At 43.0% G+C, this 60948-nt stretch overlaps 1 protein-coding gene across 1 annotated transcript; it reads right to left on the bottom strand.

Moving 5' to 3' along the window:
• Nucleotides 1-2622: 2622 nt before the first annotated feature.
• CDCP1 (CUB domain containing protein 1) lies at nucleotides 2623-29294 on the bottom strand. The gene is made up of 9 exons (XM_051612376.1): nucleotides 29161-29294; nucleotides 16634-16837; nucleotides 14125-14481; nucleotides 12443-12811; nucleotides 7728-7955; nucleotides 6604-6984; nucleotides 5779-6144; nucleotides 4414-4495; nucleotides 2623-3232 (listed from the first exon to the last, which is right to left on the bottom strand). Exons 1-9 carry the CDS (start codon nucleotides 29237-29239, stop codon nucleotides 2785-2787), a joined length of 2514 nt encoding a protein of 837 aa, XP_051468336.1. The 5' UTR covers nucleotides 29240-29294; the 3' UTR covers nucleotides 2623-2784.
• Between the last annotated feature and the right edge of the window lie 31654 nt (nucleotides 29295-60948).

Genomic DNA, 60948 nt, shown 5'->3' with positions numbered 1-60948 from the left:
ATGTACTTTTATGCTATTATCCCTGAATAGAAATTAATTTGCAATTCAACTGTATGTGTCAGTTGAATGTGAATAAATAACAAACATCATGACCCTACCGAGAAGCTGCTGAACAATTTATTTTTATATTGAAAGCTTCAAATATTTTACAGCCCTTCTCCCCAGTGATCTAAACACATGCTTTTAAAACCAACAATTAATAGCATATCACTGGCTATGTGAGAAAAGGAACATGCACAGTCAGCAGTAGGTTATCCCAACAAAATGGGTCCTCTAGAAACCCATTTCTATCATCTAGGGCGAAGCCATAGCTACCAACAGTCAGACATTAAAACACTCAAGACTGAGTTCATACACACACAAAAAAACCCCATACACTAGTTACTCCATCTGGTAGTGTTGTTACATTTTATTTAAAAAAAAATCACAACTTTCTCTTAATGAAAAATGAAGTGGAATGAAGTACCTGAACTCTTACTGCAAGCGTACCAAAGTCAGCACAGTGAAAGTCAACCTTAGACTGGAAACAACTGTAAACTAAGGTTTATATTGTCATATCAAAATCTGAGTTAAAATAGAACAATTTTTTTAAAAAAAACAGTCAACAAGCATCATATTCTTCCTTCAAATAGCAAGAGGTTGTGAATGAAAGCCCAACCTCCATTATGTTTTCTTCAGTTGGTTACAAAGAATATGAACTAAAAAAATTTCCTCTAAGCAGAAACTGAGCTAGAGGGATAAGACAGCCTTTAATTTCTCTTCCAGACTTCTCATTCCTTTTTAATAAAGAAGTGAGAAACATTGACCAGGCAGATGCACAACTGGACTACTATGATAAAAATGCATTGTGGCAATTCAGTTACCTGAGAAAAATAGACATTATTGCAAAAATCTTTTTAAGTTCTCAATTACATTAAAATGACCTGGTACACTTCGGAATATGTGATCCCAGTGACTAGCCAGACACCTAGGAATACACATTTCTATAATAAAAGTGACAAATGTAAGCAGGAAAATACCCAAAACAATTAAAAGGCACTTTTAGCAGGCACGTGTTTTGCTATATGCTACAGAAAACTGAGTCAGATATGACATTATACTGAATCTTACAGTGGTTCAAGCAATATAATGATATACACTCTTAAATACACACACTTGTCCATATAAAAAGTCTATTTGCAATGCCAGCATAGTTAACACAGGAAGAAAAACACATTCTTTTTTGATGTAAACAGGAAGGTTTCTAGTAAAGACATTTTGCTTTTACACGTTATTGTATGCTTTACATTATTGCGTGCAACACTGTCTAGAAGTTTTATGGCACCTCAGTGTATCCTTAGGCAGGAAACAGTCATGATAAAACATCTGGAGAAAAAATTCTCAAGTTGTCTGGTCTAGTACTGCATGCAAAACTGCAAACATCCACAGTAACTGCACACCTGAACAAGTCAGATGTTTGTATAAAAAGGCAACTTTATTCATATAGCTATAGTGGGCTGCATGAAGATCTGACCCTTGAGTTTTAAAAGCCACAGAAACTGAGGGACACACTAACCACAGCACCTAAACATGAGACTTATTGTATCACCAGATTTCAAGAGGTGGCTTTCAACAGCAGCTGGGTGACTGAAGTGGAAGTCCTGCTAGAACTCAAGAGCTGTCCCCACCATCATTTCAACATGGTTGTCAAATTCAGGCTGATTAAAAAAACCATCACTACCTAATCTAGGCTCTCCTTATGGATTCACTCCCATTCTTTGCATTTCAGAGAAACCACCAGCTGGAAACATTCAGTTTACTTTACCCCTTTTTAAAATCCTTATTAAATAAACAAGCACATCTAGCTGGTAAAGTGAAAAGCATTAGTAAACAGCTGGATGACCATACAATTATTTCACCATTGAACCCTTACTCTTACTTGAACCAAAAAGCACAATATATCAGTAAAATGTGAATGCTATGGGCATCTGAACAGAAGTACAAACTGTTTTAGACTTCTGAAACTGCTTTTGTAAAAAAGCAAAGAAAATGCAGTCTTTGGTGGAGGCTCACACAGTGCTATCCAAGTATAACAACATCAGCTGGAAAGCATAGAAAGCCCGTAACTTTACTTCTGCACTAGAAGAGCCCAAGCTCAAGCATTCACAGCGATTAACATACACAGTGCTCTTCCAGGTGGCATACATTGTTCTCTCACTACACTTACACAGCCACCAGCATGCTAAATATGATGAATTTTCAAGCAGCAAGTGGTGGAAAATACAGTGTCCCCATCTCCGCTCATCCATTAGCAGATTGCTCAGACTTCTGTGCAACCAGGAACTGCCTTGAGATGGTGATGTAGCCTATGCTTTCCAGGAGCCACTAACCAACAGTGAGGAAGAAGAGACTTGAAAGAGGAAGACATACAGGACAAAACACTCTCCCCACTCTTTAAGCTGGCAGTTAGGAATTGATTTCCCTGATACCTTTATAATAAAAAGCAGGAGTGTACCTTCACCACCTGTATCACAAGCAGAGGTGCATGCAGCTCTGGAGTGACTCAATCAACTTGAGTTTGCTAGATGTTCACTCTAAAACTGAAAGCCATGAACAGCTGAAGTTTGTTTTTTTTTAAAAAAAAAAAAAAAAAAAATCAAAAAACAAACACCAAAACCACACATACAAAACAAAACAACATCACAATACATTCAAATAACACTCCTCTTTAGTTTTTTTCCCCTAGACCTCTGTCCTTACAGGTCACCCATATTTCCACAGGAAACTGCTATACCTGGTGTAAAATTACTCCACTAAACCATCCTGTTCCTTATTTTCCAGCAAGGTCATGCTCGCATCTCCATTATTCTTTTCAGCTGGATCTCCACTGTCCTCCAATTTCCCTGATTTCTGATGAGCGAATGTGTATGTGTCATGGTCTGTGTCTGTCAGAGGAAGAGGTTCCTCAGTGTTAGAAGAGCGTTTCATGTCCTTTCTGAAGGAGAGTGGAGGTGGAGAAGGTGGCAAGCTACCCATGGGTCCATCAAAAGGCCGGTACACATCAACTTCTGGAGCGACTGAGCCGTTGGATTCCTTCAGCAAGTGCCCATAGACCATAGCATCATCAATAACTGCATAGACATGAGACTCATTGTTTTTCCTCTCTTTTCTGAACAAGCCTTGTTTCCTAGGCATCTCCGTATTCACATTAGCATTGTACACTCCCACCATGGGATTCTGGCTTTTCTTCTTCCTGTCACAGAGTTGAAGTTGTTAACAGGCTAGAAACAGGTGGTGTGTTTGAACTCAATAATGGCAGCTTCTCTTTACCCATCCTAGACTCCCAGGGTCTGGCAGCCTTACCTGCACTGAAGGCTTTACTTGCAAACTAAGAAAAACAACTCTTGTGCCTAGACATGGGTTTTTTGACAAAGCAGAAAATAACATTGCACTGTTTGGTTACCTACTGCTGTTCTGCTGACCCTGAAGTTTGCAAGATTAACTGCCTCCCAAGTACAGGGGCCTCAGCAGTGCAGTGTACTGAATTTCCAAACACCCACAGGCACTAGAAGGACATAAAATCCATTAGATCCTCACAAAACAAGGCTGAGCATTGCTGAAGGCCAGTAAGATAGTGGGACCTCTATGAAAGTCAAATGAACTTTTCTTGATTGCACTTTCTGGAGTGACCATCCCCAGGATAGGAAGACCAAAGGCTGAACTGAAGATTTTTAAGCCTGTATTTATAAAGTTTCTCCCATGTGGCAAAAAGTTGTGCTTATAACTGCACTAGTCATCATACGGCACAAATTAATTCCAGCTCTACAGCTTCAGGACCCAATCACCCTGCCAGAACTGAGGGCATGTGTTTCAGAGGCCCCATGGCTTCAGGCTCTGCTTGCAGGTGTAATGCTACGCACGTTTGCTTTGCACAACGTAGTTTTCTCCCCAGGGGCTTACCTTCTAGCAAAATGCTTGATATGCAAACTCCAAGAGAAGTTGCTGGAGGTTGTTTAGATGAAAAAAATAGTTCCTAATATATCTGAGTTGACAGCTTGTTTGAACAAAGCCATGTCTGGAGTCAGATGTGCAGCAGCCACATTCACTGGGACTGCGCTTTGCCGAAATCGCTGACCAAGTCCAACATGTATCTTACAAAGCAGCCAGAAGCCTGTGCTAAGGCCAAGGTAGGCAATCCACTGCAGGCTGAAGTAATGAGACACTGGGAAGGCTGCTCTATGCCTGAAGTCAAACAATTCAGAATAAAGCAGCATTCTTGGAAGCGCACTACTTCTGCCACCAGCACATTGCCTACCTCATGTTGCAGACCCTTGTTCAAGAGATCTATAACAACATGTGAAACAGAGGGTCCAGCAACTCCCCTGGAATGCCTTCTTGAACTGCTAAGTTACACACAAAGAATTAAGAACTTACTTCTTCTTAACACAGCACACAGTCAGTCCAATAGCCACCAGAACTCCAGCACCAGCCACCACAGCAAGAATCACTCCAAGGTCTGCAAACAGACAAGGTTCAAGGACACTGAGTGTGAAAGAAAAACAATCCAGCTTTCTCCTAGAAGCCAGCTGGGTTTGAACCTACTCAAGAGTCACTAAGCATACCAGCTGCCTGCAGAGCAGGGATTTCCAAGCCATGCTCACTGTGGGGCAACACAAGCCATTTCCAAGAGGCTGGAGGCCAAGCAATGACAAATTCCTGCTGCTAGCAGTGGAACACAGCCAAGAAACCTAACCAACCCACCCTACCTCCAGGAGCTCAATACAGCTCATGAGCTGCTAAACTTACCCACAACATCTCATGTGCCTCTGGCTGAATAGGCAGGGAAGAGAAGAAAGTGAAGAGAGAGAGAGAGAGAGAGGGATTCAACAAAGCAAACAGTGACATTTCACCAACTTCCCCTCAATACAATCTTCTCTGAAATACATGTGTTCTGTTGACCTAGGGTTTTCCAAGAGTCATAAAAACTGATCAGGAAAGTCCATGTGTGAGCTAAGAAAAATGCTGCGTGTTTTAAAAGAAGTGTACATTAAAAAAATAAATGAAAAAAAAAAAAACAAGAAAATTTTCTAGACATTATTTTGATCCTGTTTCAGCTTTCGCCTGTGTAGCCAAGACTTCTACAGACAGCAGACTCCAAAAGATGAAGTACAAATGTGAAGCAAATTTACACAAGCACAGCCTATCTTAAAAATGTCCCTTTTAAAAAAAAAAAAAGTAATAATTTGTATTTTATGGACATGAAAGATAAGAACACAGACTTTGCTGGCAGCAGTCAGGGCATTCTCCACTAACTGGTCAGACCTGCCCCAAGGGTAACTTCTTGCCCATGTGAACACTGAGACTAACCGAGCTGCTAGCATAAAGTAAAGACTACTTGGATGAATACATCTGCATAATCGAATCCCAAGTTGTTCAATAGGTCTGTGACCTTGGGAGGGAAAAAAAAGTCACTTGATCTTCTCATACCTTCTGGCTGTGATTTCCAATTTTAAAGATTAAGCAACAAAATTAAATAAATCCACTCTTACTCCCTCTGAGCCCTGCAATCCCTTGTCTTCTATAGAACCCACAATCCAACCACACTGAAGACCCTCCCTCCTCCGCAGTTTCTATAAGTACCCAGCTGTAACTCTCAGAGGTTTTTGGGGGACAAGTATTTCCAAAGGCAGAGAGCTGATAAAACCCACACCCAAGGTGAACCAGCATCCACTACTGCTCCCCCAAGGGAAAGCAAGGAAGCAAGCAGAAAGCAAACCACCACAGCCTTACAGGACTCACCTATCTGCTTGTCAGCAAAAGTCACCCAGAACTGTAAGCTCAGCTGCATCCTATCCACAGGTTTACAGTTGGAGATGTTTACCCAGAAGTTGTGATACATATTTCTGGGCTCAGGCAGCAGCTCATCCTCTCGGCGCACAGTTTCCTCTGCCCCCAGTGTCTCCTCCTTGATATTAACATAGGCACGGCCCGTCTCGCAGGAGATGCCCATGCGGTCCTTGGAGAACCCCAGGCGGGCAACTTGCTTGCTGGGCACGTTGACATACCAGGATATGGAGACATAAGGAGGCAGACCAGACAGCCAGTTTGGAGTCTCCAAGTAAACTTTAGATTTTGGATTTGGACTCACAGTGAAAATGCACTCATCTGTAGGAAAGGAATAAAAGGAATGAAAACTTACATTTTGATACTTTCTTTCTTCTTCTTCTTTTTTTTTTTTTAACTTTCTCTTTCAACGCATAAAAATACCTGGTCTTTCCTCTCTGTAACAAAAAAGCATCACTTATACCTATGACCAGCAACCACAGTCACCTACATCTCAGTACAACTCGCGTATCATCCCTTCCACATCAGTAATGATCTCAATTAGCAGAGATATATCTGCAGAATTTCCCACAAACAATTACCTGCCACACAGAGCAGAGTTTTTTCCTTCTTCCAGGAATAAAACACCTCATTGATTCAGATATAGATTGATCCTAGCAAGGGCTCTAGGACTAGACTGTAAAGAATTGAACTCTTCTTTCTGTTTATTCCTATGTGCTCTAGCAGGCATACTGAGAGATCCAACACTGTGCAACGAAGTAGTACAAACCACTACCTTACCTTTAATATGTGGCACAAAAGACATTTTCAGATCCTGACGGTTAGAATCATTGAGGAATCCTTTACCAAATGTTTTTAAGGATATGGTGACATTATTCCTCATCTGAATCTTTTCGATGAACCCACCAGGACAGAATATGCCGACATCCAACTGTGTCTCTGGGATGGCACTAACAATGCTGTAACTGTAGCTTGTGTTGCACCTCTGCTCTGGGAGGTGTTGCTGAAGTTTCAAGGATGGAGACATAATTTCTATGTTGATCAGATCTGAAGCCAAGAGCTTCCAACTGAACTTATGTAGTTGAATTGGCAACTGGGTAACAGCCTTGGGCACCACAAGGGAATAGATCTTCTTTTGACACCGCTGAAGATTGATACAACCTGCAATGACAAAAACAAGTCCCAGGGGCTGCATTTCTCTTGCAGAGGAAATATCTAGGGAAAGCAAGTTTTCCTCTGTACCAGAGTGCACACGCACACAGAGTACTGCCAGTTTTGTGTTACAGAACCATATAAGCATCTACCTGAAAAAATATCCTCTCTTAGTAACCTTTACCCAAACATGAATAATTTGTACTTAAAGAGCTTTCCTTAGAAGGGTGCAGGACACCAAAGAAACCAACAGACACAAACATACTCAAAATCTCTCACTAAAGATACTACTTTTCCTCTTGTCACTTGCTGACTGGGACACTGTTGCAGACTAGCCAAGGTCCAGATACGTACTTTAAGACTATCTCTACTGGTAGTAGAAATTCGGGAATTTGGGAAAATCCTACACCAAGCAGACATGCAAGCAGCTCAAGATGAATTCCTGGTGGCCATCTTGGTCCCACATTCTCATGGGAAGATTTATGGCTGTCCTGCTCTGTTTCCATATTTTGCTGTTTTCAGTGAGAAGATTCTCGGGTGCCTTCTGTCCTGTCCCTTCCAGGAACAGCTACACAGTTTCTACTTTTAAAGGCAGAATGATACAGCGAACAATGAGGTTGTCTCCAGATTCCTTGTACCCCTCCCCCAGCTGGCTGAAGCCTGGTTTCCATCCTCACTCTGACTTAAACCCCAAGCGAGAGAGGAAGTCTGGCTGATCCTTAGAAAGCAACATTAAACCACTTTCGTCATACTTATGACTTTTTCAGCTGTGATCCTCAGACGGGACAAGTCCTTGCATACAAAGGAGATCTTGTAGGTGGTACCAGACACCAAAGTCAAGACACGGTCACAGGTGCGCGGATCCTTACAGATCAGGCATATTGGTTCAGACAAAAGTGGGACAGTGTTGGGCCACCCTTCAAAGTGTATCGTGACAGTCATATTCCATTCCTTGCTCAGGTCGACCAAATGGGTGACATCTGCAACAAAAAACATCTCAGAGCAATTAGTGGCAGGAAGAGCGGTGTGAAGCAGAACTTCCTCCATCTCTTCTCACCCTGTGAGATGAGGCACTGGTGCTATTTCTCCATTAGCTAAGAAAACACTAATTTACTTCATTCCATAAGTGTAACATGAAGTTGGGCAGTATCATATCACTCTTCTAATGTAAAGGTTTGAGGCTTTCCACACACAAACCCCACTTCCCAGCTATAACAAGGTAGCACTTACACTAGCATCTTTTGAACAGGTTAGGCCATGATGTAAGGAGCTCAATCAAGTATGTTAGATTTGTTTCCCCTAAGAGGTTTCTCTTAAAGTTACTTTTAAAGTCAGCTCTACTGATAACGGTCTGGTTGACTGGAAAAAAGTTCTTCATTCTCAGATTTCTTACTAATTGCTAGATTCCCATCTCAGCTCACTTTTTATTGGCTTAAGTTTTCTGGAGCCATGCTGAAGAAAATTGTCAAAAAAAAGTAACTAAGCACATCTGGTTGTCTGAAGTCAGTTAAAGATTAAGCTAATTTAAATGCAAGTACCAATACGGCTCAAAAGAGAAAAAACTGCCAAGTACTACACTTCAGCAGAAGTGCTGGCAGTCTTTATGAAGGTTGCTGGAGCCTTCAAAGATGCTTCTCAGAAGTATTCTCTGTTTGGCAGATAAAATCATATAGAGATGCCGCAAATTATCCAAGTCTGTCACCACACCAGCAGGAAGGCTGAGGATCACAGCTGGCTAGGCTGCTCGGTTTCCCTCAGTATTTCAGTATGACTGAAATACCATGCTGCCCTTACATTTAATTGCCCAAAAGCAAAGTTATTCCAGAAATCTTTTCTGACTAGCTGTAAAAAGCAAACCTGAGAGCTGGCAGAGTTAATCCTGAACAGTAAAGAGCACCCTTCCCTTCCTCAACACTAGCCACCACTTCTCTTGCAGTACAACACTCTCCCTGTATCCCATCACACACCAGCTGTAAGGCCCTCCAAGCTTGCTGGACCCTGGACCTGAGGTGCCCTGGTACATACAGCAAACATGGTCCCTGGCACCCTCTCTCAAACAGTGAGATTCAGCTCAAAGATCTGCTTAACGAGGCATGTAACAGGGGCCAAAACTGCTTAACATTTTCACCAGTGGGACAGACGATGGGACAGTACACTCCCAGCAAGTTTGCAAGAGCAGGGCTGGAAAGCAGCTCTGTAGAAAGACCTGGGGGTCCTGATGGACACCAAGTGAAGTATGAGCCAGCAATGGTGGCCAACAGATGCCTAGGCTATGCTAGAAAGCATTAAAAGCAGGTTGAGTGAGATCAGTTTGCCATTCTGCCAAAGCACTGGTGAGACATCTCCAAGTGCTGGCTCAAGTTCTGTGCTTCCCAGTAAAAGAGAGAGATGGATCTACTGAAGATAGGCCAAAAAGCCACAAAGATACTGAAGGGATTGGAGGTACTTAGGGACATGGCTTAGTGGTGGACTCAGCAATCAATGTTAGGCTTATGGTTGGACTAAATGATCTTGAAGGACTTCTCCAACCAAAACAATGCTATGATTCTATGATGTCGCTTATGAGAAGAGACAGAGAGCTGGGACTGCTTAGCTGAAGCAGTGGGTTCAGGGAGATGTGTGTGTGTGTGTGTGTGTTTGTGTGTGTGTAAACAATATGGTGCCAGACTCTTCTCAATGGTGTCCAGTGATAGGACAAGAGATACAAACTGAAATACAGGAAATTCTGCTTAAATATATTTTTAAAAATTGAAATAATGCAAGGGAGGTCAAACATTGGAAAAGGTAACCCAGACAAGTTGTGAAGTCTTTGGAGATATTCAAAACAGAACTGGACACAGTCCTACAGGACCTGTTCTATCTGACCCTGTGTGAGTAGGAGGTTGGACTAGATGATCTCCAGAAGGTTTTGCCAACTTCAGACACACTGCAAATCTGTGGTATCTGAGATTAATTGCTACAGCAAGTCAGAACAACAAGGGTAAGTATGGATGGCAAACACCTTCCCTCACCTAAGCTAATGACAGCTGCAAATACTCAGAACATCTGGAGGGGGGAAAGGAAAGATGAAAAAACCCAACAAGATTAACGGCCGCAGTCTAATTCACAAAGATTAACTATCATGGGGAAAGATAGACATTGAATCCACACAGCATCCTTAGGCTGTTAACAAGGCACATGTCTCTGATGTCAAAGAAATGGCAGATTTAATAAACAAATATACACACTATTATTACTCTTTATTTTCTGTTTTCAGCTATGGATCTCAAAGACATGAGCTTTCTCCTGTATGGGAAATCAGACACATAAAAAGGCAAGAGGTCAGGCAGAAATCTCCAAGTCACTGCCACAACCAAGCACAGAACCTGGGATATCTACTGCAGTCTTATTTATTCTTCAGAGTTTTGGGGCTTTTTTTGTTTGTTTGGGTTTTTTTTGTTTGTTTGTTGCTAAACACAGAGGGTTAGATCAATAAATTGTTTTGATTGGAAAGACCTATCTTTTCCTCTTAACTAATGAAAAACATTGCAGACAGCTGTGGAATACTCAAATGTTTGTGAAGCTTTGAGAATATCCAGATACCACTGCATTTTTAATAAGAGTCATACAACGGTTTGGATTGGAAGGGACCTTAAAGATCATTTAGTTCCAAGCCCCCTGACACAAGCAGGGACACTGCCCACTATATCAGGTTGCTCAGAGCCCCATCCAACCTGGCCTTGAACATTTCCAGATTCATGTTTAACTTGCACACCACAGATAGCATTTTTTATTTGCTTTCTGGGGTTTTTTTTAAATTCAAGTTTCAGTACTGTCCTTAGGGCTGAATTTTAATCTTTGATAGAACTTGCATAACTAGAAAATTCCTCATGAAATCCTGTAAAATCCCTAGAGAAACCACTGTTGTCTCTTAAGTCCCAGTGCTTTATTACTTGCATTTCATTCTATTAAATGACAACCTCTTTTTTTATTTTTTAGGTGATTAGCACCTTGTCTACTGGCCATAAATTCTAAATTAAAATTCCTCTCTGCTTTCCAAAGTAGAAGAGAGATAAAGCTGATTAGCTGAATACAATGTTTTCACTCTGTCTGGCTTCCAAGGTGCAACACACAATAAATGTGAGCAAACATGATTTGCTTGACAATAGAGGATTTGCTGCTCAGGAATGGAGCAAGACTAGACAAAGACCTGAGAATTACAGGGGTGAGATGTTACAGAACCTTTCTGGATATGTGACTTAAAGGTACAGGCCATTCAAACTTCATTCCCTCTGACCTTACTTACAAAGCCTGTAAGCAGCTCCTGCTGCAGTAGAGTCCAAAGTATGGACTTCCCTCCACCTGCTCCTCTGAAGCAAAGGCACCTTGAACTATCAACCTCCACTATGAGCTGAGATTAAAGCTAAGAAGCCAGAGGACAAAGCACTTATTTCACAGTTCGTTACCTAGCCAGGCCTTTTTTTCTTTTTTTTCTTTTTTTTTTTTTGTTTGTTTGTTTTGTTGTTTTGTGGGGGTTTTTTTGTGTGTTTTTTTTTGATAGATGGTTAAGCCTGTCTGAATTTGGGGGAAGAAAACAGAAAAAAAAATAATTTTCTTAGTGTAGTAACAAGCAAGAAACCTAAAGAACATCCAAATGTGCAGGGGATATTGTAATTGGACATACTCCATGTCTAGTGTGACTTATTCACACTAGATGATGTTCAGGTTGCCCTAGCAAGCCAAAAAAACCTCAGAGGAAGGAAGAAAGTAAAGAAATAAATGCATATTGGTGCCATTAGTAGTATGAAGATCATTTTACACCTCCAATTTCACCAGTTAATGCTATGGATCCTGACCAGCCATGATAACAGGTTTCACCTACCTACATCTGACTGCTTACGCATACAGGACAAACCTAGGCTTACATTTTAAAAATTATCTTTAAAGCATTGAATCTTACAGCTGAAAAGAAAACTGTCTGAACAATCTTGAACTTGACTTTTTTACTGGAGAACAGGCAGTGGACACGTGAGCCCAGCCAATTCCAATCAAGCATTTATGGTCCTTGCCCAATAGTGGGATGGGGCTGCAGAGGGAACAGAGCTGGAAGGAAAAGCCAGCTGGTGCTCAGCTTTGTATAATGTGCCAGAACTGATACCACAGGTGTTAAATTTATTTTTCAATTACACAATGCAGGTGCTGGAAAAGGAAAGGAATTCTCCACTCACAAGCTACAGAGTAAAATCTACGATGGAGCTCTATATTCTGCTGCAAATTACAAATTGCAGCATCACTGTCTGCCTTGCTGTAACAACTGCTGGTGGCACCCAGGGAGGCAAAACAGGCCGCAGTGTTGCTTGGCAACCCACCCCCTCAAACTCTAGGAGTGTCCAAAGTTCAAGAAAAATGACAAAACACATCATTGATCTTCCTCGTGGTGCTCAACCCAAGGAAGCAAAAGCAAGGGAAGGGAGGGGCAGGTACTTACTCTCATCAATCTGCGGATGCTGAACGACCACTTGGAAGAGCAAGCGGAGGATGCCCGGGTTCTGAGCGTCCTGATCACAGCCCTGCAGGGACAGGTTGAAACTGCCAGCAATATTGGCAGGCTGGCTGTCACTCAGCTTGAACACCTCTGGGTTGCTGAGGGAGCCGGGGAGGTAGTACTCCACCCTCTCCTCTTTCCTTTCGCAGTTGGAGAGGCTGTAGTTGTGGAAAAAGACACTTGCTCTCATGTTGGAAGGAATCACAAACTGCCATGTCATGAGCTCATCTTCTGGAAAGCCCAGTGGGTAGTTTGGGGACATCAGGGTGACTGAAGACTCCCCCTTCAAAATGGATTCAATAATGCATAACCCTAAAACACAGGGGCAGGGGGGGAAACATACAAAAGAAGCTGCAATTAAAGAAGACACGCTGGCACATGTAGCACCCCATCAGCAAAGCATTCTTATTTTGACAGTGAGATCATCCACTTCAGCTACAGGTTAGGTTATTACAAAACCTCCAGAGTAAAACATATACTCAAGTTGATGCTTTTGTCTTCATATTATAGAAAAGGTAAGGGTTACATTCATGTTGTACTTAGTGGGTTCACCATTGAAGAATGTGGACAGCCTTTACTTTTTGGAAATGAAATATGCTAGTTCCTACTTCTGCTCCTGGATTTACAAGAGCAAACACGCAACCTGACAACTGCTTCTGCTTCACTGGGTTTCAGTGCGAGCTTTAATACCAGCACCGAGCTCTCCATCCAAAAACCTCTCAGATCTAACAAAGGCACTCCAGCAAAGAGCCTCAAGTATGCATGATAAAACATGAATGTGAACCATGGAGACTATGTAAGACATTTCATGCTTGGATGACTCCTAGAGCATCAAATTGGGTAGACAGAGATTACAGCCCTACTCTAGGACTCCAGCAACCATGTGCAGCTGCAAGGAGTGCCAGGAGTTACAAAAACTCGTGTTCTAGCAGCCTGAACCTGGACCAGGTCCCTTCTGTAACTGATGGCAGAGTTCAAGCAGAGAGCAAGAACATCTCTCAAAGAGGACTTGTCACGGGATTGCAAATTAACCCACTGATTGCTATATAGCATTCCAGGTATTAAAACGATTATTACACTATTGTTTATGTTACTGTGCAGGTTGAAACAAATAGCTGTATTTATGCAGCTTTGTGTGCCTTCCAGGAACTGCTTCTCCTTTTCCCATCTTGCTCTCCTGAAGAGAAGCAGTGGTTTGAGACTCCTGCAAGTTAAGGTAACTTTAGTTAAAAATAAACCAACCAAACTACACACTGCAACCAGCAAACAACTCTCTTGGCTCATTCTAGTCTCACCTCACTGAATACACAAAAGCAACAGAGCGAGCATGTTTAAGTTTTAGGAAGTTTAAACATATTGAAAACTAGTATGGTGCCCCAAAAGCAGCAACACAACAGTTTTCACAATTGTTAATCAATCAACTAGGATACTTTGACCCCAGAAGAGCTACCAAACTAAAAAAAAAAAAAAAAAAAAGACAACAAACAGCTTTTAGAAAACATTAAGACAACAGAAACTAGGGATAACACACTGAAACTCAAATCACCCGAGAAGAAAGGTTTAAGGAACTGTCCCACAATCTGCACAAGGTGATGACAAGTGAGGAAACACTACTCCATACTTACGTTTTATGGAAGCCCTGTTAGCTATGTTGAAGCCCGAGGTGTTGAGAGGCGAGTCCCAAGGGAGGTGCAGAGACATGATGACTCCTCCCAGCAGCTTGACACCAGACACTGAGCCATTCCTGCAGAAGGTTCCAATGCTGACTGTGGCCTTGTCGATACAGCTGTTGATGTCGTAGCTAATGAAATCTGGGCACATCTCTCCTGGTTCAATCTGCCTTAGCCACGGGGTAGAAAATTTCAGTTCAAGTCCAGCCTTTGTACTCGCCTTCACATCCCAGATGAAAGTCCTGTTAAGGCGAGGTAGCCCTGGCGGGTAAAGATGAACATCTCCAAAGGGACAGGGGCCTGACACACAGTCTAAACGCAGAGAGAGAACAGCCATGATACACTCTGGAAAGCACTCAAGTAAACAAGGAATTTGATACTTTACTCTTCATTGCTGTTTTCACAGTTCTTAGGTTGCACTTAACTTCCCTTCTACAGGCATTAAAGGACACTCCTATAACACGGTCACATGCAGGAGTCCCAGGCCATAGAGTAGACAGGATAAACCTGCTTTAGCCAGGCTGACTAATACAGGGAATTAAATGTCTCTACTATTCCTGCCTTGTTTGCTGAAGAATTTAGAAGGTGCTTAGTGAATAGGGTAGAGGGCTGAATGGGCAAAAGGGAGAAACACAATGTCAGGAGAGCTGGAAATCACGGATCTAGAGAACCGATTCTATCCCACCTCTCTCAGAGAGTTCCTGGCAAATCATTCATAGAATCATAGAATCATAGAATCCTAGGGGTTGGAAGGGACCTCGAAAGATCATCTAGTCCAACCCCCCTGCCAGAGCAGGGTCACCTAGAGTACATCACACAGGAAGGCGTCCAGGCGGGTTTTGAATGTCTCCAGCGAAGGAGACTCCACAACCTCTCTGGGCAGCCTGTTCCAGTGCTCTGTCACTCTTACAGTAAAAAAATTTTTCCTGATATTCATCTTAAACCTCCTATGCTCCAACTTGTATCCATTACTCCTTGTCCTATCACTGGTCTTCACTGAAAAAAGCTTAACTCCATCGTCTTGACACTCACCCTTTACATATTTGTAAACATTGATGAGGTCCCCCCTCAGTCTCCTTTTCTCCAAACTAAAGAGACCCAGCTCCCTCAGCCTTTCCTCATAAGGGAGATGTTCCACTCCCTTAATCATCCTTGTGGCTCTGCGCTGGACTCTTTCAAGCACTTCCCTGTCCTTCTTGAACTGAGGGGCCCAGAACTGGACACAATATTCCAGATGTGGCCTCACCAATGCAGAATAGAGGGGGAGGAGAACCTCTCTTGACCTACTAACCACACCCTTTCTAATACACCCCAGGATGCCATTGGCCTTCTTAGCCACAAGGGCACATTGCTGGCTCATGGTCATCCTCCTGTCTACCAGGACCCCCAGGTCCCTTTCACCCACACTGCTCTCCAGCAGGTCAGCCCCCAACCTGTACTGGTGCATGGCGTTTTTCTTCCCCAAATGCAAAACTCTACACTTGCTCTTGTTAAACTTCATCAGGTTTTTCCCCGCCCAAGTCTCCAGCCTGTCTAAGTCATTCATCTTTAAATTTTCCACTGCTTGCTATGAACTGTATCTTCGTTTCCTCGGTGCCCTGAAAAACAAGCTGGGCCCCATATTTCACAGAAGTGGAGAGCAAGAACAGCCGCCACTGCAGGATTCTGGGAAGAACTTAGAAAACTTTTCTCTGGAAAATCCAAATGATTGGTATTTCAAGCAGAACACTAAATATAAGCATACTTTAATCTATGTAAAGGCTCCAACTTAGAAGAAGAAATATCACAACTGCATCTTACAAATATATCATTAACATAACATTACTCTTTGCATGAATCATGAAAGAAACTCCAAAATGTGCAAAGAACTGTCCTTGAACACCACCCCAGTGAAGTTTGGGATCTTGTTGAGAAGTAGCAGGTTTGTGCTATTCAGGAGTATGTTAACGACATACACCAGATATAACATTTAAAGAAAACAAAGCTTTAGTTGCAACATTTACAAATTTTCAGTTTCTTTAGTTCTATAATGTTCACCAAACACAAAGAAATACATGCATGTCTTCAATGTTTCTGTTGCTCTGTTGTACAGAGACCATTGAGGTGTTCAACAAATAATGTGGGTAATATATCATTATCAGCACTCAGACTGTTTTCACAGGAAAGATGATTTGATGATGGGTTTATAAACTGTGGGAAAAGGGAAGGCAGCAAGGAATTGATGCAACAAACTACCATTTAACTGTTTCCAACACAGCAATGTTGATATTAATTCTGCCAACCATAACACAGGCTTCTTTAATTTGCACAGTTTCAGTAATCTAAGGTTATTTATCAGGGTTCAAAGTTGTCTTCTTGCACAAGATGACAGGGGATACCTTAATACAGTAACAGGAAAAAATGGCACACGTATTTACTGGAGGAAAGTTATCACTGGGGGAAAAATTAAAAAACTGTATCTTACCAATATTTTTCTGAACTTCCATGATGAAATACTTCTCTGGAGTACTACAAGTGAAGGTAAAAGTCACATTATCCCCAGGCTTTATCTTGAGTTCAGTCCTGGTGGAGTACTTAGAATGAATGAAACAGCTTGGTGAAAAACCATGTTTCTGTTTAATCGTAACTATAACGCTGTCCACTGTACGAAGAGAGACCGTAAAGGAAGCTAAGGGGAAAAAAAAGAAAGATGTTCTGTACTAGCATGTATGAATATCACCACCCTCTCCACACATCCCCATAGATGCTACATTGTCAGAAGAAATAGTTGCATCCAAGTTCTCAAAAGTCTCTGGTGTTGGGGCTGCAGAAAGTGCCTCAGCTCAAGACAATACAGAAATACACTTGCTGCATGTGCCCAGAGAGATGTATATTTGGAATTTGTGTAGGGCCAGTTCTGCTCCAGTTATCAGCGTTATTTATTTCACACTTAAAAAGTGGTTCAGCTATTCCTTTCAAATTTCTGTTGTCCCAATTTTGGGTTCCAGTCTGTTATGCCCATCATAGGGCCCATTTCCTTTCTGAATGCACCCACGAAGTTGTGACGCAATCAGTGAAGATTATTTGGCAGCGAAACAACAAAGCAAGCCTTAATTGCACCTGATGGTAACAAGAGAATTTCTGGGTATGCCTCAAAAATTACTGCAGACAGGACAAGGTACTCCAGAAACTCCAAAAGCACAAACCAACAGAAATTTAAGAGTTTCAGCTATTCCGAATTATTAACACAGCCTTAGCTACTGCACAGTTTGGTTTACAGTATGAGAAAGCTTTCCAGTCCTCAAGACAAGAGACAAACAAGCAAGAAATATCTTCCTACACATGACAGGGTTGGCTGATAGACACATGTGGTCATGACCCTCTCCTACCCTCCCCAACTTTTAAAACTCATTCCTTGAAGGTACGGGCATCCATGCAATGCCCCTCAGCAGCACAGAAGGCATGTGTGGCCTGAAATGGACTGTGTGTGCTTGGATACCTCCTCTCCATCCCTGTCACATCCATCATAGACTTAACAGCTTTTGGGGAATTTATAAAAGCCTCAATCTTCACATATTTCAAGCCATCTTCAAGCACTACCAAATGAAGGAGCAGTTCTCACAGAAACTGGTTGTTGAATAATCTTCTCATATTGAATGGGTAGCAGTTTATCAACAAATGGACCAAACTTGAGTGTCTTCTAGAAACATACATGAATACAAGTCACCAAGGAGCACCAGCTAGACATTCAAGATAACTAGAAAAGTCATTAGCATCAGTTTGATGCTTAGCAAAGACTGAATCCAGTCCTGGCTGAAGTGAGAAAGTTTGCTTTGAAGGCAACCATATCCCAGTCTCAGGTGAAAATCTGAGGACATGTCAGTTGTTAAGTTTTCTGCCATGTTTTCACTACTCTCCCTTCCTATGTCAGTGTACGGAAGATAAAATCACAGTATCTCCAACACTTGCGTCTTCTGTGTTTATGGGGAAATAAATAAATAAATATTAAAAAACCGCAAGAGATCTAGAAATAAGACTATCCCAAATCCTGCTCAGAAAGGTCTGTTCCTTGAGTGGCATATCATCCATGGCTGCATGACAAATCTCTGCCCACAGGCCAGGCTGGGAATCCTCTTGCTCATTAACCTCAGTAGAGACTTACCTAATGAACCTGGCAGCCTGACACCCTGGGAGAGCCCTTGCAGCCATTCCCATTGCCAGGGTGCCAAGAAAGCTGCGAGAGAACAACTGGCTCAGAAATGCACATCTGCAGGGCACCCTGGGCTCTGCCCAGCTGCTCACCATCCCTTGAGCACCTCAACATCCAGCCTGGCCCATGCCAGCTGCTGTCACCGTGACAGTGATAAGGAGGTTGGCCCAAGAACAGAGGCTCACCTGGTGAACACTGCGGGGCTGAGCACACCTTGGGAACCCTCGATGGGCAGAGCCCTTCCCATGGCAGATGAGCACACCAGGGACCCTCAACCAACCTACCAACCAACTCAAAACTTCAGCTGTTGCAGCTACAGAGAGAAGAGTACAGTATTAGTGACTCAAGTTCCCACAAAAATCACCTGTCCTATTTTTAAATCTCCCTTTTAAAATCTCCTGATTTTTTTAATAGCAATCTCATGATTTTGCAGGGCCTCAGTTTTTGCAGCGTTTTGTGAAAGCCCTGGAGATTGAGTAGTCAGTGTGGGTTTCCACCCTTCCCTGCCACTGGGAACATTGCAGCAACAGGTTTACCAACACCAGGCATCACAAGTCTCATTGCCAGGGGGAGTAGGGCAGAGAAGACTACTCAAAGAGACACCCCATGATGCTTTTATTTGAGTTTTGTTGGTCTTGAGATTTTTTCCAGACTTGCCAGCTTTGCTAAATCAATCTTGGGGTCAAAAGACTTAGCAAGTCCTTGAAACTGCCTCGTGTATTTGCTGCCAGGATCCAAGGCTTTAAATTAAAACCTCAGACACCACAAGGCTTGCCAAATTTCTGCTCATACTTCTAATGATAAGCTTAACAATCCTCTATATCATTAGTAAGAGCCTGGTCACTTAGTAACTTTTCCTACAGCTTTTCAGTGACAGGACAGGGCCCTGCCCCAGGCACTGAATTCCCTGGCCTCTTCCAATGGCTGGCACTACTTGACATCTGCATTTCTGCCTTAGAAATGCTTTCATAGAAGTTCTCAATCCGGGTTTTCCCAAGGAAGAAAAAATAAATAAATAAAATAAAATAAAATAAAAAAAAAAAGAAGACAACCACTCAGGCTAGGACCTGCCTTGTGCAATGACTTGCAAGCACACGGGACAATCGCTGGGGCAATGTCCATGGGGTGGGGAGAAAAAAAGAGCAAAGCAAATCCAGGAACCAGAGGTGCTCCTCCTCATGCTTCAGGACAAAGCAGTTTTCAGGTGAGAAAGTGCAATAACTACTTCCAGTCTAGCCCAGAGTTTTGTTTTCCATACACCATATGCTTTTTGGGTTTTTTAGGGTGCTTTACTTATCATGTTTCATGCAAATATCCTTTGACTGTGATGCCATTTTCCTGATGTTTATGTCATCCAGATATGAAGCATTAATAGATTAATATCAGTAGTGAATAACTACCAGAAAAATGAGACTTCCCTTGCATACAGTAATTGTCACACTCATCTACAGCTCCTAAGTATACACTGAAAAGTCTGTTCCACACTTTATTGTCAAACAGTTATCGCTGGCCCTTCTCCCATCCCTGGGACAGCACAGTCATATGGCCAACCTGGCAGGATGGAGAAACACATCAGGGTCACCAACAGACAGCACTTCTGCACTAAATGCTCACGCACAGCTCTAAGAACATTTTTAATCATGAGGATTAATCTTAAGCATAACCTTAAGCACAGGACTGGCTTTAAAACAAAATAAATGCATGCCCTGAGCTGAAACCAAGGTACAGAATTTTTTTTACATTTTGAACACCATCATGAAATAATCACAGCTTTCCTACAAGGGTCAAAATCACATTCCCCAGCCCTTGGAAGACCTCACTTCTGCTATCTGAGGTTTTTTTGCCCCCTACCCCTTTTCCAGGCTTCATGACTACATAGTCACTCATTTGATCTCCCTGAAAGAAGATAAAATCCTTGTCAGCTCAGTATCACTTTCGGCATGAATGTGGCCCATTCCTCAGCTTCCCAAAACACAACCTGCCCAAAATTGCCAAAGTGGCACAACGATCAGCATCCCAGCAGGCAGCAAGGATGCAGACCGCACAGCTGATTAGGCTCAGCCAAGCTCTCTGCTAGAAGCCCACAGAAGGACAGATACCAAGATGCATTATAGCACAACCAAACATTTGCTAAGATGAAACTGCACAGGTAATTTTGGCCAAAGAATAAGAGCACAGTGCCACCATGTCAACAGGAAATATGTGCTAGGCAACTGTCAACTTTCTATCAAATCAACTATCAAATCTCATTGTCCCAGGAAAAAAGGAAAAGATGAAACTCACAGAAGGTATAAGCAGTGATCCTAAGTCACCAAAAATAAATGACCAAACGGCTAAAACCCCCAAAATACAGCCACATACATGCAGCACAATAGACAGATTACTTAAAACCACCTTTATTGCAGAGCATTTATAAACACGAGTGAGTCTCTTCATGACTCATGCTGATCTGTCATTGTCTATGATTCCCACTGCATGCCTTTTTATTAGGGTTATCAGTAACCATACATGTTTCTTGTAAAGAAAGCATTTCCACACCGCATTAATGTTGCACAGGGATGACACACAGGATATCCAAACCAACAAGAGGAAGCATTGCTGAAGATGGACCTACTCTCTGTCTACACAACAATGAAACTGTTGGTCTAAATGATACCAGAGATGAATCCTCTGGTTCTGAGCTGGCTCACAGGCTGATGTAGACATCCAATCTCACCCTATTTTTTTTTTCCTCTAAGCAATAACACTTTTGCAGTCTCCCAGCTATTTAACTGCCTTAATCTCCATCTGCATCTTCCCTGCTGCAACTAGATTTCCCTGCTGCTCATCCTCATTTAAGACTGCACCTTCACAACACTTGTCTCATCACAGCATTCCTTTATCTCTCAGTAACGCACCTCCTGGTGCAAACACACCTTGACTACCTTTCTCTTAACAGTATGATTTTCCCCAAACTTTTAATCGATTCTATTGCTCAGAGCTCTCCAACCTGAGTTATAAACAAACTGCACAAGTTAGATTACTCCTTGGAGCTTAGCTTAAATTTATCTGCTGTGGTTGCACCTAACACTAATGCCCTACTATTTTTCAGTATGTCTATATAAATGTCAAAAGGACAAGACAGGGGTGCAACGTAGAAGACATCTGGTGGAAAGCAGGACTGGTAGCACTCAGAGAGAATGCACACATATGGTCAAGGAAAGGACTTGGCAGGACAGCAATTTTTATGGCTATGTACAGTGCCTTGCTATGCAAAGCAGAGCAAGAACAGAGTCCAACTAGTTTTGGCTAGAGGGATTTTATTGCAGTAATTTATCCATAAGGATCTATGGATTGCTTTGCAACTTCACTGGATGGATTAAAACAACCAAAAACCCCCCGACAGACCGAAAAAACAAAGCCCACAAGGGTCACCAACATTAAAACCCCAACAAACCCAGATGTAAATTTATCCCAAAAATAACATACAAAAAGTTTTTATTTGCTCATTCTGGTTAAGTCATGGGCTTTGTTCACCTCAGCCATTTTTAACAAAAACCAGTTGGATGGGGGTGACTCAGACACCATTCAGGAGCTGGAGGGAGCTGGAGGAGACAGGTTGCTGCAGAAGACAAGCAGCGGCAACACTCGCTCCGGATATGAAGTACCTGGATCCAAACCTCTGTTCTGCCCAAGGGGCATCTGAACCCACACAATCAACACACCTCTCTCGAGAACAGGCTCTTCCACCACAGCGCCTCCTACCACTGCCTCGGGACAGGGATAGCATGTGGCAGTGCTTCTCTCTATGGCTCGGGAGGTTCTGAGGAGCTCACCACCTCTTCTGAGCACTTGGAGAGCTGCTGGTCCACAGACACACGAACAGCCTGCTGAGGTTGTTCCACTACACATAACCTACCACAAAGGTCATGAAAAGACTGCAGGCAGCAAGAAGTACAACTCAAAAACACAGCAACCCCACCACAAGCAGAACAATTTGTGTTTCAAGCCATATGAACTCCTATTGCTGATGTAAGGTACAGCCCTGGTGCAGGACATGGCAGAACAGTAGGACATGTTCAGAGCAATCCATCCAAAACACCCTTTGCCTAGCAAGGGACCTCAAGTCTGTCTCCCACATGGTGGGGACTGCACCCGCATCCCAAGCAAATGCCCCGATGGCTCAGCTGAAAGAGATGAAACCAAGACTACATTTGATCATCCATTTCTCCATCACCTCCAACACAAATTACTGCACAGTTGACTCAAATTTGGCAACAACAGGTCAAAGAATATTTCAAAGAGTCTGCTTTGCTGACTCTAACATTTTGTACCTTCCTTATTGAATTTTGCTTTTTCAATTTTAGTCCAACTCTCCAATTTAACTAAAGCACCCAGCTGCCCAAACATCATCCACTCCTCCAGTTCCACCTGCCATGTCCGTCCAAAATGCCTTTGTGTTCTTCAAGCCCTTAGCAAAGTTAGTCAGGGACACACACACCACATCTCGATGTGGGGCTCAGGGGTATGGCCTAGTGGTGGACTGTGCAGTGTTAGGTTAATGGTTGGACTTGATGATCTTAAAGGTTGTTTGCAACCCAAACCATTCTATGATTCTCACCTACTAAACAGTGATGTGAGCAGCAAACTGAGGTCAGAAGCACAATCACAAATTACAGCCAACCCTGCTGGACTTTATAAAGCAAACAGCTTTTCTGGTTACATTTAAAACCTAAACTAACTACTTCCTACATTGATTAATGATCTCCTTATATTCGGATCTTTATTCTAATACTACACTTGCTTGTGACACTAGGTCTGTAATTTGTTAAAGGATTGTTTTCAGGGAATCACCCAGAAAATTAAAGCTTAAAATCTCCTAAGGTTGTGAAGACTTACAGACAGATGCTGCCAATGGTTATTATGCCAGGGCAACCACCCACCATGTCTCAGAAGAGGGCACCTGGGTAAGAATACCCATTGCTCAGCCACCACAGTACAGCCCATTAATCTTCACTGATGGTTTAAACTGATAGCCAGGATGGGGATGCAAAGCAGGCTCGATGTCACACATCCTGTTCTCCTCATCAGGGAGGAGGGGTGTACACCCCCGCAGCAGTGATGTTACAAGCCATCCCAGTACAATTCACTAGTGAAGGTCTGCTAATACCCCAGGCCAGAAAGGCTGCTCAGTCAAAAGTTGTTAATTCATTAAGTTAACTTTTAGTGCCTCAAAGGAATAAAGTACCTTCAAATTAACAATAACTTTTAAAAAAACCAACTAATTATAAATTTCTTTACTTTTTAGAAAGATAATTAGCACCCTCACAAAACTCACATTTAAAAATCTCTTACAATAAGCTTTTTCACCAAAATTGGGAATAAAAGATACTTCAGGATTCGGCAAGTTTAGCCATTATTACAGCAAGAAGAACGTTGACTCCGGGCTGCCTATTTTTTTATTTTAGATAAAAAGGTAGGTAAAAAGGTTTGTTGCTTCTGTAGGAGTGAGACAGGGCTAAGTAAATGCTGACTGCTGACTCCTGTAAAGCACACACTGTGCAGCTTGACCAGAAAACGTCACACTGACATGAAGAACACCAAGACACCACGCAAGTTGCTGCAGGAGTCTCCCCTGATCAAAAGGGTGTTTGCTTGCACAGTTTATCCCTACCTTGATGCAAGCCAGTGAAAGGGCAGCATCTTGGAGCATGTCTGAGCAGCTCTTTAGTCTTGGCTCTGGTTAAGGAAGGTGGAAAAGCACGTTTCACAATCAGTGGTCGCTCCCATGCCAAATATCTTTTTCACACACTTTTTCAGCTGGCTGTTCCGGAAAGTCTTCCAGGAGGTCCCATCAATACTCTCTATACTGGGCACGTTCAGCTACAGGCAGCAAACCCTTGCCTCTGTCACCAGCTAATACAGAAACATCAGACCTTGCTATGACTTTGCAGCAGACAGCAGTTTACTAAGCGCAGCACAACCCACGTCCTTGTGTTCACGCCCTGGTGGCACAAGCAGACATTGAGCAAGAGCCATCTGTATGTTCACAACTCCATCGGATCAGAGAAGTTTTCAAGTTGAGGGATGGTGACCTGACTCTCTCAGCTGAATCCTGCTAAACGACACCCATAAGTCATCAGGTGCTGTAAGGGAACTGGTTAATGGTTTGGCTCCAGCAAATTAACCTGTGCTGCAGTGGGTGGGTTGTCCACTCCAGAGCTGAGGTTTGACAGGGATACCTAAACAACCTCAAGTGAGACAGCAAATGCCCCAGAAACTGCTGGAAGTGCTCCATTAAAGTATCATCTTTAGTCTTTCCCCCAGTCAAAGTTTTAGAAATTATAAAACTATTAAAGATGTATAACTGTAAAAAAACGCATCACAACCCAACAGAAACTTAAAAGTGGGAGGACATGGGGCTACAAAAAGAGAAACCAGTTAGATCAAAATTAGTGCCCAAGACCCATTTGTCCCCCCTCTCCCAGTTGCTTTGCTGCAGCTGAGCCTTTCTAGAAGTTCTTGCACGGAGACCACAGCCAGAAAGCATCCAAAAGGAGAGCTCAAAGGAGCACCTAGAAGACAGCGGGAGGAGCCTGCCACAAATGTAGCAAGAAATTTGCTGGTCACTTCAGTTGAACAGCCAGCTCATGACAGCGGTGAGCAACACCCAGCTTCCCACCACACAACCCCAGTGATAACCCAGCACTGGGCACAACACCAAGGAGTACAACTCCATGCACGTCCACTGCTGTCAGGTTGCATTTGTCTATCGCTGGTCAAGACCTGAAGAAGGTCATGTTTAGCCATCCAACTACTACAAAAAGCAAATGAAAATCCAAACAATAGAGGAAACTGGTGAGTCATCTAAGATCTACACTCATTTGCAAACACATCATATCCCTGTCACCCACAACTGTAGCAGTCAATGGAGGTAAGGCCAAAAGCATCTTGACTTTGTTCTCAGCAAAGGATGGCTCCTCTTGTTATTTCTGGTATGAAATATTCCTGGAATTAATTAAGTCCAAAGTTATTCAGCCTGTAACTAAGGATGAGGTTTTGGCAGATGTGGATTCCAAAGCCTTTTATTTGACATATATGTATGTATAAATATCAATTAAGGTGGGTGATAAAGGCTATACCAATAAGCTGAGCCCCAGCAGTATTCACTTGTGAAAATACTGCTGCTATGTTTCAAGAAGCCATAACTTAATTTTTCAGCAGCTTTCCTCCTGCTTTCTTTTCTATCCAGTATTACTTATAGATAAGATTAATTCACTTAAGTAACGAATAAGCATGAACTCAAATGAGCCAACGGATACCTGGTTTGGAAACACTCAATGAACAAGTAATTTAATATACACATTTTATTTTCCAGAGCTTAAAAACTAAGCATTCCAGACTGATAATGGCATGAGGCAAACAAACAAACAAAGGTACAACCAAACACTCATGCACATTAGTTCTGGTCTTAAAAGGAGAGGTCTTGATCGAGTGAGCAAACAGTGATTCAGAATGGAAATAATCCAGCTTCTACTGACTTTCAGAGGAACACAAACAGGACTCTTGTTTATATGCTGTCAGAACACTAGAAAGACCCTGCTAACAGCTTGGGTTTGTTGTTTTTTTATTTTATTTTATTAAAAGAAACAGCTTTATATGTTAAGACTGACACGTGACTCAAATTAGTCAGTTGCCAAGAAAAAGGTAACTGGAGGGCAGAGCAAGAAACAACACAGCATTATCTGCAAATTCACTTATAACAATGACATTTTAAAGAAAAGGCCCAGAATACATAAGCAGATTTTGTAACACAAGGATATTTAAATCTGAAATATGTGTTTATGTTTCTTAGATACGATAAAAGCCTGGTTAACTTCATTATTAGTGTTCCAGAGAAACATCTTTTTAGTTGGAAAGCACATTTTCAAAGGTCAGGTATGCAATATTCCATTCACACTCCCACATCTAAGCGCAGCTCCTACTTTATGCAGTTTTCCACCTATAAGTTAACCAATGTTGCATTTGATAACTTGTGTTAGGCATGAAGTTGCATCTGAAGAAAAACCATAAGCTCCTCTGAAGACAATGTGACCAGCCATGCTTGATCTGTGTGTTCCTACAGGATCAAAGTTTCTTAAAACAAAGTAAGGACAACACTATAATACTATAGTTGCTGGGAAAGCGTGGAGGGAGAAGGCAAGGGAAGAAAGGACTTAATCAAGGACAAGAGATAGGTTTAGGGACAGGTGCATCAAGATCTGTAGCCATCTCACCAGCGTGTCACCAGTCCCTGAGAAGAGACACGTGTGCCTGAGGGCTACCTTGTGCATGGTTCTCACACCCAGCCAAAACTGAAAGTGAGATTGCTACAACTTGCAGCCAAAACACAGTAACACCAAAGCAAAGGGAACTCCTTAAAACCTACAAACTACATAGGGCTGTGGGAAGAAATCTTAACCTGGATCTTGGGTCTATCTCGGGTCTTCAGGACAAACATACTCAGAGAAACATTCCACCTACAGTTTTGGTTATGCAATACCAAAAGCAACTCCCACTGGGATGAAGGATGCACCAGGTACACGAGATTTGCCAACAAACCTAGGAAGGTGCCTTTCCCATTTCTAGTACTGCTCACACCATCACAACCTTCAGCCTGCCCACCCATGCTACTAACACAGCCAAGACTGAGCCCCTTTTTTATGAAGGTCTAGTGGTCCACAAAGAGAAGGAAAGCACTGGGTTAGCAAGTTCAATGGGATGACAGAGGACCCAGCACACAGAAGCAGTGGTGCTGGTGCAGAAGGACAAGCAGGCAGAAGCACACAGTTGGAAAGAAAGGGGGTAGGAAGAGGGACCATCAACAGTGGCAGCCAACTGTTGGGTCTACCAGTGGTGTTTTGTGCCACTTTACTCTTGCCAACTTTGCTTTACAGAGCAACTTCAGGGTTTGCTCAAGGGCAAGGCTGCTGGCTGGTGAGAACTCTCCCGAGCTCCTCTAGATGAAGCTAAGAAAGCTCCAGACCACATAGATGTCTTGTTTGTAGGGAAGGTTTGCACAATAAGGACAGACCAGACATTCTTTGTCAGACTCACTGTCTTCCTTCCATTTCCTGCACCTTCCCATCTGCTTTGGTTTTGCCACCTTCCTGACAAGAGCTACTGTAATCACACTCCAAGCAGACCTGCTTGGCTCTCCAGGGGCACAGCCTGCACCCACAGCCACCACACAGCCCATGCCCTGTTCACTACTACTCCCAACTAAACTAACCCTGCATAAAACAGGTATAAACTTCCTTTTTTTTTTAAATGCCAACACAAATGCATAATTAATTTGGATGCTTTAAACATGAGAGAGGGGAAGAAGCTGGAGCAGACGATGGCAATAAGCAAAAGCCGAAGACTTTGGCTCAAAAAGGGCTGTACTGTGTCTCGAAAGCAAGTCCATGAAGTTTAATGTGAGGCACTGGGAAGATTTATGAGGAGAGAAAAATAAAAGGAACAAAGGATTTTGATAACACGGTTTGACCACAGGGTGAGGAATAACGTGTAAATTTATGATTAATAGGCTGCTGCATCTCCCAATGAAGGGAGATACAGCTCTTTCATACTCTAAGTATGAAAAAAGATGCAACTGAGGATTTTTTCATTTGCTACTTTCAACAATACAAGATAATCAGGAAGTCTAACACCTCTCCTTCTAGCACTGACCCATCTGTTTTAAAGTTTGTTTTCTTTGAAACCTACACACAACTAAGCACACTACAGGATTCTTCCTTTTCCTTTGAAGAGGCTTTAGAGAGGTAAACAGCTCTCACTCCCTTGTCTCAGAGGCAACACTTCAAATGCAAATATTTTATTTAAAAACTACCCAACTCGAAACTTAAGCCTCAGTGCTGTCCTTCACAGTCAACCTGAAGGCTGGATTTTTTATAATAACAATGACCACGAGTGACACTTGAGCACAGCCAGCTAGTCAAAGGCAACAGGAATGTTAAAAAGGCACCAATTTCACATTATATTCTTTAGGTTATTCCCAGTCACTGCAAATAACTCAGCAGCTATTCTGTACAGAAGGGCTCATACTTCAAGGGTCTTTAACAGGACTAATAACTACAAAACTGACAAGTTTAGATTTGGGGTTTTTTCGCAACCAAGCAGACCTGGAAACAGAGGAAAATCCCCCACGCTGTGTCTGGATTCCTAACCAGAATTCGTTTGGGGTCAGAGACAGGATTTCAGAAAACTCCTGACGGGACTGCACCAAGCGCCAGGGAGCGCCCGGAGAGGCAGAGCGCCCGGCGCGCAGGGCTCTCCCACCCAGCTGCCGCCCCGCTCCGCGCCCGCGCAGGCACCGCTCAGCCCTCGCCCTCTGCAAGGCACGCCGGGGATTAACAGCCTTACACGGAGCGCGACCCTGGTAGCTCCGGCTCCTCACACAGGACCCAGCTACCTCTGGTGTCCAGGGAAAAGGACTTCACGAAGTTACTGGCACGATCAATACTCCAGCAAGTGAGGACATCAAGATTCCCCCCCCCCCCCCTTTAGTAACTCATAGTTAGTAAATAGCTAATTTAAGGGCTTGTCCGGATAATTCCTTTCCAGCAATGTTACCCTCTAGCTATATCTGACACCGCTTACAACCAGCAGCTGCTCCCCGCTCCCAACCCACGGCCATCCCAACGCGGGAGCCCAGGGCGGCACCGCGCAGCCCGCCCAGGAGCACCCGCAAGGCCGGGCTCGGCCGCTCCGGGCGGCTCCCCGCGGCCCGCCCAGCCCCACCGGGGCAGAGCCACCGCCCGACCCCCCGGCCCCGGCCCTACCTTGCCGCTGCAGGAGCTGGGGGGCCGAGGCGGCCAGGAGGGCGGCCAGGAGCGCGGCCAGCGCCCGGCCCGCCGCCATCTCCCCGCATGGGCCCGCACGGCGCCGAGGCGGGCGCGGGTCCCCTCCGCTGCCACCGCCGCTTCCTGCTCCGCCGCACACCTGGCGGGGCGGGGCGGGGCGGGGCAGGTGAAGTCCCTCCTCTTCCTCCCGGGCGGCAGGGAGGTGCTCCGGGCGGCCCGGGGGAGAGCCGGCTGGGCGGGTCGTGGGTGGGAGGTGGTGGTACTGCTTCTGCTTCTGCTCGGGGGTGTTTTTGCTGCTGTTCCAGCCGGCGCCAAGGCTTCCCCTGCCCCTTTCCGACGTTATTGACTCCCCTGGTCCTCTTGCTGAGTGTCCCCCGTGTCCCCGATGCCGGGCGAAGCGCAGGGTGCCTGCCGAAGCCCGCCCGAGCAGGTGTCCCGTCCCGTCCCGTCCCGTCCCGTCCCGTCTAGCGATGCTTACAGAGGTGGTGGGGAGACCTCGTAACGGCCTCTCAGCACTTGAAGGGTACTTAAAGTGCTCTTCGGACGGGGACAGGCTTTTTAGCAGGGTCTGTTGCAACAGGGCGAGGGTAATGGTTTTAAACTAAGAGAGGGTAGATTCAGACTAGATACAAGGCAGGAATTTTTTACAGTGAAGATGGTGAAACACTGGAACAGGTTGCCCAGAGAGGTGGTAGGTGCCCCATCCCTGGAAATATTCAACGTCAGGTTGGATGGGACTCTGAGCAGCCTAATGTAGTTGAAGATGTCCCTGCTCACTGCAGAGGGGTTGGACTAGATGACCTTTAAAGGCCTCTTCCAACCCAAACCATTTGATGATTCATGATTCCATGATCCTCTGATTCCATTATTCTATGTCTGGAAGTGCCACATTTCACACAGGAGTAGGTTCGTCCCAGTGAACAGCAGTTTGTATCCTGCTTGTTCCATGTTTGGGGAATTTGCAATGAAAAACTGAGCAGAAACCACTGTGACGTAGTCAGGAATAGATGTTTGCCCAGTGAGTAAATACCTTACTAACATCAGACAACTCATCTTCCAGTAATTCCATGCTGTTGCTTTGGAGCATTTGTTTCCTTGACAATATCATTGCAAAAAAAACAGTACATTTATACTAGCCCACAACATTACAGAAGTAGGCACAGGAATATTAATGTTCAAAGAAGAAAAAAAGTCAAAATTATGTCAGAAGTTTAAGACCTTTTAGAGATTCAAGACCAAGCTTTAGAGGAGACTGAAGGAAGACCCTTTGCCCTTGCTGATTTTAGCTACCAACAAGGATACTCATCTCTCTGGGAGGATCTTTACACTTCTTTTATAAATAAGTCTGTTGTTCAGTGGTCTTCTGCATAATCTGGCTTGTTACTAATCGTAATGAAAAGTATGCAAGCCAAAGAAAGTGTGTATGGGGAAAAAAAAAATATTAAAAATCAGTCTTTAGAAATGGACACTTTTAATAAAAAATTAACTAACTGCTTATATGACTGCAGAGAAATGAATGAATAGGAGCTTTACAGCTGTATGGGGAGGAACAGTATTAGTTCTTAGGGGCTCAAATCAGTTCTGATGCTGCTTCATCAATATAAGGAAATAAGGAAGGACTAGGGTTCTTACTTTTCCCTGCTGGAGAAATAGGAAGGCTTTTGGCCATCTCACAGGTTTTAATTCATGTTAGTTGTGTCTTATCACATTTTACATCTTCATAAAGTTCAGTACTTCCCCACTGAAGGTAATTCTTAATTCAGCTTTGTATTACCTTACGGTTCCTTTTTTCTTTTTTCCAGAGCAAAACATGGAAAAAATGTGCTAGGCTTCCTAAAATAGATGTGAGTTTATGTTCATTATAGTTCTTAGCACTATTCTTTCATTGGTAATTCTGATGTAGGTGCACAGAACCAGAAATCACCCATGGTCTGCTTGCTCTTACGTTCTCCTCAGTCACCCCTCTGGTCACCAGCATTTCCAAACGAGTATGTCAGCATCTAATTCCCTTTGTAAGCTCTTCAACATTAGGTAGCCAGACTAATACCACCACTGTGAGACAGTAAGTTAAAGTTCCCTCTGATTTGGAGATGATGGACCGAGGGACAGGCAGTCCTTATGACTTCCTCAGTGTGACAGGAAGTGAGTGCTTCTCAGTAGGGCTGAGAAGGTTGTAGTGTTGGAGTGGCTGGTTACGAGGGTCACTTCCTAGTGAGTTTGGAAACTTACTGTTGCATAAACAGCATAGATAGCTGGATTAAGATGTTTAAAATATTTGGCGTGGGAAAGCACACAGAAATGACCACTTCAAATAAAAAGCCACTGACTGTCTGTGCACATAACTCCACAGGAAAAAGCCCACCAACACAGGGTGATGGCATTTTCCATTCCACAGCTAATACACTTCCTGGCAGTGGCAGCAATCCTGGTTGCCCTAGAATCAGGTATAGTGAAGGAGTCGACCTCCATCAACACCTTTTGTCTACAAGTGCCACCATGCAATAGCAGAGTTCTGGGGGGTTAGCAGGGTTAAAGAGCTGTTCCGCATGTCTACCCCAAAACACCCTGACCCTCAGAGTACAGTGCAAAGGGAAGTGCACCACTCTCTGTGATGATGCTCCAGCATCCAGAAGGTAAGAAAGCGTGCTGTGAAGGTGAATGCTGTTACATATGTACCCTGCTAAAACCAGACTTTCCTCCTCTGTCTGTAAAGAGTGAGGACCTGAGGTAAAGCGAGTCTAGTGGCAAGAGTTGATACACTAAGCATAAAAGTGCTTTGCTATTAATTTAATTGCTTCAACTTTGGTTTTAAAATGAAGAAAGAAGGAGAATAGGAGGAAGAGTAAGAGACCCTCCCTTTCACACATCTTTCAGCCAAAATTTCCCTTGAAATTGCTATTGACTTTCACTTCAGTGTAAAAGGTGAATACTCTTGTGATACTGTCAGTTTGTCCACGTGTCTGTTTTGCCTGATGCAGCTGATGAACAAATCGCTCAGTCAGTCTTCTTTATTGAAGACTAAGAAGTCTTGTCCCATCTTAATTTTATTTTTTTTTTTCCTGCTTAAGACATTTCTAGTTTTCCTTTCTTTTTGCTTATACTTAACATGATTCTGATTTGGTTCTAATGTGGGTCGAATGTGAAAGCATCTGTAAGCAGACCTACCATCCTGCAGGCAGTTCTCACCTCCCTCTCAGGCTGAAGGTAAGAAAGAACAGTGTGTATCATTTCACATTCCTCCTCCCTGTTCTTTGGTCCTTTCCTCAGAAAAGAACAAGAGTTAGCCGGGTCAGATTTGGGGACCAGCCCTACTGGATCTACTTAATGTGGTATGCAACTCTACAGACTGAAGGTCCTAGGGATTGAGAAATAATTGCATCTGCGATCAGACTGTGCCCACAAGCAAAAAAAGGTCCATCAAAACCAGCTAATTTGGCTTTCACCTCTCATTAGCTTAATGCAGAGTGCCCTGGTCCAGCTGGAAAAGGCATAGAAAATTGGAGGGTTTAATCCTCATTAACATTATTTGTTGTTTTTACAGCATTCTTCTTCCACAATTCTTGAAGAGCCTTGGCGGGACAATTTCACAAGGGCCATGTATCATTGCTCAGTGGTGAGCTTTGCTGACCACAGTATTGATACACTTCTGAGGAAGAGCTGGGATTAATCATTTGGAAATGTGAATTTAGCAATGGAAGCCAGGGAGGAGTTAAAAATTGAATTTAAAAAGCCCTAGAAAAACAACCCAAAACATGCATGTGCTTGTTAGCTAAAGCTATTCCTCTCTTTTGTCTATGGGAATGATATCCTTTGCCTGGAAATCCCCTGTTAATTACACAGAACAAGTTACAAGAAAACACAGAAAAGCTATAAATAGAAGCACATGAATTCTAAACCCTTCTGGTTTTGTGGAACAAATCTACTACTTCAGCTTCCTTATCCTCACAGTGTGTGTAACATTGCTAAATGAACACATCAAAAACTGAGCCAGGGTTGTTCCTACCAGTGGTGGTCACTGAAAGTTTCAGCTCCCTACTTTTTTCACCTAAAATTAAATCTCTAAAGTAATAACCATACAGGCACATGGGCACTGGCCCCCACAGTCAGCCTGGGGAAAAATCTGCTGAGAAAATATTCTGATAATTTCACACTAGGAGAGACACACCTATAATGTGCTCTTGTCCTGATGAATGTTCACTCGAGCAATTTGCAGGCTGGTCTTTTCCATGGTGCTCTGACTCCCAACAGCCAAACAGGCTCAACGAATCCTGAAACAGCAGGGTGTGTGTTTAGTGCAGATGCCCATGAGGAAGGTGGCAGAAGAGCTGATGCAGCCTCCAAGAGAATAATCAAGATGCAGCTTGTCATGCTTGAAACACAGCTGCTGTATAAGACAGCATTTGCTTCTGCTGCAAAAAACAAAGCAGCTCCCAGCCAGCAGTGTGACACTCAGCCAGCTGCCCAAAGAGCACCAGACAAGTACAAGTGCTGGTGAGAGGGCACTCACCCACTGGGTATTCTAGCTGAATTACCAAGTATCTTCTGTGTTATTAAAAAAAGTCCAGATTGAACAGCTGCTTTATGCCTAGGCACTGTGGTGATGCCTAAGGTCTGCACCTAGCACAGCCAGCTTCACCCCAGGCACCATGCCAACACTGAGAGCCAGCCGTGCTCCACAGAGCTTGCAAATACATAAGCAAAAGCTGTCAGAAGCCTGTGATGGAGAAGAGGATGTGTTAAAGGGAGCAGAACATGGGGCTGTCGGTGTCTGCACGCACCAGAAAGGGGTGAGTGCAGCTCCTCTTTATGGGGAGCTGAAGTATTGGGGTAACTGCTGTGTGCTGGCTCTCCAGTTTGGCTGCAGTTGAGAACAGCCATGATGCACAGCATCTGCTTCCCTGTGCTGGAAGCTCAGCTCAGTGTGAGAGAAAAATGGTGTAAAGTACGTTATCTCTTGGAAGAGCACAGGAAATACCACATTTTTCAACCCTAGCAAATTCCAGGCCTATTTTTTTTGCACTGTCTGAAATTTTACTGAAATTTACTAAGACCATCTGAGCAAGTTAATAGTAATGAAAAACCAAAGAACTTTCTATGTTCCTTGTCTCTGTTCAAGAGAACCGAAGTTGCTGTTACCTCTCCTTCAATCCTAGGAGGAATATCCAGCTATAGTAATACAGCACATCCATCATGGTACATAGGATACAACACCTCTCTGCTTTTTGTGGCAGCTGCCTGGAGAAGGAGTTGGATGCTCATGACTATCTCAACAAACATGTAGAGATGGGATTTTCACTGCCTGCCAGGCATACAGCCCCACATGGTCTTCTGTGTATTTGTGAAAAAGAGAGCCTTATGAGCCCATTTCCATTCCTTTGATAACTTCTTAAAGGAATTCTTCTACAAAAGCAATTCTACTGAAGTAATTCCACAGGATAAGTCTGCCCCAGCACCCCTGACCAGATCTAGTGAGTCACTTCTAGAAGGTGACTCAGGGGGAAGCAGGTGACTCAGGGGGAGCAAGGGAAAGGAGTGAAGATAAATGCCAAGATGCATGAAAGTCAGGGCCCATCTGATAAATGTACGTGTGTGCTTAGACAGTTTTGTAATCAAAGTGATCCATGTCTTACTAACTCCAGCCCTAGTCCATGCAACACTCTGGACACAGGATTAAGTCCCTCTCTGCAGGATAGAATAGAATTTCCCACAATAAAAGATACTTATTTGCATGTACTTAAATGCCATTGCTTTCAAGTTAGGCACTTGCTTAAGGCTGTTCTAGAAATAAAGTTGAAGTTTATCATGTTCTATAGCTGTGAAACACCTGCTTGCTCTATTTGGGAGTTACTCTGTTACAGTGTTTAAGAAGGATACATATGATGCCGAATAAGAAATACATCTCTGCATATCATATTATTGTGATATATATTTTCCTCCATTATAAAAGATGGAGGAAGGAGTTAGTTCCAGCTATAATAAAGATCCATGGAATATTTTCGAGTCAACAAATCAGTCTTTCATAGACTGAAATCACACAGCATCTAATTTTGATCAAAAGCTTAATTATTTCCAAGTTATTCATGGTGGTTAGATGAATTGTGGGAAGCATAGGGACTACTTACAGCACTTGAATACAGATTCTGATTAGGTTTTGAATATGAGTGAGATTCAGCAATGCTTGAATGCTGGGCTTTGAGCCAAGGCTTGTTACCTGTAAATACACCCACAAAGCACCCTAGTAGCTGAAATAACGTTTTCTCTCACCAGAACATTTAAAATTCTCCTGTTAATATCTCTCATTCTTCTTGGCAGGTACATTGCACAGTAAGCAGAGCAACACTTTTTACAGCTTGTTCAACAATTTTTATGCTGCAAAAGAAAAAGCCCTCAGGCTGACTGGAGTTACCCCTCAGTAGTAAGCATGGGGCTTTTTGGTGTGTTTGTTTTGTCATCATAACAGTGAAGCAATTCTGAATTGTACCCTGGTTTTTAGACAGATTGGAAGTGATATGTGCAAGATCTTATCCCACGATCTCTTGTCCTTTGCCTGAGACTCCACAAGCAGAGCTGGATGGAGCAGCAAAGTGAAGAAGGCATGTGAAAAGCTGCACCCTAAGCAAAGGAGGAGGTGGGTCACAAACTGCATGGTATCTCTGTCCCTGGCCAAACTGCTCAGCCAAATAAGGGTTACTTATTCATGTAAAGAAGATGAGTAGAATTTATCCCTGAGCCTGTTTTGGTAAACAGATAGCCTGCAATTTTCCTGTGACACTGGGTGTGAAGGATGTGATGCTGTTACAGTAACATGGGAGAGAAATTGCTGCCCCCAGTATGTTTCATTTCTCTTTGGTTTAAAGTTATTGTTTTCTTCTTGCTCATACTTTAAAGGGAGCTCACCCAGGGAAAGAAATAGAAGCAAGACTTCAACAGGGCTGCCTGCCCTCTCTGCTGCTTTGGGCTATGTAAAATACAGAGCATGAAAACACACTAGCAAGCCAGGGTGGTTATCTGGCTGGTTTGCATCCATCTGCTCCCAAATGCTGGTCAGGGGTGGTTCAGCATATTTTTGCATGTATTGCCTTTCCACAGGAGACTTTGTGGCCTGAAAGGAGTAAGCTGCTTGCGTAGGAAGGGAGTGCTCATCATATATCACACAGACAGGCAAAGGAGACAGCAGAGAGAGTCTCAAGGCTCGAGCATTTCTGAGCCTCTGGGAAGAAACCCAATTTTTTGTCATGGAGAATTCATATTCCATCATCTTTATCTGTGTCTCAGTGAAATCATAACAAACTAGCTTAACAGCAGGAACATTCCTTGATGCTTAAGGACTGGTTATGTACTGCATGCTGTATGTATCTGTTTGTCAGTTGATACAGATATCTCTGGTACAGATGCTCAAGCTCTGATAACAAAAGATATAAATAGTTATCTGTGGTAAACAACTTGTAAAATAGGATGTCACTACGAAATACCACATATGCCTGTATGTCACATAAAGGACTCCATGGGGAGACCAGCACTTCCCCATGGCTCCCACGCTGACACATAATGGGTCCTTTTTATATGGGAGCTATTGGTGATGTGCCTGCACTATTCTGGTAGAAACAGTACATTTGGAAAGATATCGAGATTTTCTCCCTGGGTTACACATGTGGGCTAACATTCCTATGCCTTCATAAAGGTCTACAGCTTCATTTGGAAAGTGAAGCAGCTGCCAGCTACATAATGCTCTGCCTTTAAACAGGTTGTGTTACCATGTACTGAAATGATTCAATTCATACAGACACCGATTGTGCCTGGCACTGACAGTCTTTCCTTCACAGATGTATAAAGCTCCCAAGCAGGGGGGTTGCATTCCAGGATTTGTTGTTGTCACTCATACTCAGTCCAATTCATGCAAAATATTTGCCATCTCAGGTGGACAAGGAAAATAAAAGAATAACTAGGTCAGTGATGAAAGGCAATTGTGAACTTCAATGAGATTTTTTAGCGATTTTCTAGATGCAATTGCAGCAGGATGTCCAGGAAAATGAAGCTAAGGTTCTTTTTCTGCATGTAAAACTGCTGAGACTTTCCTGGAAAAGTTTAATGAGGAAGAAGTGAGCATGTGTTGAAGCTATTCTAAATTACACAGAACGTATCGAAAAAATGAGATTCTGCCCAACAGGATAATGTGAAGAAGTTTCTTGTTTTAACTGAAGAGTTTGTGGTTAGAACCAGTTGTCATCAAACCCTGGAGGAGATGGATCTGATGCTCTGATGATGTTGCATTTACTCTTTGATTGTTCAAGCAGCTCTCGATGCTACTATAATGATTTCTGCAGGCTACAGGGTGATAAGCTAAGCAGCTGTCAGCTAGATTTGAATTCAGCTTTCCAGGAATCTGTGGAGTGTAGGTCCTGCATCCTAACTCAGGTTTGTAGGAACAAAGTGTGATATTAAAAAGCCTGCTTGGGTGTGGGAGCACAGCAACCAGCCCTCCCTCTTGGCAGAAATTAGACATCTGCCCATCGTTTCCTACCCACCCTCACTGTGCACCTCACTAGCCCTGCTTTGCCAAGCTCCCCAGCAGGGTCAGTTAATTGGGTGAAGAACTCACTGGGCTGTACTGAGTTTTGTGTGACCTTCTTTAGGTCCTGCTGTTTAAGAGCTGTGTTGTGTCATACAGACGAAGTTTAGCCTTTCTGTGCCTCAGTTGCCCAATGCTTAACAAGGAGAAACAGCAACACCTTTGTCATCAGTGCCAGAAACTTTAAATGCACTCAAAAGTGGGGGTGGTGGGGGTGTTCTCTGATGCTGTGGTGATGGAGATTGTGTAGGTGTGAGAAATTTTAATTTCAGTTGAAGTTATAGACTGCAGTAGGTCTCTTGTGTTCAAAAGCAGCTGGAGAAAAGGCTGCTTTGCCCTCTGGGAAGAGGAGTTTGGTCTCAGACGAGCTGAAACTCCACCCAGAAGACAGATAGTCTGGATGCTGAAAGGGCACGGAGCAGCAGAAACTTCCTGTAGAACCTGTTAATACCGAGAACATACAGCCTGGGGGCGAGGTCTAACTCTGTTTTCATGTCCACAGATCATCTGCTGTACTCTGCCACAGAGGCAATACATGTACAAATCCCCAGGCTTGCACATTAAAGACTAAAACTCAGGTGAAAGGCACAGTAGTGGTAATTACTAGAAAATCATCGTTTCTCAGAAGATAATTGCCACACGTTGCCTGTGGTGATTATACAAATACTGTGGGATCTGCAAATCAGAATGCATTTACCTGGCAAAGATGCCAGCTTTTCCAAGAGCAAATGTTTCCAGTAAAAGAGAACTTATCTCCTAGGATTTTAAAGCTGGACTTCAGAAAACATCTACTTTATACTACAAAGGCTTATCCAATCCCTAGGAGAAACACAGCCCAGGTGAAAAACTGCTTTACAAATACCCAATTTATTGGATTATGATGGCAGGCAATGTAAGATCCTTCTATCTGAAAAGGCTCCACATCTTTTTCTTTCCTGATCACTGCTTGTGCATTCCAGCTCAGCAGAGGGCACCGAGCCCTCTCAAATGAGCCCTTACAGACTCAGGCTGCTACCTTCTTCCTAACAAAGCTGTACATAAAACAGGAGAGAGAACGTATTCTCTAGGACACTGCATCTGATTTAATTGTAAAAATCAGTTGGCTCATTTAGCAAACATTAATTCACATCCTCTATCTCAGAGAAATACTTTGAGAAAAGTAGCTGCAGGATGCCTCCATTTAATTCTGTAACAGGATATAGTGTTAGCTCTTGATGTGTGCTTTGAATTACATTATCTTCCTTGCTTGAATTCATTTGACTTCTCCTTTATGCCGTCAAATATTCCTGCTGTTCTGCACAGGTAGAGTCAGCCTAAGGCAAATGTCATGACTGCTGAGAGATCATGCACAAACCTATCCCCTGCTGGAACCCCCGGCCCTCTGTCAGCAAGAGGCTATGGGCAGATCATGGCACGATATATATACCTACCTCCTGCTGAGTTGCTTAAACTTTCTTAACTTCAACACATTTGATTCTGCAATGCATGCAAAATGGGGGTTATGGCCAATGTCCTGCGGAGGTGTTGCATCCTTGAGTCACCAGAGAGAACAATGGGGCTCAGGAGAGGCCTTTGGTGTGTGTTTGTGGGGACAAACAAGGAGGTGAGACATCTCTGCTGTTCCCTCCTTCCTGGCAGAATGCAGCATTTGTTAAAAAAAAAATAAATTCCCTGGGTTTAGATCTGGGATGCAGACTTAGCTAAAATTCCTAGTGAGTGTTCCTAAAGCACAGCCACTTGGGAGCATTTGGTACACAGGTGCTAATTGCCTCCTAAAATACTTTTTAATATCTTTATGCTGTCAGGTGGCTTTTCTTTTGTGAGATCCACAAAATGTTGCAGCTTACAGCATCTTTTTGTGTCAGTGGCACTGCCTGATTATGCAGTGATTCCTTGTACAATGTCCCTGTGAAACAGGTGAGGCCAGCAGGTTTCCTGGAAGGGAAGAGAGACTGTCGGGGTGATTCAGGCTGATTGCTCTGCCAAATGCCACATTCACTGTGTGGAGACTGAGTGGCCCTCAGTTGATTTCAGCAGAACAACAACTTACATGAAGTGATGGCTTGTTCATTTTGGAGGGAGACTATCCTAAATGGAAAGCCAGTTTCCTATTTCTCATTAGACAACAGCTGTGAGTAGAAAAAAGCATTAGTGCCCAACAGTTCAGTGGGACATATGTTCCTTTGCAGAAGTGAAAAGTCTTCTACAGGTATTATAAACGAATGCTGAATCTGCCAGGGGCATATTTCTTGTACAGAAGAATAGTGTTTCTATAACAAAATTCCCTGCTGAATATCTGAAGATATAACTGTACAGCAAAGAAATCATCATCATCATCCAAGAAAACAGCTCTGCACCACAGGAGGCACCCATAATACCATATGTGGTATTTAATGGGCTATTATAGATTGGAAATGGTACCTCTGGTTAAGACTGTCTGATGCTTCTCTCTCTAAAATTGTATTCTATTGTTTGTAACCTTATCATACTCTTTGTGCTGGAATTTTTCATGCCAACTACCTACTTCAACCTGAATTCTGTAACTACATTCTAGCCAAATTGATCTAACTGATTCAATAAACTCATCGTTTTATTACCTCTAAAAAAACATCATGAGCTCACCCTCCCACAGAAGCTCTGCTGTTTACATGCTTTAGAGCAAGAACAAGAAATAGGGTGGGGTCAGTGTGTCTGCCCAAGGTTTTCCAAGATTTCCAGCAGTCTGAAAGCTCCTTGGCTTCTGTTGCTGATGCCACATAGTGAAATTAATGTCCTTACTGGTTTTGCTGCAGATAGCAGAAGTCCATTAGAAGGCTGCCAGTTACTTTGTACAACTGCTTCATGTTCCCAGGAGAGTGACTGCACAGAGCCCAGGAACTCACATTTTCCATGGCTCTTTGGTTGCAGGCAGGCTGATGCAGTTCCTTCAAAGCACTGCCCTGTCCTCAGCAGCAGGACATCAAGCCTGAGGATCTAGTTTCACAGTTGGCTCACTAATCCAACTGAAAACTGACCCTTCAAAAACAGAAGAAATAAACCAGTTTTCAGGTGCACCAGTTTGTTGAGCCAACAAACTTATGGCAGCAAGCTCTAGAGGCGACCTGAGAAAAGGAACAAGGGAGGAGATAGGGCAGGGCTGTCATAAGTCAAGGTAAGATGTTTCTGACAGTCTCTCAGGCTAAAGAAGCCAAACAAACACTTTTGACAAAAGTTTGTCTTACCTGAAAATTTCATTCAGCCAGATCTCAAAGCAAATGCCAGAGAAAGTCCCAGCAGCAGACCTGCAGTTCTGTCTTGCCTGATGATGAAGGCAAGTAGCTTTGCCCATCCCTGTGGGGAGAAAACAGGAGAATGATCTTCTGGCATTTGCAAGAACACCATCCCTGCTGCCCTCTGCCCTCAACACCTGCACCAGGAATGAGCTCTTAGAATCTTGGGCACCACTGCTGCATACTGGCAGCTACCAAAAGCAGCAGGTTACACCTTGAGAAGTAGAAGAATATTAATTTATTTTTTCTGCACGCTCTTGGATCCTCAAAGCACACAGAGATTCTACTGGCACATTTCTGAGGATCAAAACAGCTCCCCAGGCTGCTGCAAGTGTCATTTGCAGCCACACACACACACCTTCTGTAGAGAGTATATTTGCCATTTATCATCTAACCTTTCCATGGATCAAAGCTTGCTTTATTTTGTGTAATTCTTCTTCCAACCAATACTTTAATCAGTCAAGTTTTCAAAACACATGTCTGCTAGGAAGACTCAGTAGTGCTGTGTAGAAGGGTAGAAAGAAAATCAGAAGAAAAAAGCAACGAGCAACAAAATCTCCCCAAAGCACTTAGAAATGCTCCCAAACTTTGCAGCTCGTTCTGCAGTTTTGTTTATTTTGCCATTGTAAGGAGAATAACCACAATTTGTTTGTCATTGTTCCTTCCTCCCTGAGACAGAATATTATCAATGCTTACTGCAGCCAGGCAAATAATGAAAAATGAATAATTTATACAATTAATGCAGTCTTTTTTTCCCATTCATATAATAACTGCCAGAGGATCACAAATTTCTTTTGAATTTATTCCTTAGTTAAGTTTATTTGATACATCTTAATGATCCTACTGCTCCGTAGATTGAATGTTAATTTTAAATAATTATTCACATTTGTTAATATGCACGTTGTTTCCTAGTGGCTGGTCAAATACATCCAGTGATGTAATTTTAATTCCCTGGCTGAATAAATCTGCAGTCACTTCCAGTACAAACGTTCATAAACATGAATGAAATGCTCGTTTTTTTGAACAGTCAAGAATAAAAACTTTGAAAAGTCTCTTCCAAGTTTATTTGAACTTGGAAACCGTGACTTCCCCATATCTGCAAGGAAATGAACACAAAAGGCATGACAGCACATCTAGAGTGAATGTATTTAAAATTTAAATTGATATTGGCTTGTGGATTGTTTATTTTAACATCTCTTCCCAGTTCTTCAAGTGCAGCTGATGTGTCGAGGTCTCTGCATTGGATTGCTATACAAAAGAAATTATTCCTTCCAAATTCTGGCATCTTCCTTTCTCTAATGCATTCCCAGCAGATAAACAACATACTTTTGTACTGCAGATAGGCATTTAAGAGCTTCTTTAGCCAGTCCACAGCTGTAATGAGAAATAAAAATTACTTTCCTTGTACTGTGTGGCCAGACCACAATGACCTGCTTTAATGTGAGTTTTTCTTTTGACTTCAGGCAGATTGATCTAGGCCTGGCTCCTTTTAGCAGATGGTTACTTTGCTCTTACTTTGCAGCATTTCTTTAGCAGCAGCATGCAGTCTTTATCAGAGGGAGAAGGGTACCCACCTTCCCAAGATCTCTGTTGTCTTCAAGAGACAGTAGCTCTTCAGTGTTGTATCAGTCCTCAATAAAATTCCTTCTCATCATGGCACAAAGCTCCTGGGCATGTCATAGCAGCAGCAGTGCCTCAGAACCTAAGGGTTAGGGTTTCCTAAAAGTTGAAGCATAATTTACTGCCATTAACCCTTGTTTTTTGTGAGAACTTCCAGTGTGATTTTATATCACTTAGATGCTTAATGTTACTAAAAAATAAAATAGCCCAAATATAATATTATCATAGTATCACCCCAAAACTATACGATCAAAAACTGTTTTGGTGTGAAATCTACAGATATGGCAGATAGGGAAACCGTCCCTCCACATGCCAAAAAACCCTTTACCTGAGGAGCTTCTCCTCAAAATCATGCTCAGAGCAGCAACGTGCATTGCCCTATTGTGACTTGCTGATGTGGTGGGAGGCTTTGCTGCTCTGAAAGAGCTAGGGTAGCTACAAAATCATTCTAATTTCATTGATTTACAGGTTCAGGCTTGGGGACAACTTACCAGCATGGTACCTCCTGCTGTACTGCTCCTCTGCTAGAACCTGTTCCAGCTGTCCTCAGGCCTATACTAACCATGGCAACACACAAACCAGGGCTAAAATAATTGCTCTTCACATGGTTTGTGCAATCTACTGCCAAAACTACCAGCTCAGTGGCTGGCCAGCACTTTACGTTTGAGCCAGGATTTTAAGCAAGGGCCACGGGGTGCTGAGCTGTAGCCCTGACTTCAGTTTCTCCGTCCCCACCAGGGCAGAGCTCTCTCCTGGCTTCCTCCATGTCTTTCATTCCCTGCAGGTTTTTGCTTTGCCACAGATATTACTCACCTGCCCAGCCTTTGTTTTCCCTTTTCCTAACACACTTAAATACCTGTTTGATAAAGCATTTCCTCTCTGATTCCACCTCCTCCAACTATTATTCACTACATGTTGCCTTTCCAGTGTAAATAAGGTGCCTCCTGGGTTTAATCATGGGGAAAAAGTAGGACAGCCTTGCAAGCCTCTTCATCATCTCCTTTGCAAGTCTGACTGTCCTGCTGTTAGTTTTTCCAGTTTTTTGCATTTTGGCTCATTATTGGTTTTGCATTTGTTGTTGTGAGTGCCAAAGCTCTATCAAGAAAGGCTCAATGCTTGTTCAAGTAGATAAACCCAAGGACATTTCTGTGATAATATTCAGGTATTGCTTCTTTTAGTGGTCCACTTGGCAACCAAGACAGACTAGGAGTGACCTCCGCGGTAATCCAGGGAAGATGAGCCCGAGGCAGAGTCTCTAGACCGCTAGGGCCTTTATTTATTTTTCTGGAGAAGGTGCTTGTGCTGAAGGAACAATTCCAGGGTTAGCAGATCTCTAGATAATAGTCCTGACGGAAGCTTTCAGCAGAAGAGATTTCCCATTATTGCAACGCACCTATTCCACCGTTACCGTTGTTCCAGTGTGTTCCGTTACGCATTGCTCAGATTGCTTTGACAAACAAGGCATTTGCTCATGTTGATTGTAAAGTGAGAAGGAAGCTCACGACCTAATCCAATTTAAAATATAGCCAGGAGGTGGATGTTGACTACAGTGTGAATATAGACACGGTCACATCAGCGTAAGCCCAGTCGCAGGGTTGGAAAACAGGCTCTGTGCTGGGGGAAAGGAGCAGCACCTGCTCCCAGTACCTTTGGGAGTCCTGGGGCTATTGATTTTCCTTATCCTCCCTTCCTTACCCGTTAGAAATGTGCTCCTCAGTGTATTTAATGCTTATTTCAACCACCTAGAGGTGGGAAGGGAAAAATAAATTTGGGTTCAAATGTGAGCACAAAGCAGGTGTCACAGTGTGTGAAAAAAGGGTGTGACTTTACCAGCTAGCCTTGCTATAAAAAACTCAGTGAAATTAAGGGTGGAAGAAAAGAAAAGCAGGAGCAGTAGAAGAGAAATAGGGAACTGAGGGAGAAGGGGAAGAAAGGAGAAAAACAACACACAATGAAAGGTATTATTGGGGAGCAGCAGGAACATTAATGTGAAGTGATAAACCTAACCCCCGCAGAGAACCTGGATTTATGTTCACAGATCAAGGCTGTTAGATATAAACTGGCTCTACTCTTTGTTAGGTTACTTTTGTTAAGACAAAAAAGCAGGGAGTCTCAGGTCATTTCAGGTCTCACAATTTCCACATCAAAAAGCCACCAACACCAGCAGCCTTTTTGTTACCAGTGCAGGCATAGAAGAGCAGAAAGCTTTTCTCTTCCTACAGGCTCTTGCCTGGCTCTCATCCCTGTGGTGCCAGAGCAACAATCCCATCTGGCAGATAGGGAGCAGAAGCAAAGCAATGCGCAAGTTCAGGCAGGAAACCTGTGTGGGGACTGAATCCCCCAGCCCAAGTCCAGTCTTCCTCTCAGCCATCCCTTCTTGGTGAGGTATACATGAACTACAGGCTCTGTGCCTTCTCCTGAAGAAAACAGGGCTGGTCTTTCTCATAGAGCAGCAAGGCACCAGGAAAAGACTCTCTGCTGCCTTTCTAATGGAGTTATACTTGGCGTGGGGGAGTTAAATGCTTTTGGGTGGCTGGATTACTGCAAACATTATGAATTTCAGATTAAGGGAACTGCCTTTGTTTTCCTTAAGAAACAGGTTTTTAAAACAGTGTAGATAAGGTCCCACGAGACCTACTGGCATGGCTGCAGGCCAGGTTCAACTCTCAGCTGGTGTAAATGGAGAGTGATCCAAGTGCTGTCCATAATGTCACTGCAAACTCTCTCAGGCAGCAGAGATCAAAAGTCTGCTCCTCTGTTTTTGTCTCAAATTAAATTAAAGAGGAACATGCTTCAAAATAATATGTAATTCCCCTTGAAATCTCACGGCCAGCTACTCCAGACTTGAGCTAGACATGCTGAAAAACATGTCTCTCTAAGAGGCTTGGACTAACTATCCTGCTGCTAAGGCCTGGGAGTGCAGCTGTGTTGGGTAGCCAGAGAAATGCAAGGGCTCAGGATTTTTGAAACAGCCACCCTGGTCTAAGGTTGTATTAGGGGAGCCAGACAGCACTAATAGCTCACTTAGGTGCTGCAGAGAAGCCACCATTGCTTCACAGTAGCATTCTCTGGTTTCTAAATCTCAGCAGTTATTAAAGCTTCTCTACCTGGCGGTTGTTGCTAGGCAAGAGGCAGCTTGGAAGTGCTCCATCACTGAGGTCAATTAAATGCTATCCTCAAGCAAGCTGCTTTGAACTGAAGCCTGTGTGAAAACAAAGAGACAAGATCCTTGTTCTCTTCATTAAAGAATTATTTGAGATGTTGATAGAGATGAGCCTAAGTCACAGCTTTTAATTTCCTTAAAATAGAAAGGCAGTCGGGACAGTAATTTTTAGGACTCAGCAAGGACACTGAATTTTTAAAAAGAAATGCATCCAACATAATGTATATAATTTTAAATGGCAACAGAGAAAGGTCCACTTACCCTCTCCTGCTTTGCATGACTTTTTCATCTGAAATAAGTGTCAGTGTTGAATGACACTGTAGTTCATGCCCATGTATATGGTAGGGTCCTTAGTTGTACCAAAGGAATGAGGCACATTTCTGTTTGTATTGGGGATTTACTGAAAAAGGAGGAATATAGGATGGTTGATAAGGTTTGAAAGAGAGTGAAGCAGAGAAAGCAAAAATGGGAAAGAAAATATCATGGGCATGCTTAAAGGGAAGGATGTTTTCTCACTGATAATACATGTGCCAAGAAGGCTGAATTCATTTTAAAAGGTCATTGTAAACAAGTTACATGGAAAACGTTTTGTTAATTGAAACAAAAAGTTTTGTGCATATTATTTCATCTTGGTTTTCTATCAGCTCAGCCAATCAGCCTCTGGGCAAGCAGTGTTGCAGCCTGTGAAGGAGCCTAATTCATAGCCAGGACACCCTGGATCTCTGCTGCATGCAGCTCCAGACAGCTCCGTCAGGCAGACACAGCCAGGGAAGGAGGCTTGGACTGCCCCAAAGAGTGGGAGAACCAGGGCCTGGGGTAATATCCAGGGCTCAGCTAAAAAAAGCTGGATGTAGAATTGTGGCTGAGGTTTCCCTCATTTCAAAGCTCCTGGATGTCCTTTCAGCCCTGCAGGTAAATTTTATTTTTAAAAATTAACACATAATGTTGAATTATTCTTTTATATTTCTTTTTTCTTTTTTTGAGAAATTTACATTCCAGAGTGATAATGTAACAGACTTTTCACGCCTCGTTCAAAGCTAGTAGGTGCCTAACTTAATTTTTGAGGCAAATAATATTTTTGTCAGTGAGAGACATCTTACAAGCCGTTATGCTTAGTTAAGTTTCATGTTGAATTTATTGAATAGTTCAGGCAGAAATGAGTATTTAGAAAATGCCAGATTATATGACTTGAAGGTTTTGGTGTTTCATTCTGCTGTAGCATTGTAAAGCTAAAGAAAGTAGAGGAAAACACTTGGTGGTGTCAGTTCCTTCACTAGATTGGTCTGGGTATATCCATATCTTACTGCTCAGTGAACTAGAAACTGGAACCCACCTGCCCTACACCCACTGAGCTGGTCACCATCAGGATATGGAGTTGGTGGCTCACTGCACTTTCAAGTATTTGAGTGTGTTTTTAAATAAATGTGTTTTGGATCTGCAGCAGTGACCTCAGAGATGAGGAAGTCCAACTTTGCCCTCCCATATCAAGGGTGCATTCCCCAAATGCTGGGCTTCTGTGGGAAAGGGTAAGATATGTCATGACCACACCAGTCTCCAGTGTCCAGAATAAAAAGAGTGATCCTGTGCCTGGCTATAAACAATTTTGGAAATGTTTTAAAGAAATGGGAATGTCACCTTCCTCTTGCTCCCTCCCAGCTGTGTCCAATCTCCTCCTGCTCAGGCTGCAGCAGAAGCTGCCAAAGGCCTCTGTGAAACGCTCTGTAAATTATATCATTTAACATGAAACACAGTTGCACAGCTGCTTCTTTTGGTGTGAAAAAGAATGTTTGATTTTGGGTCAGTCCAAAATGGATGTGTCTGTATTGTATTATAATCCTATAGTAATACAGTGCATTATTGATTGCCCCCTCAAGCAGCTTTTCCCCAGGAAAAAATGAAACCCTTTTCCTTCCTTTGATTTCTGTGCAGGCATCTTTCTGACAGGAGTGGCAATTTGCTGTTTGTCATAGGATGGTAGCATCTTGACTATATCACTCAGCTGGTGAACCATTTGTCTTTTGAAATCTACTTTCTACACCCTCTGGATATAGTCGACACTCCAACCTAACACTCTAGAGTAACAAGGGCTGCCTGCAGTCATATCTGCATTTCCCTGAATGCAAAATATTTTGATCTGTGGGTTTGGTTCTGACCCAAAAAAAGCACAGACATTTATTCCCCAGTCCTCCTCTCTCTCTGAAGGACCTTTTCCAGCTTGCTGTGGCTGTGCCATGCAGTGGAAAAGGTAGTAATTAAATCTTTGAGCCAGGTCCAGTGCCTGGAAAACCAAAGCAGCACGGCCTCAGGGTACTTCTTACTGCCTTCTGCTCCCAGGAGTAGTTTCCAAGGGCCTTTCCTCAGTGCTGTAGAAGTCCCTACAGGTAACATGACATAGAAGAGCTTCAGGCTGCTGGAAAAGCCTTACCTAGAACCAGGGTACTTTTAGAGCCAGAGTGAAGACATGGCTTGCCCCCATTTCTGGGGCTGCAATCCTGCCCTAGCAGGAGAAAAGACAAACATTGCCCATGAGAGGAGACTGTAGTACATGAAAGATTTGTGGGTAAGAAAACAAATGTTAATTATGCAAGCTAAATATAATAACCTTGTGCACAGAGAAAATCACAGGCAACTGCTGATTTTCCTGCTTCTTTTTACTGCTAGATCTTCCCATAAGAAGAGCTAAGCTACTCAGGTATGTCAAGATTTGTCAGGGTTTTCATCTTTTCTGTTGTGCCAGAGGGGCCAGTGGCAAAGGAACCTGACAGTGGTTTTATCCAGCTTAAACATGAAGTGTAACAGTAGTGTTCTGGCAAGGATGCTAAATGGGGGAGTCAAGTCAACACAGCACGCAATTTCTCACTCAGCTTCCTCATACTTTCCTTTTTCATTCTCTGGAGAAGGTACTTAACTGCAGTCATCTTTAGTGCCCTTATTTTTGTGTTAGAGACGGAAATATCTGTGCCACGTTTCCATGCCTACTCATATTTACAGAGTTTGTTCTGAAATCTTGAGCTGAAAAATCAAAGCAAAGGGCTGCTAATAACACAGGAGCAAAGCAGTCCACCTCCTGCATCAGTTGTTTTGCCCTGAGTCTTACCTGCCAGGAGAACAGTTATTCAGAAAGGGAGCTCAATAAAACCCTAAAGACAAGCTAACTGAAAAGTTCGTATTTCTTACAGTCTCTAATGATGTTCAATGACATGAAATTGTTACCATGGAAACTAGTTTAACAAAGGTGTTATATGTGCTATTTCTAGGGTTCAGAAAAGGCTCCTGCCCCTACCAGTGAAATTTGCTAGATGAGGGGATGACTTTTCAATGGCTTCATGGGTCAAACAACAGCTGTCTGAAAACCTGCAGGCCAGTAATTAGATGTTTGTCTGACTTCACTCAATTAGGACATCCATTGTTCCCAGCTTCCTTCTTTTCAAGCATTCAGTATGAATGTAAGGTACTATTACTTGAAGACTCTTCAGGAAATGCTAGTATTGAATATAGCATGGACCTACCAAATAAATTATTTTCTATTGCTTTGCTGCAGTCTATTTTAGAACGGAAAAGATATGAATTGGACATTGAAGATAAAGTTCATCACTTTTATTAGTTGCTGAGAAAACAGGACATTCTGCATCTTTAGGGGTTTGATGACAAACATACTCTTATTGTCAAAGGACATATTCCCATGGAGCATGCTTCTGAATTCCATCCAGAGTTTACAGCAGGCAATTTATTCTTCATAGCATATAATTCCTATTCAATTCCTATTCTTCCTAGAATTAAATTAAATAGCATTAAAAGAGAGAGAGAAGGCCTTTGGAAGTCAAGACAGAGAGATTTGCTTGGGTACTTCAACTCCAGCAGTGGCTATGAGGTAGGAGCAGTGACAAACTGATCTGCTGCACCAAGGTGAGCCCAGCCCGGCAGGAAGCCTACAGAGGCAGAGGTCTGCTAAATGCGAGTTGTGTAGGTATGTTATAGAGTCACAGAATCACAGAATGTCTTGGATTGGAAGGGACAGACTTCTAAACGTCATCCAGTCCAACCCCCCTTCAATAAACAGAGACATCTCCAACTAGAACAGGTTGCTCAGAGCCCCATCAAGCTTGACGTTGAGTGTCTCCTGGGATGGGGTCTCCACCATCTCTAGGCAGCCTGTTCCAGTGATCCACCACCCTCTGATTATTTTCTTTGGCCTCCTCTGGACACAATCCAACAGGTCCACTTACACTCAAGGATGGACTGCCTTGGGAAGGTCAGCTTGCTCAAGAGAGCCTTGATTACACAAATTTGAACATCTAGAAAAGAAGTCCTGCAAGGAGAAATGGAAGGTTGCTTAGCCAAAGAACAGAGCATGAAGGACTGACATAGCAAGGGTCTTTGTATACTTGAAGGGTAGCTATAAGCAGGAAGGGACTACTTCTTTGAGGGAGGCAGGGTGTGAGAAGGACAAGGAATAATGTGTTAAATTACACAGTTAATGGCAAAATTTAGGATTTGTCTGTGTAAATACCCCATCCAGGCTTCATACGTAAGAGTGGAAAGAAACAGTCACTTACAGAGAGCAGATCATCCCACCCTAAAATAGGCATCTAAAACAGTTCTTTCACAACACCTCGTGCTTCTCATCCAAAGTGACACGAACCTGCTTCTTGCACCCAAACTGGTTCTTGCCCTCACAGCCCTAAACATTGAAGTCTGTGAATCCTCCATTTTATGCAGGACTAGGTGCCAGGGGCTGCTAATCCTGCTCATCCTAGTTTGCTAAAATAAAGAGCAGAGCCAGGAGCAGGCTGAACTGCTACACCCAATTAGTGCTGTGACTGCAAGCCTGTATTTAGCAGTTGTAGCACACCACTGTGAGTGCTAATGGCCATGTTAGAGAGACTTGATGTTTATGCAGAATATAAACATCCCTGATTCCTGCTGTCGTCTGCTGGGAATTTGATCTGGGTCGTGCTTCCTACGCATCTTTTCAGGAGGAAAAGACAAAAGGAAGAAAGGAAGAGGGAGCATCACCTTGGTGAAAGACAGGTTTTCTCCTGCAGTCCAAGCTGATGGCGTGGCACAGGTGTCTGTGCTGCATCATGGTTTTGAATATGTGGAGAATTAGGAGTGTGCTGACCAGATTTGGTATGATTGAAGCAAAAGTATAGGTGGTCAGAGGATAATAAATTGAAGGACTGCATCGCTCAATACCTTCCCTTCACCATACTGAACGCTGTGCCACAGACACTCCTTTTCTTTTCTATGTAATTCTTTACTCCAGTATTAACCACACAGGCCAGCAGCAAAGTATTCTTCCTTGCTGTGACATGCAGACACAGACAGACACACATATCTGTCCCTTGTTTCTTTTCCTTTAATAGTGCCTGTAAGAAAAATGCTTGTAAGGACTATTGGCAAACAGTAGTAAGGTGCATAATGCTACACTATTGTTGTCTTTAAAGAAAAAAGCAAATTGCAGCAGGTGTATCATGAGGAAAGAAAAAATTTCTCCAACCAGAACAAATGGTTGTGCTGTGCCCATCTCTTTTTTAAACCACAGAAGTCAAAAGGGCTAAAGGTTAGTTTTAATGATTTCTTGATGAAGTGTAATGAAGGACACTTTTACTGCCCAGGAAGTCCAATCCCACAGCACACTTTACTTACAGAAACACTCTGAGCACTGAGCCATGGTTAAGCCACCATAGCTTTGAGACTCTGGCAAGCTTCTGTACACTTTGTCAGATGCAATAAATAAACACCAACCAAAGGAACAAAGAAACAGGCAGGGTCAGTATACAGAAATCAGGTCAGCACACTAGTACTAGTAAAAAGCAGTAAACATATGTTATACCACCTGCACAGGCATTAAATCAATACATGAGAAGATGAGGTGTTATCAGGAGGCAAGCAGCTATAGATATCTCCTAGTTTAATTGTATTTCTGCACCTCTGTAAGCTATTACAGGTGAGTAAATATGCCAATGCAAAGGCTTAATGATGACTTACTCCAGGGCTTCTGTAACACTTTCCATCTTCAGAATGCCACCCATCTCAGTCAGGTAGGTAAATATTAACCCTGCTCTACAGCTGACATGTATAAGCTATCAGCAAGCAAGTTAAGCTGGCAGGCTGCAGAAACTAATTTATAGTTCAGCCATGGGGAGTCACTTGGTTTGTTGGCACCTCGGAGCAATTTCATACTATCACTAGTCCTCCCTCAGCCTGTGGATGGAGATTTCCTTGTCAGCCAGCTCCCCCAATGGAAGGATAACAGCTGGCTGCAGGAGCACCACCAGCTTCTTCTCCTCTGGATTTCGAGGCCAGACCTGGGCAGTTTAGGTCCAGTCTGTTCCCTGGCTTCTTGGCAATTGCTAGGGATGGCCCAGGGCACTTTATTTTACCTTTGGAAGTGCCTTGTCTTACTTGCCAGAGGAAAAAAAAAAAAAAAAAAAGGTCTTGACCTCATTCCCAAGTGTAAATCCAGAGAAATTACACTGAAACCACTGGGGCTGCAGCATTAGGACCAGAGTGGTTACAAAGGAATCAATTCCTTATGATTTATTGATCATGCAGAGTCTGATTCTTGCTGTGCCACAGAGTCAACCAGAGCAGAAGGGACATTTTGTAAAGGAAATAAAAGTTGGGTATGGATTATTCTAGAGGTTAGGAGACTGCATAACGAATTATTTATGGCCACTTTTAACATCTACCCTGGTAGACTAACAGTACTGTAACACACAACATCTGTAATTTCCTAATTCACTATAACTAGTTAAAACACAGGTCTTTAAAGGTGATACAAATAGGTGATACTTTCTGGACACTGGCTTGTTGGTGTAACTGTTCTTGCTGTCGTGGAAATGGGATGACATTGATGATCACCAGGCACTCTTTTCAGTAGTGCCCAGTGACAGGACAAGGAGCAATGGGCACAAGCTGGAAGACAGGAAGTTCCACCTAAACATGAGGAAAAAAATATTTACTGTGAGTGTTACAAAGCACCGGAACAGGCTGCCCAGAGAGGCTGTGGAGTCTCCTTCTGTGGAGATCTTCAAAACCTGCCTGGACAGAGTCCTGTATTATGTGCTCTAGGGGATCCTGCTTTAGAGGAGGGTTGGACTAGAAGATCTCTAGAGGTCCCTTCCAATGCCGACGACTCTGTGATTCTGTGATCACAGACAGGTATGCAAGGTCTGCAGGGTGCATGGCGCACAGCACAGCCACACGTGGGGCACAGCCACAGGCAGCCCAGCTGTGCAGAGTGGGAATCAGTAAGCAGAGCATGGCAAGACACAGCTCTGCTCCCAGCAGGGACAGAGCCAGCACCACGCTTCGGTTTGCAGGCTAAAGCACACGCATACTGAGGTAATAAAACTGATTTCGATAAGTCTATTTAGCCTGTATGTACTTAGATGTTAATGGTGCTTTACGGCACTGTGCATTAATGGCTGGTGAATGCACATTTTCATTCCCTTTCTGCTATTTAACTTGCTACTAAGTAATTTCTGCTCATTGCACAGGCCAGTATTTGATAGCATCATTAGACAGTGTGATTACATCATAAATCACACTGCTGTTAAAGCAAATCTCCAGCTCTGTAGAACAAATATAGATGTGCCTTCTGAATACCTGTATGTCTGAGTCTCTGTCTTCCCTGACAGTACAGGTTATATTGGGTCCCATTCTTCTCCAATGTACTTTACCTTATGAGAAATCACTCATTTGATTTGCAGTGGCTACCTAAACTTGCTCTTTGCTCCTTTTTACTTTGTGAATTCCTTACATTCAAAATTAATCACTATGATGAGTCATGATGAGGTTGAGAAAAGCTATCTGTGCTAAAGCAACAAGTTCTTCCATCTTCCAAACATCCCATCTGAAAAACTTACTGAAGTTCTAAGAGTCAAGTCAAGGGCATGACATGGCCAGGAAGCCAGGAGAGAAGGATGCAGCCAGAGATCAAGGAAGATCAGGTGAGGGGGTCAGGAATGGAGAAGCAGGTTGGAGCTAAGGGGTTCAGAGGCCTGAGCAGCACCCAGAGCTAAAAAGCAGAAGACTGAACCAACAACCAGGATCAAGAATCTGGAGCATAACAGTCAGGCCAAGCAAAGTCAGGGCATTCCAGCAGCCCCCAAGGACCATCTGAGAGCTGTAGCTCAACTGCCTGGAACCCACACATTAGGCTCAGGACACCCCTGACATTTTGGCTGCTCAAAAGTCTTTGGAGCTAGAGGAGGAGGGGTGAGCCAGTCAGAGCCCCAGCAAAGCAAGGCAGCAATGGTACCACACCTCTTGTGTTGCACTGAGGCAAGGTGGAAGGGTGCAGCAGAGCTGAAAACTGAGCGGGCTTCCTGGGAGCGAGCGTGGTGAGGCCACGTGCTGGGTGTGCTGCTGGGCCGTGGGCTTAGGTGCTGACTTGTGCCTCCAGCACTTCGGAATGGTTTTGCTGAAGTTTGTACAAAGTAGTACCTGTGCCAGCATTTTGGAAGGTTTGGAATGAAGTCGTGCACTGCCTGCATCCTCTCCCGCTCATGATCAATGCTGTGTGAATCATGTCACCATTCTGATCCCATGTAGTCCATCACAAAGGCAGTTTTCATTAATACTGCCTCCTATTATTATTCAAACACATGCTTTCACTACCCATCTCATGCATTTTTATATTACTTTTTTGCTTTTCTTAATATTCAGAAGGAAGATAATCTTATTATAACTTTGACCTTTAAGACAAGGCATAGCTTGTTTTTTAAATGCCACTTTCAGTATAATGTACACATCAGCGCAACCTTATTAGACACAATTTCTGGTTATTAATGTCACAAAGCACAAATATCCGTGCACAGAGACTATAATCAAACCCACTGCTGAATTCAAACATCAGTCGTGTTGGCACTAATCACTCAGACTTTCAGGCACAAAGAAAGCTCATGGAAGTGCTACAGCCACAACTAAGTTGTGGTCTTGGCCAGGAATGGATTCCTTTGCGAGAACAACAGTGGTAGTTGGTTTATCTTGCCTTCATTTTCCAACAGAGAAAAGAAAATTCAGGATACACCATGAAATACATGACAGGAATATACTCATTCAGAACCATTGTGCAGGGAATGTTCTGATATATGGGTCAGTGAGAAGAGGAAAGCATCAGAGTTGTGGTGGGTTCTAGAAGCCAAACTGCTGATGGAGAAAAATAACTTGGGGAATGAAGTGTGAAACATAGAAAATGCAAGAAGCCCAGAGTACTGGAACAGGCAATGTCAACACAAATGCCCTTCAGCCATGACATTTGGATTCAATTTGCACAGCACCTCAAGGTGCAAACAACTGCAGAAATTCTTACTTGATCGAAACACTTTTTTAAAACTCTGGCTGACACCACTAGCTAACAAACTGAAGACTTTGTTTTAGTGATTAATATTTGTTAAATACCAGAGGCAATCCCTGGGCAGCTGTGGAAAAGAGCAAAAGTGAAGAAAGCATGACTGAGCACATTGAAATTGGAGTCAGCCAGAGGAGCTCCAGCTTTAGACCAGCCTTTGTACATGGTGATTTTGCTTTTTCTGAAGCAGTGCTCACACCAACAGCCATACTAGAAAAGGTGATAACTCTCACCAAGCAGCCACAAAAGGAAAGCAGCTTCTCAGATTTGCTCTAGGTTTTTGCTCCATGGACATGTGCTCACAGCTCATGCACATGTGCCTGTGACCTTAGGCCATGGACCTGTTGGACCGAGTCTGGAGGAGGACCACAAAGACGATCAGAGGGCCGGAGCACCTCTCCTATAAAGACAGGCTGAGAAAGTTGGGGCTGTTCAGCCTGGAGTAGAAAAGGCTCTGGGGAGACCTTATAGCTGTGTTTCAGCACCTGAAGGGGCGACAAGAAAGCTGGGGAGGGACTTTTTACAAGGGTGTGTAGTGACAGGACAAGGGTTAATGTTTTAAGCTGAAAGAGGGGAGATTTAGATGAGACACTCGGAAGAAGAAATTAATTACTGACACTAGAACAGATTCCCCAGGAAAGCTGTGGATACCTCATCCCTGGACATGTTCAAGGTCAGGCTGGATGGGGCTTTGAGCAGGGAGGTATCCCTGCCCATGGCAGAGGAGTTGGAACTAAATGATCTTTAGGGTCCCTTCCAACTCAAACCAATCTATGATTCTATGATTATATGATGCGGGGTGAGTCAGAATATGGTACTTAAGCTAAACTGCTGCTGTGCATTACTTTCCAACAGAAATGCTCTTAATATGCTCTGTTATTTCAGCATATATATTTCTATATTTTCTCGGAATCACACCCCTACATTCCACTTGTCTGAACAATAAACTCATTGCTGGATGAGGATTTACACGTAGGATTTACAGTAATGTAGAAACTTACACCCTGCAATGCATTTATTTTTTAAGTTCATCAAATTCTAACAACCGCCAAAGCTTAAATTAAAAACTGAGGAGCTGATACATCCTCCTCTCCTCATTATTTACCCAGACTGACTGCTCAGTGCTTTGAACTAATTAATAAAGCTCAATTTCTGAAAATGACTGCAAGAACATTGACCGGATTCTTTCCTGAAGTCATGCTCCACACCTCACAGCAAGCACGGCAAGAAACCTCCAGCACCCTCCGTTCCTGTGCTAACTCCAAGCCTGGAAGGATTAGTATTCCCTGTAGCAAGTTTTTGCTGAACTGCTCACATATTACCTTGCTTCCTAAATGACCACAGCTCTAAGCACGCTGAGCAAAAACAGAGAGTACAGCAGCTGTGGGAAATAAAGGTGAGAAAATTAAGATGGTCAAAGAACATTTTGGACCTTTTAAAACCTAATATTCGAGACAGGGTTATAGATAAATAAAGCATGCTTGTATCAGTGAGGAACTCAGAGTAGCAATTTGCAACTATTGTATGTGCATTGTTCCCAGTAACTGGTTTTACCATGAATGTGGGATCAGAAGATATTAGGAAGTAGCTAAGCATAACTATTATTTGCCAAGTAATAGCAGACAGCACAGGCTTGGGAACTTGCTGTTAATGCTTTCTCTTGCTACAGTCAACCTGTAGTCCTTAACATTGAGGATTTTGATATTTTTAATATATTACAGAATTGTATTAATTCTTTGATGTTTTCCAGCTTATGAGCTCCCTGAGTATCATTGATAAAAGGATTTAACTTGGTTTTAAGAAGGTTTTTGGTCAGAAATGTCTTTAACATTATTCATCATCACAGGCTTCTCATTATCTTTTTATACGTAACAGAAGAAAGATATAGCAATAGAGACAATTTGATAGCCATGAAGATACTAAAGATAGCATAGGTATCAGCTGAATCACACATAATTTTATTAAATTAATTGGGAAATTTTAAAACAAGTTATTCTATTCCTGTCACTATGGTAAAAGATCTTCCAATCACACAGTTACTCTGGGCCTGTTCTCATGGCAATCAGCAGGAGTTACATGCACAGAAGACAGCTCTTGGTTTTGTTTTTGAAGTGGTTCATTCAGAGTCTGCTTCAGGGGTTTTGTTTTCCTTACATGGGTAAAGCCACTGATTCCTGCGTTGCTGTGCCCTGCACATGTAGGAAAACAAATGCTGTTTTCTTTCTGCACTTCGTGTGTGGGAGGAGAGTAAATCTCTCTGACCCATTCCACCTACGACATTTCAGTCAGCATTGGGCAGCACCATTATCAATCTCACCAGCTGATTCAGTGAACTCAAAATTGTCACAGGAATTAAGACATTCCAGATGTAGGAGTAAAGCAAGAGATGTCTTCTTCAGTCTTAACATGGGTTCGTGCCTGTAAGTTTTATGATGGCCATCTCATGGGGAGAGGATATGAGTCTCCATTTCAGAACTGAAGGTAAGTAAGTGATGTTTTGCAGGATGAGTTTTGTCATGGGCAATCCACTCTCCCACCAGGGTAGCTAGAGCACAGCCTATGGAATTACATTTTATATGCACGGGAAAGGGGTGTTCCCAAGGCAGTACTGACAATAATTCCTACTCAAACTCTGAAAAAAATAAATAAATATAGCAAACTAAAAAGGCCTGCAAAACTCTCAGTACACATTAAAGGCATCAGTACATGGCTCATACAGTGCACACACTCCTGAAAAACTTAGTGAAAAATCTTTTCTGCTACAAATGGATTTCGGGAAAAAATCTCATTCATTTATTAAATTGTGAATGTGATTTCCCATAGCTGCCCCACAAGGAAGTATGAAGAAGTTGTAGCTGTGAAATGCACTGCTGGCACAGACTGTCGTCAACGGAGGACAAGAGGAACAAGAGGTCTGCTGGCAATGGTCCCCTCCAAAAATTGCTACCAGTACAGCTGTACCAATGTTTGTGAGAAAATGCCATTTGCGTGGGCCTGCTGTAGATTTATTCCCATCATAATTGTGCTTCCAGGACAGAGGGAAAGTTGATATATGGCTGGGGTAGAGCGCAGAGGCATGAGGTCTGTGTCATCATGGTCCCAGCCCGAAATGATCCTACAACTAGATCATGGGGGTTGGGTGCCATGATACATCCCTGTCTTGGAGAAGGGTTGGGGTGTTGCAAGGCTGCATTGGACACACTAAGGTAAACATCATCCCTCAAAAGTGGGTTTCTCTGGGTTAAGAAAATGATGTGAACCTTCACTGTTAACTGCTTTACGTGTCCTGAAGGAAACGAAAAAAAATTCAAGAATTCATACTAAGTATTGCCTGAAGAAAATAGTTTCCAGTTTCCATTTAGGAGCAACTACATTGCTGGCATAATTAGGCACAGCTCACATTCCCCAGAGAAAATGTGATGAAACACACAATGCAAGAAAAGAAATGAAATAACCCCATGATTAAATCTCCAACACCATTTTTTTATATATATTCACCTCCTAGAAAGTATTCTTACACCTTGGGGGGTTCTTTCACATACTTTTGGATTAATGAGAATCTCTTCCAGTAACATTCATCACTTAGTAATGATTTGGTTTTAATACACCAGCTCACAGTAGCACCTCCCAATGGGAAAAGCATTTCCAGAGTATAGCTATTACCTGGCTAGACTGTGGCCAAAATTGTGCAGAATACCTTAATTTAACAACACAAGGCTCAAATCATGCCATTAAGCATGAAAAAGAACAGAGAAGGAATCCAATCATGGTCATGTTTTGCATTTTTATTGTGCTTCACATGCTCAAAATGCCATATGGGATTCAGCTCATTAAATCTTTCACTGTCAGTACAAGAACAATAAATATTATGTCCTCCACAGCTAGAGAGACAGGGACAGACATTGTTTTCAGCAGACTTGAGCCCTCACAGACTCCAGCGTGAGCTGTATAAATTTACATCTTACAGAAGATGGGCTGTGATGAGTTGTCCTGGCTGCTCAGCCAGTTACTAGTGAAGCTGGAATGCTACTAGATCAGCACCTAAAATATCTGCCATAAATGCCGTACTTGCTTGTACAACTTTTCCACCCAGGGACTTCAGTTTCTGCAGAATCCAAGGTTTAATTGAAAAGTAATCACTTTGATCCTGTAGCTGCATAGCTGAGCTAAGTGTAACTTTTAACTGAGCCATTCCTAAGTGAGATTGCTGCTTCTCTGGCTGTGCAGAGCTTTCACAAGGTGTTAGACACCCACCTTTGGCTAGAGCAGAAGGCAGGGTGAGACATGTCCTGACACTGCAGTCAAGGATACATGGGAAGGGTTGTATGTGAGAGCTCCTGCGATTCATGAGATAGGGTTTGGGGCAGCTGCACAAGTAGAGGGTTATTTGGTAGAAGGACTTTGAAGAACTAAGGTGGGAAGAAGCTCTTCAAATGGGTCCACTTTTCATTTACTGGAAGAAGACAAAATACCTTAAGGCCCCTATTCAGCATCTGGGGCAGAAGTGTGGAAGAAGTCCTGTGACCACAGGGCTGGTGGGAGAGACAACCTTGCACTTGGGTTTTGCCCTCAACAGAAGGCTTCCTGTTCATCTTTGGCTTGTAGGTGTCACAGACCAAAGGCATGAGAGGTACTGTCTATACGGGTGAGAAGCAGAGTGGAAAAGCAGAAGAAACTGATAGCGCAGTTTCCTGGAGTACTTTTTATAGCTTGATAATATAAGACATGCTTGTGGGAAAGGCAGGTGAGAAATCTGAAGACAAAAAATGTCAAGATAAAAATAATAAACAGGGAAAGAGAGAAGGAAAGAGGGAGTAAGAAGGAGCAAATCTTAAGAATGATGAACTTTCAATGACTGAAGAAAAAGTGGAGTGAAGCTTGGGAGACAGTGAAGTTAGGGACAAGAAAGGAAGATTCAACATAGGACTGAGAAGGTATTGGCAGTATAGCTCAGAATGCTATGAACATCATCCCAATACATAGTCTTGCCAACAGCTGGGGCCCAGCCTGGGAAACAGAGTCACATCAGCACTACTTCAGTTCTGGTGAAAAGCTTTAATACAGTTCTGATTAACATTCTTCTGCTGGACAATGAGAAACACATATTTTACATGGATCAAAACAATGCACAATGGAAGAACCATATCCATTCCCTAAATACAACTTCTAGCATGTTTTCCTTACAACCTCAGAGAACATATGAAGCAAAATTAGAGTAAATAGCATAAACAAGAGAGTGCCTTGCCATTTTGTTGTTTGATTTCCAGCAATACAAGGTGTTATTTATTTTCTATTTGCATTTTTGGTATGGTAGTTCCACTCCTAATTTTTCTTAAGCCTCCAGTTTCTTCCCAGGCTCTTGCTCGCTTTTGCCACTACTTTTGCTCTTTGGGGCCAACACTGCAATTCAAGCAAATCACTGAAAAATGTGATTGAATATATGTACAGAATTAAGTTCCTAATTCATCTTACGTCAGCTTTCTTTTTCTCTATCATCTTAAATCACTGCTTATTTCCCAGTTGCTACTTTGCAACTTCTTTGAGAAAGTGCTGGCACATTCACTCTCTTTTATGCTTTTTCTATATACTTTGTTTCCTTTTTTCCTCCATGCTCTCCTTCTGTTATCTTCATTTTAAGCACTTTGTGTTGCTTAGCAACACCCAGAATGACACCAACAAGGGAAGGTCCCACTGCTTCTAGCAAGTCTCACCTTACAAGGCACAAAAATACACTTTAACTTCACGTTGCCAATGAATTCACCTCACCGGAACAGCAGTTACCTCA

Source organism: Apus apus, chromosome 2, assembly GCF_020740795.1.
Source record: "Apus apus isolate bApuApu2 chromosome 2, bApuApu2.pri.cur, whole genome shotgun sequence".
In the NCBI taxonomy this organism is placed as follows: domain Eukaryota; kingdom Metazoa; phylum Chordata; class Aves; order Apodiformes; family Apodidae; genus Apus; species Apus apus.
This window is presented reverse-complemented; position numbering and strand designations above follow the sequence as displayed.

What these genes read in the sequence shown, in the direction of transcription:
- CDCP1 (XM_051612376.1), bottom strand. Translation starts at nt 29,239, where the DNA reads ATGGCGGCGGGCCGGGCGCTGGCCGCGCTCCTGGCCGCCCTCCTGGCC. An exon ending in TTTTGTGCCACATATTAAAG is followed by an intron (nt 6,145 to 6,603) that starts GTAAGGTAGTGG and finishes CCTTTCCTACAG; the next exon opens with ATGAGTGCATTTTCACTGTG. An exon ending in GTGTGCTGTGTTAAGAAGAA is followed by an intron (nt 3,233 to 4,413) that starts GTAAGTTCTTAA and finishes ACTCTGTGACAG; the next exon opens with GAAGAAGAAAAGCCAGAATC.